General features: G+C 53.3%; 3 non-coding genes across 3 annotated transcripts; all 3 read left to right on the top strand.

Annotated features, from left to right (window-relative positions):
* The first annotated feature begins 45,215 nt into the window (after nucleotides 1–45,215).
* On the top strand, nucleotides 45,216–45,289 carry TRNAN-GUU (transfer RNA asparagine (anticodon GUU)). Its single transcript has one exon. It is a non-coding gene; the product is annotated as a tRNA-Asn (tRNA).
* A 4,038-nt stretch (nucleotides 45,290–49,327) lies between these two features.
* On the top strand, nucleotides 49,328–49,404 carry TRNAN-GUU (transfer RNA asparagine (anticodon GUU)). The gene has a single exon. It is a non-coding gene; the product is annotated as a tRNA-Asn (tRNA).
* Nucleotides 49,405–50,212: 808 nt separating this feature from the next.
* TRNAN-GUU (transfer RNA asparagine (anticodon GUU)) lies at nucleotides 50,213–50,289 on the top strand. The gene has a single exon. It is a non-coding gene; the product is annotated as a tRNA-Asn (tRNA).
* Nucleotides 50,290–68,236: the final 17,947 nt, after the last annotated feature.

Below are 68,236 nucleotides of genomic sequence, written 5' to 3'. Positions count from 1 at the left end.
TTTTTTTTCTTTCGTCTGATAGCTTTGAATATATGTTCTGATGGTGGTGAGAGTGGAGCAGGACTGTCTCCGTGGCGCAAATAGCTAGCGCGATCGGCTGTTAACAGAAAAGTTGGAGGTTCGAGCCCTCTCGGGAGTGGTGTGTTGCTTTTTTTGCGCTTATAGCTTTTGTTCTGATGGTGGTGAGAGTGGAGCATGACTGTCTCTGCGGCGTTATTGGCTAGCGCGATCGGCTGTTAACCGAAAGGTTGGAGGTTCAAGCCCTCCCGGGAGTGGTGTGTTCTTTTTTCTTTGCGCTGATAGCTTTGGAGATATGTTCTGTTGGTGGTGAGAAAGGAGCGCGACTCTCTCCGTGGCGCAATTGGCTAGCGCGATCGGCTGTTAACCAAATGGTTGGAGGTTCGAGCCCTCCCAGGAGTGGTGTGTTGCTTTTTTTTCTTTGGGCTGATAGCTTTGAAGATATGTTCTGATGGTGGTGAGAGTGGAGCAGGACTGTCTCCATGGCGCAATAGGCTAGCGCGATCGGCTGTTGACCGGAAGGTTGGAGGTTCGAGCCCACCCGGTGGTGGTGCGGCGCTTTTTTTTCTTTGGGCTGATAGCATGAAGAAATGTTCTGACGGTGGTGAGAGTGGAGCGCGACTGTCTCCGTGGCGCAATTGGCTAGCGCGATTGGCTGTTAACCGAAACGTTGGAGGTTCGAGCCCTCTGGGACTGGTGTGTTGCTTTTTTTTCTTTGCGCCTATAGCTTTGAAGATATGTTCTGATGGTGGTGAGAGTGGAGAACCACTGTCTCCGTGGCGTAATTGGCTAGCGCGATGGGGTATTAACCGAAAGGTTGGAGGTTCGAGCCCACCCGGTGGTGGTGCGGCGCTTTTTTTTCTTTGGGCTGATAGCTCTGAAGAAATGTTCTGACGGTGGTGAGAGTGGAGCATGACTGTCTCCGTGGCGCAATTGGCTAGCGCGATGGGCTGTTAACCGAAAGTTTGGAGGTTCGAGCCCACCCGATGGTGGTCGGCGCTTTTTTTTCTTTGGGCTGATAGCTCTGAAGAAATGTTCTGGCGGTGGTGAGAGTGGAGCAGGACTGTCTCCGTGGCGCAATCGGCTAGCGCGATCGGCTGTTAACCGAAAGGCTGGAGGTTCGAGCTCTCCCGGGACTGGTGTGTTGCTTTTTTTGCGCTGATAGCTTTGAATATATGTTCTGATGGTGGTGGGAGAGGAGCACGACTGTCTCCGTGGCGCAATCAGCTAGCGCGATCGGCTGTTAACCGAAAGGTTGGAGGTTCAAGCCCTCCCGGGAGTGGTGTGTTCTTTTTTCTTTGCGCTGATAGCTTTGAAGATATGTTCTGATGGTGGTGAGAGAGGAGCAGGACTGTTTCCATGGCGCAATTGGCTAGCGCGATCGGCTGTTAAACGAAAGTTTGCAGGTTCGAGCCCACCCGGTGGTGGTGCGGCGCTTTTCTTTCTTTGGGCTGATAGCTTTGAAGATATGTTCTGATGGTGGTGAGAGTGGAGCAGGACTGTCTTCATGGCGGAAGTGGCAAGCGCGACCGGCTCTTAACCGAAAGGTTGGAGGTTCGAGCCTACCCGGGAGTGGTGTGTTGCATTTTTCTTTGCGCTGATAGCTTTGAACATATGTTCTGTTGGTGGTGAGAAAGGAGCACGACTCTCTCCGTGGCGTCATTGGGTAGCGCGATCGGTGTTAACCAAAAGGATGGAGGTTCGAGCCCACCCGGTGGTGGTTCGGCGCTTTTTTCCTGAAGGCTGATAGCTCTGAAGAAATGTTCTGACGGTGGTGAGAGTGGAGCAGGACTGTCTCCGTGGCGCCATTGGCTAGCGCGATCGGCTGTTAACCGAAAGGTTGGGGGTTTGAGCCCACCCTGTGCTGGTGCGGTGCTTTATTTTCTTTGGGCTGATACCTTTGAAAATATGTTCTGACGGTGGTGAGAGTGGAGCAGGACTGTCTACGTGGCGCAATTGGCTAGCGCAATCGGCTGTTTACCGAAAGGTTGGAGTTTCGACCTCTCCCGAGAGTGGTGTGCTGCTTTTTTCTTTGCGCTGATAGCTTTGAAGTTATGTTCTGATGGTGGTGAGAGTGGAGCACGACTGTCTCCGCGGCGTAATTGGCTAGCGCAACGGGATATTAGGCGAAAGGTTGGAGGCTCGAGCTCACCCGGTGGTGGTGCGGCGCTTTTTTTCCTTTGGGCTGATAGCTCTGAAGAAATGTTCTGACGGTGGTGAGAGTGGATAAATACTGTCTCCGTGGCGCAATTGGCTTGCGTGATTGGCTGTTAACCGAAACGTTGGAGGTTCGAGCCCACCCGATGGTGGTGCGGCGCTTTTTTTTTCTTTGGGCTGATAGCTCTGAAGAAATGTTCTGACGGTGGTGAGAGTGGAGCAGGACTGTCTCCGTGGCGCAATTGGCTAGCGCGATCGGCTGTTAGCCGAAAGGTTGGAGGTTCGAGCTCTCCCGGGAGTGGTGTGTTGCTTTTTTCTTTGCGCTGATAGCTTTGAAGATATGTTCTGATGGTGGTGGGAGTGGAGCACGACTGTCTCCGTGGCGCAATTGGCTAGCGCGATCGGCTGTTAACCAAAAGGTTGGAGGTTCGAGCCCTCTGGGACTGGTGTGTTGCTTTTTTTCTTTGCGCTTATAGCTTTGAAGATATGTTCTGATGGTGGTGGGAGTGGAGCACGACTGTCTCCGTGGCGCAATTGGCTAGCGCGATCGGCTGTTAACCGAAAGGTTGGAGGTTCGAGCCCTCCCGGGAATGGTGTGTTGCTTATTTCTTTGCGCTGATAGCTTTGAAGTTATGTTCTGATGGTGGTGAGAGTGGAGCACGACTGTCTCCGTGGCGTAATTGGCTAGCGCAACGGGATATTAAGCGAAAGGTTGGAGGCTCGAGCCCACCCGGTGGTGGTGCGGCGCTTTTTTTCTTTGGGCTGATAGCTCTGAAGAAATGTTCTGACGGTGGTGAGAGTGGACAAATACTGTCTCTGTGGCGCAATTGACTAGCGCGATCGACTGTTAACCAAAAGGGGGGAGGTTCGAGCCGACCCGGGGGTGGTGCGGCGCTTTTTTGCTTTGGGCTGATAGCTCTGAAGAAATGTTCTGACGGTTGTGAGAGTGGAGCAGGACTGTCTCCGTGGCGCAATTGGCTAGCGCGATGGGCTGTTAACTGAAAGGTTGGAGGTTCGAGCCCTCCCAGGAGTGGTGTGTTGCTTTTTTTTCTTTGGGCTGATAGCTTTGAAGATATGTTCTGATGGTGGTGAGAGTGGAGCAGGACTGTCTCCATGGCGCAATTGGCTAGCGCGATCGGCTGTTAACCGAAGGGTTGGAGGTTCGAGCCCACCCGGTGGTGGTGCGGCGCTTTTTTCTCTTTGGGCTCATAGCTCTGAAGAAATGCTCTGACGGTGGTGAGAGTGGAGCACCACTGTCTCCAAGGCGCAATTGGCTAGCGCGATTGGCTGTTAACCGAAACGTTGGAGGTTCGAGCCCACCCGATGGTGGTGCGGCGCTTTTTTTTCTTTGGGCTGATAGCTCTGAAGAAATGTTCTGACGGTGGTGAGAGTGGAGCCGGACTGTCTCCGATGCGGAAGTGGCTAGCGCGATCGGCTGTTAACCGAAATGTTGAAGGTTCGAGCCCTCCCGGGAGTGTTGTGTTGCTTTTTTCTTTGCGCTGATAGCTTTGGAGATATCTTCTGTTGGTGGTGGGAGTGGAGCACGACTGTCTCCGTGGCGCAATTGGCTAGCGCGATCGGCTGTTAACCAAAAGGTTGGAGGTTCGAGCCCTCCCGGGAGTGGTGTGTTGCTTTTTTTCTTTGGGCTGATAGCTTTGAAGATATGTTCTGATGGTGGTGAGAGTGGAGCAGGACTGTCTCCATGGCGCAATTGGCTAGCGCGATCGGCTGTTGACCGGAAGGTTGGAGGTTCGATCCCACCCGGTGGTGGTGCGGCGCTTTTTTTTCTTTGGGCTGATAGCTCTGAAGAAACGTTCTGACGGTGGTGAGAGTGGAGCGCGACTGTCTCCGTGGCACAATTGGCTTGCGCGATTGGCTGTTAACCGAAACGTTGGAGGTTCGAGCCCACCCGGTGGTGGTGCGGCGCTTTTTTTTCTTTCGTCTGATAGCTTTGAATATATGTTCTGATGGTGGTGAGAGTGGAGCAGGACTGTCTCCGTGGCACAAATGGCTAGCGCGATCGGCTGTTAACAGAAAAGTTGGAGGTTAGAGCCCTCTCGGGAGTGGTGTGTTGCTTTTTTTTGCGCTTATAGCTTTTGTTCTGATGGTGGTGAGAGTGGAGCATGACTGTCTCTGCGGCGTTATTGGCTAGCGCGATCGGCTGTTAACCGAAAGGTTGGAGGTTCAAGCCCTCCCGGGAGTGGTGTGTTCTTTTTTCTTTGCGCTGATAGCTTTGGAGATATGTTCTGTTGGTGGTGAGAAAGGAGCGCGACTCTCTCCGTGGCGCAATTGGCTAGCGCGATCGGCTGTTAACCAAATGGTTGGAGGTTCGAGCCCTCCCAGGAGTGGTGTGTTGCTTTTTTTTCTTTGGGCTGATAGCTTTGAAGATATGTTCTGATGGTGGTGAGAGTGGAGCAGGACTGTCTCCATGGCGCAATAGGCTAGCGCGATTGGCTGTTAACCGAAACGTTGGAGGTTCGAGCCCTCTGGGACTGGTGTGTTGCTTTTTTTTCTTTGCGCCTATAGCTTTGAAGATATGTTCTGATGGTGGTGAGAGTGGAGCACCACTGTCTCCGTGGCGTAATTGGCTAGCGCGATGGGGTATTAACCGAAAGGTTGGAGGTTCGAGCCCACCCGGTGGTGGTGCGGCGCTTTTTTTTCTTTGGGCTGATAGCTCTGAAGAAATGTTCTGACGGTGGTGAGAGTGGAGCATGACTGTCTCCGTGGCGCAATTGGCTAGCGCGATGGGCTGTTAACCGAAAGTTTGGAGGTTCGAGCCCACCCGATGGTGGTCGGCGCTTTTTTTTCTTTGGGCTGATAGCTCTGAAGAAATGTTCTGACGGTGGTGAGAGTGGAGCAGGACTGTCTCCGTGGCGCAATCGGCTAGCGCGATCGGCTGTTAACCGAAAGGCTGGAGGTTCGAGCTCTCCCGGGACTGGTGTGTTGCTTTTTTTGCGCTGATAGCTTTGAATATATGTTCTGATGGTGGTGGGAGTGGAGCACGACTGTCTCCGTGGCGCAATCAGCTAGCGCGATCGGCTGTTAACCGAAAGGTTGGAGGTTCAAGCCCTCCCGGGAGTGGTGTGTTCTTTTTTCTTTGCGCTGATAGCTTTGAAGATATGTTCTGATGGTGGTGAGAGAGGAGCAGGACTGTTTCCATGGCGAAATTGGCTAGCGCGATCGGCTGTTAAACGAAAGGTTGCAGGTTCGAGCCCACCCGGTGGTGGTGCGGCGCTTTTCTTTCTTTGGGCTGATAGCTTTGAAGATATGTTCTGATGGTGGTGAGAGTGGAGCAGGACTGTCTTCATGGCGGAAGTGGCAAGCGCGACCGGCTGTTAACCGAAAGGTTGGGGGTTTGAGCCCACCCTGTGCTGGTGCGGTGCTTTATTTTCTTTGGGCTGATACCTTTGAAAATATGTTCTGACGGTGGTGAGAGTGGAGCAGGACTGTCTACGTGGCGCAATTGGCTAGCGCAATGGGCTGTTTACCGAAAGGTTGGAGTTTCGACCTCTCCCGAGAGTGGTGTGCTGCTTTTTTCTTTGCGCTGATAGCTTTGAAGTTATGTTCTGATGGTGGTGAGAGTGGAGCACGACTGTCTCCGCGGCGTAATTGGCTAGCGCAACGGGATATTAAGCGAAAGGTTGGAGGCTCGAGCCCACCCGGTGGTGGTGCGGCGCTTTTTTTCCTTTGGGCTGATAGCTCTGAAGAAATGTTCTGACGGTGGTGAGAGTGGAGAAATACTGTCTCCGTGGCGCAATTGGCTTGCGCGATTGGCTGTTAACCGAAACGTTGGAGGTTCGAGCCCACCCGATGGTGGTGCGGCGCTTTTTTTTTCTTTGGGCTGATAGCTCTGAAGAAATGTTCTGACGGTGGTGAGAGTGGAGCAGGACTGTCTCCGTGGCGCAATTGGCTAGCGCGATCGGCTGTTAGCCGAAAGGTTGGAGGTTCGAGCTCTCCCGGGAGTGGTGTGTTGCTTTTTTCTTTGCGCTGATAGCTTTGAAGATATGTTCTGATGGTGGTGGGAGTGGAGCACGACTGTCTCCGTGGCGCAATTGGCTAGCGCGATCGGCTGTTAACCAAAAGGTTGGAGGTTCGAGCCCTCTGGGACTGGTGTGTTGCTTTTTTTTCTTTGCGCTTATAGCTTTGAAGATATGTTCTGATGGTGGTGGGAGTGGAGCACGACTGTCTCCGTGGCGCAATTGGCTAGCGCGATCGGCTGTTAACCAAAAGGTTGGAGGTTCGAGCCCTCCCGGGAATGGTGTGTTGCTTATTTCTTTGCGCTGATAGCTTTGAAGTTATGTTCTGATGGTGGTGAGAGTGGAGCACGACTGTCTCCGTGGCGTAATTGGCTAGCGCAACGGGATATTAAGCGAAAGGTTGGAGGCTCGAGCCCACCCGGTGGTGGTGCGGCGCTTTTTTTCTTTGGGCTGATAGCTCTGAAGAAATGTTCTGACGGTGGTGAGAGTGGACAAATACTGTCTCCGTGGCGCAATTGGCTAGCGCGATCGACTGTTAACCAAAAGGGGGGAGGTTCGAGCCGACCCGGGGGTGGTGCGGCGCTTTTTTGCTTTGGGCTGATAGCTCTGAAGAAATGTTCTGACGGTTGTGAGAGTGGAGCAGGACTGTCTCCGTGGCGCAATTGGCTAGCGCGATCGGCTGTTAACCGAACGGTCGGAGGTTCGAGCTCTCCCGGGAGTGGTGTGTTTTTTTTTTCTTTGCGCTGATAGCTTTGAAGATATGTTCTGATGGTGGTGGGAGTGGAGCGGGACTGTCTCCGTGGCGCAATTGGCTAGCGCGATCGGCTGTTAACCGTAAGGTTGGAGGTTCGAGCCCACCCGGTGGTGGTGCGGCGCTTTTTTTTCTTTCGTCTGATAGCTTTGAATATATGTTCTCATGGTGGAGAGAGTGGAGCAGGACTGTCTCCGTGGCGCAATTGGCTATCGCGATCGGCTGTTAACAGAAAAGTTGGAGGTTCGAGCCCTCTCGGGAGTGGTGTGTTGCTTTTTTCTTTGCGCTTATAGCTTTTGTTCTGATGGTGGTGAGAGTGGAGCATGACTGTCTCCGCGGCGCAAATGGCTAGCGCGATCGCCTGTTAACCGAAAGGTTGGAGGTTCAAGCCCTCCCGGGAGTGGTGTGTTCTGTTTTCTTTGCGCTGAAAGCTTTGAAGATATGTTCTGATGGTGGTGGGAGTGGAGCACGACTGTCTCCGTGGCGCAATTGGCTAGCGCGATCGGCTGTTAACCAAAAGTTTGGAGGTTCGAGCCCTCTCGGGAGTGGTGTGTTGCTTTTTTGCGCTTATAGCTTTTGTTCTGATGGTGGTGAGAGTGGAGCATGACTGTCTCTGCGGCGTTATTGGCTAGCGCGATCGGCTGTTAACCGAAAGGTTGGAGGTTCAAGCCCTCCCGGGAGTGGTGTGTTCTTTTTTCTTTGCGCTGATAGCTTTGGAGATATGTTCTGTTGGTGGTGAGAAAGGAGCGCGACTCTCTCCGTGGCGCAATTGGCTAGCGCGATCGGCTGTTAACCAAATGGTTGGAGGTTCGAGCCCTCCCAGGAGTGGTGTGTTGCTTTTTTTTCTTTGGGCTGATAGCTTTGAAGATATGTTCTGATGGTGGTGAGAGTGGAGCAGGACTGTCTCCATGGCGCAATAGGCTAGCGCGATTGGCTGTTAACCGAAACGTTGGAGGTTCGAGCCCTCTGGGACTGGTGTGTTGCTTTTTTTTCTTTGCGCCTATAGCTTTGAAGATATGTTCTGATGGTGGTGAGAGTGGAGCACCACTGTCTCCGTGGCGTAATTGGCTAGCGCGATGGGGTATTAACCGAAAGGTTGGAGGTTCGAGCCCACCCGGTGGTGGTGCGGCGCTTTTTTTTCTTTGGGCTGATAGCTCTGAAGAAATGTTCTGACGGTGGTGAGAGTGGAGCATGACTGTCTCCGTGGCGCAATTGGCTAGCGCGATGGGCTGTTAACCGAAAGTTTGGAGGTTCGAGCCCACCCGATGGTGGTCGGCGCTTTTTTTCTTTGGGCTGATAGCTCTGAAGAAATGTTCTGACGATGGTGAGAGTGGAGCAGGACTGTCTCCGTGGCGCAATCGGCTAGCGCGATCGGCTGTTAACCGAAAGGCTGGAGGTTCGAGCTCTCCCGGGACTGGTGTGTTGCTTTTTTTGCGCTGATAGCTTTGAATATATGTTCTGATGGTGGTGGGAGTGGAGCACGACTGTCTCCGTGGCGCAATCAGCTAGCGCGATCGGCTGTTAACCGAAAGGTTGGAGGTTCAAGCCCTCCCGGGAGTGGTGTGTTCTTTTTTCTTTGCGCTGATAGCTTTGAAGATATGTTCTGATGGTGGTGAGAGAGGAGCAGGACTGTTTCCATGGCGCAATTGGCTAGCGCGATCGGCTGTTAAACGAAAGGTTGCAGGTTCGAGCCCACCCGGTGGTGGTGCGGCGCTTTTCTTTCTTTGGGCTGATAGCTTTGAAGATATGTTCTGATGGTGGTGAGAGTGGAGCAGGACTGTCTTCATGGCGGAAGTGGCAAGCGCGACCGGCTGTTAACCGAAAGGTTGGAGGTTCGAGCCTACCCGGGAGTGGTGTGTTGCTTTTTTCTTTGCGCTGATAGCTTTGAACATATGTTCTGTTGGTGGTGAAAAAGGAGCACGACTCTCTCCGTGGCGTCATTGGGTAGCGCGATCGGTGTTAACCAAAAGGATGGAGGTTCGAGCCCACCCGGTGGTGGTTCGGCGCTTTTTTCCTGAAGGCTGATAGCTCTGAAGAAATGTTCTGACGGTGGTGAGAGTGGAGCACGACTGTCTCCGTGGCGCAATTGGCTAGCGCGATCGGCTGTTAACCGAAAGGTTGGGGGCTTGAGCCCACCCTGTGCTGGTGCGGTGCTTTATTTTCTTTGGGCTGATACCTTTGAAAATATGTTCTGACGGTGGTGAGAGTGGAGCAGGACTGTCTACGTGGCGCAATTGGCTAGCGCAATGGGCTGTTTACCGAAAGGTTGGAGTTTCGACCTCTCCCGAGAGTGGTGTGCTGCTTTTTTCTTTGCGCTGATAGCTTTGAAGTTATGTTCTGATGGTGGTGAGAGTGGAGCACGACTGTCTCCGCGGCGTAATTGGCTAGCGCAACGGGATATTAAGCGAAAGGTTGGAGGCTCGAGCCCACCCGGTGGTGGTGCGGCGCTTTTTTTCCTTTGGGCTGATAGCTCTGAAGAAATGTTCTGACGGTGGTGAGAGTGGAGAAATACTGTCTCCGTGGCGCAATTGGCTTGCGCGATTGGCTGTTAACCGAAACGTTGGAGGTTCGAGCCCACCCGATGGTGGTGCGGCGCTTTTTTTTTCTTTGGGCTGATAGCTCTGAAGAAATGTTCTGACGGTGGTGAGAGTGGAGCAGGACTGTCTCCGTGGCGCAATTGGCTAGCGCGATCGGCTGTTAGCCGAAAGGTTGGAGGTTCGAGCTCTCCCGGGAGTGGTGTGTTGCTTTTTTCTTTGCGCTGATAGCTTTGAAGATATGTTCTGATGGTGGTGGGAGTGGAGCACGACTGTCTCCGTGGCACAATTGGCTAGCGCGATCGGCTGTTAACCAAAAGGTTGGAGGTTCGAGCCCTCTGGGACTGGTGTGTTGCTTTTTTTTCTTTGCGCTTATAGCTTTGAAGATATGTTCTGATGGTGGTGGGAGTGGAGCACGACTGTCTCCGTGGCGCAATTGGCTAGCGCGATCGGCTGTTAACCAAAAGGTTGGAGGTTCGAGCCCTCCCGGGAATGGTGTGTTGCTTATTTCTTTGCGCTGATAGCTTTGAAGTTATGTTCTGATGGTGGTGAGAGTGGAGCACGACTGTCTCCGTGGCGTAATTGGCTAGCGCAACGGGATATTAAGCGAAAGGTTGGAGGCTCGAGCCCACCCGGTGGTGGTGCGGCGCTTTTTTTCTTTGGGCTGATAGCTCTGAAGAAATGTTCTGACGGTGGTGAGAGTGGACAAATACTGTCTCCGTGGCGCAATTGGCTAGCGCGATCGACTGTTAACCAAAAGGGGGGAGGTTCGAGCCGACCCGGGGGTGGTGCGGCGCTTTTTTGCTTTGGGCTGATAGCTCTGAAGAAATGTTCTGACGGTTGTGAGAGTGGAGCAGGACTGTCTCCGTGGCGCAATTGGCTAGCGCGATCGGCTGTTAACCGAACGGTTGGAGGTTCGAGCTCTCCCGGGAGTGGTGTGTTTTTTTTTTCTTTGCGCTGATAGCTTTGAATATATGTTCTGATGGTGGTGAGAGTGGAGCAGGACTGTCTCCGTGGCGCAATTGGCTAGCGCGATCGGCTGTTAACAGAAAAGTTGGAGGTTCGAGCCCTCTCGGGAGTGGTGTGTTGCTTTTTTCTTTGCGCTTATAGCTTTTGTTCTGATGGTGGTGAGAGTGGAGCATGACTGTCTCCGCGGCGCAATTGGCTAGCGCGATCGCCTGTTAACCGAAAGGTTGGAGGTTCAAGCCCTCCCGGGAGTGGTGTGTTCTTTTTTCTTTGCGCTGATAGCTTTGAAGATATGTCCTCATGGTGGTGGGAGTGGAGCACGACTGTCTCCGTGGCGCAATTGGCTAGCGCGATCGGCTGTTAACCAAAAGTTTGGAGGTTCGAGCCCTCTGGGAGTGGTGTGTTGCTTTTTTTTCTTTGCGCCTATAGCTTTGAAGATATGTTCTGATGGTGGTGGGAGTGGAGCACGACTGTCTCCGTGGCGCAATTGGCTAGCGCGATCGGCTGTTAACCAAAAGGTTCGAGGTTCGAGCCCTCTGGGACTGGTGTGTTGCTTTTTTTTCTTTGCGCTTATAGCTTTGAAGATATGTTCTGATGGTGGTGAGAGTGGAGCACGACTGTCTCCGTGGCGTAATTGGCTAGCGCGATGGGGTATTAACCGAAAGGTTGGAGGTTCGAGCCCACCCGGTGGTGGTGCGGCGCTTTTTTTTCTTTGGGCTGATAGCTCTGAAGAAATGTTCTGACGGTGGTGAGAGTGGAGCATGACTGTCTCCGTGGCGCAATTCGCTAGCGCGATGGGCTGTTAACCGAAAGTTTTGAGGTTCGAGCCCACCCGATGGTGGTCGGCGCTTTTTTTTCTTTGGGCTGATAGCTCTGAAGAAATGTTCTGACGGTGATGAGAGTGGAGCAGGACTGTCGCCGTCGCGCAATCGGCTAGCGCGATCGGCTGTTAACCGAAAGGCTGGAGGTTCGAGCTCTCCCGGGACTGGTGTGTTGCTTTTTTTGCGCTGATAGCTTTGAATAGATGTTCTGATGGTGGTGGGAGTGGAGCACGACTGTCTCCGTGGTGCAATCAGCTAGCGCGATCGGCTGTTAACCGAAAGGTTGGAGGTTCAAGCCCTCCCGGGAGTGGTGTGTTCTTTTTTCTTTGCGCTGATAGCTTTGAAGATATGTTCTGATGGTGGTGAGAGAGGAGCAGGACTGTTTTCATGGCGCAATTGGCTAGCGCGATCGGCTGTTAAACGAAAGGTTGCAGGTTCGAGCCCACCCGATGGTGGTGCGGCGCTTTTCTTTCTTTGGGCTGATAGCTTTGAAGATATGTTCTGATGGTGGTGAGAGTGGAGCAGGACTGTCTCCATGGCGGAAGTGGCAAGCGCGACCAGCTGTTAACCGAAAGGTTGGAGGTTCGAGCCTACCCGGGAGTGGTGTGTTGCTTTTTTCTTTGCGCTGATAGCTTTGAACATATGTTCTGTTGGTGGTGAGAAAGGAGCACGACTCTCTCCGTGGCGTCATTGGGTAGCGCGATCGGTGTTAACCAAAAGGATGGAGGTTCGAGCCCACCCGGTGGTGGTTCGGCGCTTTTTTCCTGAAGGCTGATAGCTCTGAAGAAATGTTCTGACGGTGGTGAGAGTGGAGCAGGACTGTCTCCGTGGCGCAATTGGCTAGCGCGATCGGCTGTTAACCGAAAGGTTGGAGGTTCGAGCTCACCCTGTGGTGGTGCGGTGCTTTATTTTCTTTGGGCTGATACCTTTGAAAATATGTTCTGACGATGGTGAGAGTGGGGCAGGACTGTCTACGTGGCGCGATTGGCTAGCGCAATCGGCTGTTTACCGAAAGGTTGGAGTTTCGACCTCTCCCGAGAGTGGTGTGCTGCTTTTTTCTTTGCGTTGATAGCTTTGAAGTTATGTTCTGATGGTGGTGAGAGTGGAGCACGACTGTCTCCGCGGCGTAATTGGCTAGCGCAACGGGATATTAAGCGAAAGGTTGGAGGCTCGAGCCCACCCGGTGGTGGTGCGGCGCTTTTTTACCTTTGGGCTGATAGCTCTGAAGAAATGTTTTGACGGTGGTGAGAGTGGAGAAATACTGTCTCCGTGGCGCATTTGGCTTGCGCGATTGGCTGTTAACCGAAACGTTGGAGGTTCGAGCCCACCCGATGGTGGTGCGGCGCTTTTTTTTTCTTCGGGCTGATAGCTCTGAAGAAATGTTCTGACGGTGGTGTGAGTGGAGCAGGACTGTCTCCGTGGCGCAATTGGCTAGCGCGATCGGCTGTTAGCCGAAAGCTTGGAGGTTCGAGCTCTCCCGGGAGTGGTGTGTTGCTTTTTTCTTTGCGCTGATAGCTTTGAAGATATGTTCGGATGGTGGTGGGAGTGGAGCACGACTGTCTCCGTGGCGCAATTGGCTAGCGCGATCGGCTGTTAACCAAAAGGCTGGAGGTTCGAGCCTTCTGGGACTGGTGTGTTGCTTTTTTTTCTTTGCGCTTATAGCTTTGAAGATATGTTCTGATGGTGGTGGGAGTGGAGCACGACTGTCTCCGTGGCGCAATTGGCTAGCGCGATCGGCTGTTAACCGAAAGGTTGGAGGTTCGAGCCCTCCCGGGAGTGGTGTGTTGCTTATTTCTTTGCGCTGATAGCTTTGAAGTTATGTTCTGATGGTGGTGAGAGTAGAGCACGACTGTCTCCGTGGCGTAATTGGCTAGCGCGATCGGCTGTTAACCGAAAGGTTGGAGGTTCGAGCCCACCCGGTGGTGGTGCGGCGCTTTTTTTTCTTTCGTCTGATAGCTTTGAATATATGTTCTGATGGTGGTGAGAGTGGAGCAGGACTGTCTCCGTGGCGCATTTGGCTAGCGCGATCGGCTGTTAACAGAAAAGTTGGAGGTTCGAGCCCTCTCGGGAGTGGTGTGTTGCTTTTTTCTTTGCGCTTATAGCTTTTGTTCTGATGGTGGTGAGAGTGGAGCATGACTGTCTCCGCGGCGCAATTGGCTAGCGCGATCGGCTGTTAACCGAAAGGTTGGTGGTTCAAGCCCTACCGGGAGTGGTGTGTTCTTTTTTTTTGCGCTGATAGCTTTGGAGATATGTTCTGTTGGTGGTGAGAAAGGAGCACGACTCTCTCCGTGGCGCAATTGGCTAGCGCGATCGGCTGTTAACCAAAAGGTTGGAGGTTCGAGCCCTCCCGGGAGTGGTGTGTTGCTTTTTTTCTTTGGGCTGATAGCTTTGAAGATATGTACTGATGGTGGTGAGAGTGGAGCAGGACTGTCTGTGTGGCGCACTCGGCTAGCGCGATCGGCTGGTAACCGAAAGTTTGGAGGTTCGAGCCCACGCGGTGGTGGTGCGGTGCTTTTTTTTCTTTGGGCTGATAGCTTTGAAGATATTTGTGATGGTGGTGAGAGTGGAGCACGACTGTCTCCGTGGCACAGTAGGCTAGCGCGATAGGCTGTTAACTGAAAGGTTGGAGGTTCGAGCCCTCCCAGGAGTGGTGTGTTGCTTTTTTTTGTTTGGGCTGATAGCTTTGAAGATATGTTCTGATGGTGGTGAGAGTAGAGCAGGACTGTCTCCATGGCGCAATTGGCTAGCGCGATCGGCTGGTAACCGGAAGGTTGGAGGTTCGAGCCCACCCGGTGGTGGTGCGGCGCTTTTTTTTCTTTGGGCTGATAGCTCTGAAGAAATTTTCTGACGGTGGTTAGAGTGGAGCACGACTGTCTCCGTGGCGCAACTGGCTAGCGCGATTGGCTGTTAACCGAAACGTTCGAGGTTCGAGCCCACCCGATGGTGGTGCGGCGCTTTTTTTTCTTTGGGCTGATAGCTCTGAAGAAACGTTATGACGGTGGTGAGAGTGGAGTAGGACTGTCTTCGTGGCGCAATTGGCTAGCGCGATCGGCTGTTAACCGAAAGGTTGGAGGTTCGAGCCCACCCGGTGGTGGTGCGGCGCTTTTTTTTTCTTTGGGCTGATAGCTCTGAAGAAATGTTCTGACGGTGGTGAGAGTGGAGCATGACTGTCTCCGTGGCGCAATTGGCTAGCGCGATGGGCTGTTAACCGAAAGGTTGGAGGTTCGAGCCCACCCGATGGTGGTGCGGCGCTATTTTTTCTTTGGGCTGATAGCTCTGAAGAAATGTTCTGACGGTGGTGAGAGTGGAGCATGACTGTCTCCGCGGCGCAATTGGCTAGCGCGATCGCCTGTTAACCGAAAGGTTGGAGGTTCAAGCCCTCCCGGGAGTGGTGTGTTCTTTTTTCTTTGCGCTGATAGCTTTGAAGATATGTTCTGATGGTGGTGGGAGTGGAGCACGACTGTCTCCGTGGCGCAATTGGCTAGCGCGATCGGCTGTTAACCAAAAGTTTGGAGGTTCGAGCCCTCTGGGAGTGGTGTGTTGCTTTTTTTTCTTTGCGCCTATAGTTTTGAATATATGTTCTGATGGTGGTGGGAGTTGAGCACGACTGTCTCCGTGGCGCAATTGGCTAGCGCGATCGGCTGTTAACCAAAAGGTTGGAGGTTCGAGCCCTCTGGGACTGGTGTGTTGCTTTTTTTTCTTTGCGCTTATAGCTTTGAAGATATGTTCTGATGGTGGTGAGAGTGGAGCATGACGGTCTCCGTGGCGTAATTGGCTAGCGCGATGGGGTATTAACCGAAAGGTTGGAGGTTCGAGCCCACCCGGTGGTGGTGCGGCGCTTTTTTTTCTTTGGGCTGATAGCTCTGAAGAAATGTTCTGACGGTGGTTAGAGTGGAGCATGACTGTCTCCGTGGCGCAATTGGCTAGCGCGATCGGCTGTTAAACGAAAGGTTGCAGGTTCGAGCCCACCCGGTGGTGGTGCGGCGCTTTTCTTTCTTTGGGCTGATAGCTTTGAAGATATGTTCTGATGGTGGTGAGAGTGGAGCAGGACTGTCTCCATGGCGGAAGTGGCAAGCGCGACCGGCTGTTAACCGAAAGGTTGGAGGTTCGAGCCTACCCGGGAGTGGTGTGTTGCTTTTTTCTTTGCGCTGATAGCTTTGAACATATGTTCTGTTGGTGGTGAGAAAGGAGCACGACTCTCTCCGTGGCGTCATTGGGTAGCGCGATCGGTGTTAACCAAAAGGATGGAGGTTCGAGCCCACCCGGTGGTGGTTCGGCGCTTTTTTCCTGAAGGCTGATAGCTCTGAAGAAATGTTCTGACGGTGGTGAGAGTGGAGCAGGACTGTCTCCGTGGCGCAATTGGCTAGCGCGATCGGCTGTTAACCGAAAGGTTGGAGGTTCGAGCTCACCCTGTGGTGGTGCGGTGCTTTATTTTTTTTGGGCTGATACCTTTGAAAATATGTTCTGACGGTGGTGAGAGTGGGGCAGGACTGTCTACGTGGCGCGATTGGCTAGCGCAATCGGCTGTTTACCGAAAGGTTGGAGTTTCGACCTCTCCCGAGAGTGGTGTGCTGCTTTTTTCTTTGCGCTGATAGCTTTGAAGTTATGTTCTGATGGTGGTGAGAGTGGAGCACGACTGTCTCCGCGGCGTAATTGGCTAGCGCAACGGGATATTAAGCGAAAGGTTGGAGGCTCGAGCCCACCCGGTGGTGGTGCGGCGCTTTTTTACCTTTGGGCTGATAGCTCTGAAGAAATGTTTTGACGGTGGTGAGAGTGGAGAAATACTGTCTCCGTGGCGCAATTGGCTTGCGCGATTGGCTGTTAACCGAAACGTTGGAGGTTCGAGCCCACCCGATGGTGGTGCGGCGCTTTTTTTTTCTTTGGGCTGATAGCTCTGAAGAAATGTTCTGACGGTGGTGTGAGTGGAGCAGGACTGTCTCCGTGGCGTAATTGGCTAGCGCGATCGGCTGTTAACCGAAAGGTTGGTGGTTCAAGCCCTACCGGGAGTGGTGTGTTCTTTTTTCTTTGCGCTGATAGCTTTGGAGATATGTTCTGTTGGTGGTGAGAAAGGAGCACGACTCTCTCCGTGGCGCAATTGGCTAGCGCGATCGGATGTTAACCAAAAGGTTGGAGGTTCGAGCCCTCCCGGGAGTGGTGTGTTGCTTTTTTTCTTTGGGCTGATAGCTTTGAAGATATGTTCTGATGGTGGTGAGAGTGGAGCAGGACTGTCTGTGTGGCGCACTCGGCTAGCGCGATCGGCTGGTAACCGAAAGTTTGGAGGTTCGAGCCCACGCGGTGGTGGTGCGGTGCTTTTTTTTCTTTGGGCTGATAGCTTTGAAGATATTTGTGATGGTGGTGAGAGTAGAGCACGACTGTCTCCGTGGCACAGTAGGCTAGCGCGATAGGCTGTTAACTGAAAGGTAGGAGGTTCGAGCCCTCCCAGGAGTGGTGTGTTGCTTTTTTTTGTTTGGGCTGATAGCTTTGAAGATATGTTCTGATGGTGGTGAGAGTAGAGCAGGACTGTCTCCATGGCGCAATTGGCTAGCGCGATCGGCTGGTAACCGGAAGGTTGGAGGTTCGAGCCCACCCGGTGGTGGTGCGGCGCTTTTTTTTCTTTGGGCTGATAGCTCTGAAGAAATGTTCTGACGGTGGTTAGAGTGGAGCACGACTGTCTCCGTGGCGCAATTGGCTAGCGCGATTGGCTGTTAACCGAAACGTTCGAGGTTCGAGCCCACCCGATGGTGGTGCGGCGCTTTTTTTTCTTTGGGCTGATAGCTCTGAAGAAACGTTATGACGGTGGTGAGAGTGGAGTAGGACTGTCTCCGTGGCGCAATTGGCTAGCGCGATCGGCTGTTAACCGAAAGGTTGGAGGTTCGAGGCCACCCGGTGGTGGTGCGGCGCTTTTTTTTCTTTGGGCTGATAGCTCTGAAGAAGTGTTCTGACGGTGGTGAGAGTGGAGCATGACTGTCTCCGTGGCGCAATTGGCTAGCGCGATGTGCTGTTAACCGAAAGGTTGGAGGTTCGAGCCCACCCGATGGTGGTGCGGCGCTATTTTTTCTTTGGGCTGATAGCTCTGAAGAAACGTTATGACGGTGGTGAGAGTGGAGTAGGACTGTCTCCGTGGCACAGTAGGCTAGCGCGATAGGCTGTTAACTGAAAGGTTGGAGGCTCGAGCCCTCCCAGGAGTGGTGTGTTGCTTTTTTTTGTTTGGGCTGATAGCTTTGAAGATATGTTCTGATGGTGGTGAGAGTAGAGCAGGACTGTCTCCATGGCGCAATTGGCTAGCGCGATCGGCTGGTAACCGGAAGGTTGGAGGTTCGAGCCCACCCGGTGGTGGTGCGGCGCTTTTTTTTCTTTGGGCTGATAGCTCTGAAGAAATGTTCTGACGGTGGTTAGAGTGGAGCACGACTGTCTCCATGGCGCAATTGGCTAGCGCGATCGGCTGGTAACCGGAAGGTTGGAGGTTCGAGCCCACCCGGTGGTGGTGCGGCGCTTTTTTTTCTTTGGGCTGATAGCTCTGAAGAAATTTTCTGACGGTGGTTAGAGTGGAGCACGACTGTCTCCGTGGCGCAACTGGCTAGCGCGATTGGCTGTTAACCGAAACGTTCGAGGTTCGAGCCCACCCGATGGTGGTGCGGCGCTTTTTTTTCTTTGGGCTGATAGCTCTGAAGAAACGTTATGACGGTGGTGAGAGTGGAGTAGGACTGTCTTCGTGGCGCAATTGGCTAGCGCGATCGGCTGTTAACCGAAAGGTTGGAGGTTCGAGCCCACCCGGTGGTGGTGCGGCGCTTTTTTTTTCTTTGGGCTGATAGCTCTGAAGAAATGTTCTGACGGTGGTGAGAGTGGAGCATGACTGTCTCCGTGGCGCAATTGGCTAGCGCGATGGGCTGTTAACCGAAAGGTTGGAGGTTCGAGCCCACCCGATGGTGGTGCGGCGCTATTTTTTCTTTGGGCTGATAGCTCTGAAGAAATGTTCTGACGGTGGTGAGAGTGGAGTAGGACTGTCTCCGTGGCACAGTAGGCTAGCGCGATAGGCTGTTAACTGAAAGGTTGGAGGTTCGAGCCCTCCCAGGAGTGGTGTGTTGCTTTTTTTTGTTTGGGCTGATAGCTTTGAAGATATGTTCTGATGGTGGTGAGAGTAGAGCAGGACTGTCTCCATGGCGCAATTGGCTAGCGCGATCGGCTGAGAGTGGAGTAGGACTGTCTCCGTGGCGCAATTGGCTAGCGCGATCGGCTGTTAACCGAAAGGTTGGAGGTTCGAGGCCACCCGGTGGTGGTGCGGCGCTTTTTTTTCTTTGGGCTGATAGCTCTGAAGAAGTGTTCTGACGGTGGTGAGAGTGGAGCATGACTGTCTCCGTGGCGCAATTGGCTAGCGCGATGTGCTGTTAACCGAAAGGTTGGAGGTTCGAGCCCACCCGATGGTGGTGCGGCGCTATTTTTTCTTTGGGCTGATAGCTCTGAAGAAACGTTATGACGGTGGTGAGAGTGGAGCATGACTGTCTCCGTGGCACAGTAGGCTAGCGCGATAGGCTGTTAACTGAAAGGTTGGAGGTTCGAGCCCTCCCAGGAGTGGTGTGTTGCTTTTTTTTGTTTGGGCTGATAGCTTTGAAGATATGTTCTGATGGTGGTGAGAGTAGAGCAGGACTGTCTCCATGGCGCAATTGGCTAGCGCGATCGGCTGGTAACCGGAAGGTTGGAGGTTCGAGCCCACCCGGTGGTGGTGCGGCGCTTTTTTTTCTTTGGGCTGATAGCTCTGAAGAAATGTTCTGACGGTGGTTAGAGTGGAGCACGACTGTCTCCGTGGCGCAATTGGCTAGCGCGATTGGCTGTTAACCGAAACGTTCGAGGTTCGAGCCCACCCGATGGTGGTGCGGCGCTTTTTTTTCTTTGGGCTGATAGCTCTGAAGAAACGTTATGACGGTGGTGAGAGTGGAGTAGGACTGTCTTCGTGGCGCAATTGGCTAGCGCGATCGGCTGTTAACCGAAAGGTTGGAGGTTCGAGCCCACCCGGTGGTGGTGCGGCGCTTTTTTTTTCTTTGGGCTGATAGCTCTGAAGAAATGTTCTGACGGTGGTGAGAGTGGAGCATGACTGTCTCCGTGGCGCAATTGGCTAGCGCGATGGGCTGTTAACCGAAAGGTTGGAGGTTCGAGCCCACCCGATGGTGGTGCGGCGCTATTTTTTCTTTGGGCTGATAGCTCTGAAGAAATGTTCTGACGGTGGTGAGAGTGGAGCATGACTGTCTCCGCGGCGCAATTGGCTAGCGCGATCGCCTGTTAACCGAAAGGTTGGAGGTTCAAGCCCTCCCGGGAGTGGTGTGTTCTTTTTTCTTTGCGCTGATAGCTTTGAAGATATGTTCTGATGGTGGTGGGAGTGGAGCACGACTGTCTCCGTGGCGCAATTGGCTAGCGCGATCGGCTGTTAACCAAAAGTTTGGAGGTTCGAGCCCTCTGGGAGTGGTGTGTTGCTTTTTTTTCTTTGCGCCTATAGTTTTGAATATATGTTCTGATGGTGGTGGGAGTTGAGCACGACTGTCTCCGTGGCGCAATTGGCTAGCGCGATCGGCTGTTAACCAAAAGGTTGGAGGTTCGAGCCCTCTGGGACTGGTGTGTTGCTTTTTTTTCTTTGCGCTTATAGCTTTGAAGATATGTTCTGATGGTGGTGAGAGTGGAGCATGACGGTCTCCGTGGCGTAATTGGCTAGCGCGATGGGGTATTAACCGAAAGGTTGGAGGTTCGAGCCCACCCGGTGGTGGTGCGGCGCTTTTTTTTCTTTGGGCTGATAGCTCTGAAGAAATGTTCTGACGGTGGTTAGAGTGGAGCATGACTGTCTCCGTGGCGCAATTGGCTAGCGCGATCGGCTGTTAAACGAAAGGTTGCAGGTTCGAGCCCACCCGGTGGTGGTGCGGCGCTTTTCTTTCTTTGGGCTGATAGCTTTGAAGATATGTTCTGATGGTGGTGAGAGTGGAGCAGGACTGTCTCCATGGCGGAAGTGGCAAGCGCGACCGGCTGTTAACCGAAAGGTTGGAGGTTCGAGCCTACCCGGGAGTGGTGTGTTGCTTTTTTCTTTGCGCTGATAGCTTTGAACATATGTTCTGTTGGTGGTGAGAAAGGAGCACGACTCTCTCCGTGGCGTCATTGGGTAGCGCGATCGGTGTTAACCAAAAGGATGGAGGTTCGAGCCCACCCGGTGGTGGTTCGGCGCTTTTTTCCTGAAGGCTGATAGCTCTGAAGAAATGTTCTGACGGTGGTGAGAGTGGAGCAGGACTGTCTCCGTGGCGCAATTGGCTAGCGCGATCGGCTGTTAACCGAAAGGTTGGAGGTTCGAGCTCACCCTGTGGTGGTGCGGTGCTTTATTTTTTTTGGGCTGATACCTTTGAAAATATGTTCTGACGGTGGTGAGAGTGGGGCAGGACTGTCTACGTGGCGCGATTGGCTAGCGCAATCGGCTGTTTACCGAAAGGTTGGAGTTTCGACCTCTCCCGAGAGTGGTGTGCTGCTTTTTTCTTTGCGCTGATAGCTTTGAAGTTATGTTCTGATGGTGGTGAGAGTGGAGCACGACTGTCTCCGCGGCGTAATTGGCTAGCGCAACGGGATATTAAGCGAAAGGTTGGAGGCTCGAGCCCACCCGGTGGTGGTGCGGCGCTTTTTTACCTTTGGGCTGATAGCTCTGAAGAAATGTTTTGACGGTGGTGAGAGTGGAGAAATACTGTCTCCGTGGCGCAATTGGCTTGCGCGATTGGCTGTTAACCGAAACGTTGGAGGTTCGAGCCCACCCGATGGTGGTGCGGCGCTTTTTTTTTTCTTTGGGCTGATAGCTCTGAAGAAATGTTCTGACGGTGGTGTGAGTGGAGCAGGACTGTCTCCGTGGCGTAATTGGCTAGCGCGATCGGCTGTTAACCGAAAGGTTGGTGGTTCAAGCCCTACCGGGAGTGGTGTGTTCTTTTTTCTTTGCGCTGATAGCTTTGGAGATATGTTCTGTTGGTGGTGAGAAAGGAGCACGACTCTCTCCGTGGCGCAATTGGCTAGCGCGATCGGATGTTAACCAAAAGGTTGGAGGTTCGAGCCCTCCCGGGAGTGGTGTGTTGCTTTTTTTCTTTGGGCTGATAGCTTTGAAGATATGTTCTGATGGTGGTGAGAGTGGAGCAGGACTGTCTGTGTGGCGCACTCGGCTAGCGCGATCGGCTGGTAACCGAAAGTTTGGAGGTTCGAGCCCACGCGGTGGTGGTGCGGTGCTTTTTTTTCTTTGGGCTGATAGCTTTGAAGATATTTGTGATGGTGGTGAGAGTAGAGCACGACTGTCTCCGTGGCACAGTAGGCTAGCGCGATAGGCTGTTAACTGAAAGGTAGGAGGTTCGAGCCCTCCCAGGAGTGGTGTGTTGCTTTTTTTTGTTTGGGCTGATAGCTTTGAAGATATGTTCTGATGGTGGTGAGAGTAGAGCAGGACTGTCTCCATGGCGCAATTGGCTAGCGCGATCGGCTGGTAACCGGAAGGTTGGAGGTTCGAGCCCACCCGGTGGTAGTGCGGCGCTTTTTTTTCTTTGGGCTGATAGCTCTGAAGAAGTGTTCTGACGGTGGTGAGAGTGGAGCATGACTGTCTCCGTGGCGCAATTGGCTAGCGCGATTGGCTGTTAACCGAAACGTTCGAGGTTCGAGCCCACCCGATGGTGGTGCGGCGCTTTTTTTTCTTTGGGCTGATAGCTCTGAAGAAACGTTATGACGGTGGTGAGAGTGGAGTAGGACTGTCTCCGTGGCGCAATTGGCTAGCGCGATCGGCTGTTAACCGAAAGGTTGGAGGTTCGAGGCCACCCGGTGGTGGTGCGGCGCTTTTTTTTCTTTGGGCTGATAGCTCTGAAGAAATGTTCTGACGGTGGTGAGAGTGGAGCAGGACTGTCTCCGTGGCGCAATTGGCTAGCGCGATCGGCTGTTAGCCGAAAGGTTGGAGGTTCGAGCTCTCCCGGGAGTGGTGTGTTGCTTTTTTCTTTGCGCTGATAGCTTTGAAGATATGTTCTGATGGTGGTGGGAGTGGAGCACGACTGTCTCCGTGGCGCAATTGGCTAGCGCGATCGGCTTTTAACCAAAAGTTTGGAGGTTCGAGCCCTCTGGGAGTGGTGTGTTGCTTTTTTTTCTTTGCGCTTATAGCTTTGAAGATATGTTCTGATGGTGGTGGGAGTGGAGCACGACTGTCTCCGTGGCGCAATTGGCTAGCGCGATCGGCTGTTAACCAAAAGGTTGGAGGTTCGAGCCCTCTGGGACTGGTGTGTGGCTTTTTTTTCTTTGCGCTTATAGCTTTGAAGATATGTTCTGATGGTGGTGAGAGTGGAGCACGACTGTCTCCGTGGCGTAATTGGCTAGCGCGATGGGGTATTAACCGAAAGGTTGGAGGTTCGAGCCCACCCGATGGTGGTGCGGCGCCATTTTTTCTTTGGGCTGATAGCTCTGAAGAAATGTTCTGACGGTGGTGAGAGTGGAGCAGGACTGTCTCCGTGGCGCAATTGGCTAGCGCGATCGGCTGTTAGCCGAAAGGTTGGAGGTTCGAGCTCTCCCGGGAGTGGTGTGTTGCTTTTTTCTTTGCGCTGATAGCTTTGAAGATATGTTCTGATGGTGGTGGGAGTGGAGCACGACTGTCTCCGTGGCACAATTGGCTAGCGCGATCGGCTGTTAACCAAAAGTTTGGAGGTTCGAGCCCTCTGGGAGTGGTGTGTTGCTTTTTTTCTTTGGGCTGATAGCTTTGAAGATATGTTCTGATGGTGGTGAGAGTGGAGCAGGACTGTCTGTGTGGCGCACTCGGCTAGCGCGATCGGCTGGTAACCGAAAGTTTGGAGGTTCGAGCCCACGCGGTGGTGGTGCGGTGCTTTTTTTTCTTTGGGCTGATAGCTTTGAAGATATTTGTGATGGTGGTGAGAGTGGAGCACGACTGTCTCCGTGGCACAGTAGGCTAGCGCGATAGGCTGTTAACTGAAAGGTTGGAGGTTCGAGCCCTCCCAGGAGTGGTGTGTTGCTTTTTTTTGTTTGGGCTGATAGCTTTGAAGATATGTTCTGATGGTGGTGAGAGTAGAGCAGGACTGTCTCCATGGCGCAATTGGCTAGCGCGATCGGCTGGTAACCGGAAGGTTGGAGGTTCGAGCCCACCCGGTGGTGGTGCGGCGCTTTTTTTTCTTTGGGCTGATAGCTCTGAAGAAATGTTCTGACGGTGGTTAGAGTGGAGCACGACTGTCTCCGTGGCGCAATTGGCTAGCGCGATTGGCTGTTAACCGAAACGTTCGAGGTTCGAGCCCACCCGATGGTGGTGCGGCGCTTTTTTTTCTTTGGGCTGATAGCTCTGAAGAAACGTTATGACGGTGGTGAGAGTGGAGTAGGACTGTCTCCGTGGCGCAATTGGCTAGCGCGATCGGCTGTTAACCGAAAGGTTGGAGGTTCGAGGCCACCCGGTGGTGGTGCGGCGCTTTTTTTTCTTTGGGCTGATAGCTCTGAAGAAGTGTTCTGACGGTGGTGAGAGGGGAGCATGACTGTCTCCGTGGCGCAATTGGCTAGCGCGATGTGCTGTTAACCGAAAGGTTGGAGGTTCGAGCCCACCCGATGGTGGTGCGGCGCTATTTTTTCTTTGGGCTGATAGCTCTGAAGAAATGTTCTGACGGTGGTGAGAGTGGAGCAGGACTGTCTCCGTGGCGCAATTGGCTAGCGCGATCGGCTGTTAGCCGAAAGGTTGGAGGTTCGAGCTCTCCCGGGAGTGGTGTGTTGCTTTTTTCTTTGCGCTGATAGCTTTGAAGATATGTTCTGATGGTGGTGGGAGTGGAGCACGACTGTCTCCGTGGCGCAATTGGCTAGCGCGATCGGCTTTTAACCAAAAGTTTGGAGGTTCGAGCCCTCTGGGAGTGGTGTGTTGCTTTTTTTTCTTTGCGCTTATAGCTTTGAAGATATGTTCTGATGGTGGTGGGAGTGGAGCACGACTGTCTCCGTGGCGCAATTGGCTAGCGCGATCGGCTGTTAACCAAAAGGTTGGAGGTTCGAGCCCTCTGGGACTGGTGTGTGGCTTTTTTTTCTTTGCGCTTATAGCTTTGAAGATATGTTCTGATGGTGGTGAGAGTGGAGCACGACTGTCTCCGTGGCGTAATTGGCTAGCGCGATGGGGTATTAACCGAAAGGTTGGAGGTTCGAGCCCACCCGATGGTGGTGCGGCGCCATTTTTTCTTTGGGCTGATAGCTCTGAAGAAATGTTCTGACGGTGGTGAGAGTGGAGCAGGACTGTCTCCGTGGCGCAATTGGCTAGCGCGATCGGCTGTTAGCCGAAAGGTTGGAGGTTCGAGCTCTCCCGGGAGTGGTGTGTTGCTTTTTTCTTTGCGCTGATAGCTTTGAAGATATGTTCTGATGGTGGTGGGAGTGGAGCACGACTGTCTCCGTGGCACAATTGGCTAGCGCGATCGGCTGTTAACCAAAAGTTTGGAGGTTCGAGCCCTCTGGGAGTGGTGTGTTGCTTTTTTTCTTTGGGCTGATAGCTTTGAAGATATGTTCTGATGGTGGTGAGAGTGGAGCAGGACTGTCTGTGTGGCGCACTCGGCTAGCGCGATCGGCTGGTAACCGAAAGTTTGGAGGTTCGAGCCCACGCGGTGGTGGTGCGGTGCTTTTTTTTCTTTGGGCTGATAGCTTTGAAGATATTTGTGATGGTGGTGAGAGTGGAGCACGACTGTCTCCGTGGCACAGTAGGCTAGCGCGATAGGCTGTTAACTGAAAGGTTGGAGGTTCGAGCCCTCCCAGGAGTGGTGTGTTGCTTTTTTTTGTTTGGGCTGATAGCTTTGAAGATATGTTCTGATGGTGGTGAGAGTAGAGCAGGACTGTCTCCATGGCGCAATTGGCTAGCGCGATCGGCTGGTAACCGGAAGGTTGGAGGTTCGAGCCCACCCGGTGGTGGTGCGGCGCTTTTTTTTTCTTTGGGCTGATAGCTCTGAAGAAATGTTCTGACGGTGGTTAGAGTGGAGCACGACTGTCTCCGTGGCGCAATTGGCTAGCGCGATTGGCTGTTAACCGAAACGTTCGAGGTTCGAGCCCACCCGATGGTGGTGCGGCGCTTTTTTTTCTTTGGGCTGATAGCTCTGAAGAAACGTTATGACGGTGGTGAGAGTGGAGTAGGACTGTCTCCGTGGCGCAATTGGCTAGCGCGATCGGCTGTTAACCGAAAGGTTGGAGGTTCGAGCCCACCCGGTGGTGGTGCGGCGCTTTTTTTTCTTTGGGCTGATAGCTCTGAAGAAATGTTCTGACGGTGGTGAGAGTGGAGCATGACTGTCTCCGTGGCGCAATCGGCTAGCGCGATGTGCTGTTAACCGAAAGGTTGGAGGTTCGAGCCCACCCGATGGTGGTGCGGCGCTATTTTTTCTTTGGGCTGATAGCTCTGAAGAAATGTTCTGACGGTGGTGAGAGTGGAGCAGGACTGTCTCCGTGGCGCAATTGGCTAGCGCGATCGGCTGTTAGCCGAAAGGTTGGAGGTTCGAGCTCTCCCGGGAGTGGTGTGTTGCTTTTTTCTTTGCGCTGATAGCTTTGAAGATATGTTCTGATGGTGGTGGGAGTGGAGCACGACTGTCTCCGTGGCGCAATTGGCTAGCGCGATCGGCTTTTAACCAAAAGTTTGGAGGTTCGAGCCCTCTGGGAGTGGTGTGTTGCTTTTTTTTCTTTGCGCTTATAGCTTTGAAGATATGTTCTGATGGTGGTGGGAGTGGAGCACGACTGTCTCCGTGGCGCAATTGGCTAGCGCGATCGGCTGTTAACCAAAAGGTTGGAGGTTCGAGCCCTCTGGGACTGGTGTGTGGCTTTTTTTTCTTTGCGCTTATAGCTTTGAAGATATGTTCTGATGGTGGTGAGAGTGGAGCACGACTGTCTCCGTGGCGTAATTGGCTAGCGCGATGGGGTATTAACCGAAAGGTTGGAGGTTCGAGCCCACCCGATGGTGGTGCGGCGCTATTTTTTCTTTGGGCTGATAGCTCTGAGGAAATGTTCTGACGGTGGTGAGAGTGGAGCAGGACTGTCTCCGTGGCGCAATTGGCTAGCGCGATCGGCTGTTAGCCGAAAGGTTGGAGGTTCGAGCTCTCCCGGGAGTCGTGTGTTGCTTTTTTCTTTGCGCTGATAGCTTTGAAGATATGTTCTGATGGTGGTGGGAGTGGAGCACGACTGTCTCCGTGGCGCAATTGGCTAGCGCGATCGGCTGTTAACCAAAAGTTTGGAGGTTCGAGCCCTCTGGGAGTGGTGTGTTGCTTTTTTTTCTTTGCACCTATAGCTTTGAAGATATGTTCTGATGGTGGTGGGAGTGGAGCACGACTGTCTCCGTGGCGCAATTGGCTAGCGCGATCGGCTCTTAACCAAAAGGTTGGAGGTTCGAGCCCTCTGGGACTGGTGTGTTGCTTTTTTTTCTTTGCGCTTATCGCTTTGAAGATATGTTCTGATGGTGGTGAGAGTGGAGCACGACTGTCTCCGTGGCGTAATTGGCTAGCGCGATGGGGTATTAACCGAAAGGTAGGAGGTTCGAGCCCACCCGGTGGTGGTGCGGCGCTTTTTTTTCTTTGGGCTGATAGCTTTGAAGATATGTTCTGATGGTGGTGAGAGTGGAGCACGACTGTCTCCGTGGCGTAATTGGCTGGCGCGATGGGGTATTAACCGAAAGGTAGGAGGTTCGAGCCCACCCGGTGGTGGTGCGGCGCTTTTTTTTCTTTGGGCTGATAGCTCTGAAGAAATGTTCTGACGGTGGTGAGAGTGGAGCATGACTGTCTCCGTGGAGCAATTGGCTAGCGCGATGGGCTGTTAACCGAATGTTTGGAGGTTCGAGCCCACCCGATGGTGGTCGGCGCTTTTTTTTCTTTGGGCTGATAGCTCTGAAGAAATGTTCTGACGGTGGTTAGAGTGGAGCAGGACTGTCTCCGTGGCGCAATCGGCTAGCGCGATCGGCTGTTAACCGAAAGGCTGGAGGTTCGAGCTCTCCCGGGACTGGTGTGTTGCTTTTTTTTGCGCTGATAGCTTTGAATATATGTTCTGATGGTGGTGGGAGTGGAGCACGACTGTCTCCGTGGCGCAATCAGCTAGCGCGATCGGCTGTTAACCGAAAGGTTGGAGGTTCAAGCCCTCCCGGGAGTGGTGTGTTCTTTTTTCTTTGCGGTGATAGCTTTGAAGATATGTTCTGATGGTGGTGAGAGAGGAGCAGTACTGTTTCCATGGCGCAATTGGCTAGCGCGATCGGCTGTTAAACGAAAGGTTGCAGGTTCGAGCCCACCCGGTGGTGGTGCGGCGCTTTTCTTTCTTTGGGCTGATAGCTTTGAAGATATGTTCTGATGGTGGTGAGAGTGGAGCAGGACTGTCGCCATGGCGGAAGTGGCAAGCGCGACCGGCTGTTAACCGAAAGGTTGGAGGTTCGAGCCTACCCGGGAGTGGTGTGTTGCTTTTTTCTTTGCGCTGATAGCTTTGAACATATATTCTGTTGGTGGTGAGAAAGGAGCACGACTGTCTCCGTGGCGCAATTGGCTAGCGCGATCGGCTGTTAACCAAAAGTTTGGAGGTTCGAGCCCTCTGGGAGTGGTGTGTTGCTTTTTTTTCTTTGCGCCTATAGCTTTGAAGATATGTTCTGATGGTGGTGGGAGTGGAGCACGACTGTCTCCGTGGCGCAATTGGCTAGCGCCATCGGCTGTTAACCAAAAGGTTGGAGGTTCGAGCCCTCTGGGACTGGTGTGTTGCTTTTTTTTCTTTGCGCTTATCGCTTTGAAGATATGTTCTGATGGTGGTGAGAGTGGAGCACGACTGTCTCCGTGGCGTAATTGGCTAGCGCGATGGGGTATTAACCGAAAGGTAGGAGGTTCGAGCCCACCCGGTGGTGGTGCGGCGCTTTTTTTTCTTTGGGCTGATAGCTCTGAAGAAATGTTCTGACGGTGGTGAGAGTGGAGCATGACTGTCTCCGTGGAGCAATTGGCTAGCGCGATGGGCTGTTAACCGAAAGTTTGGAGGTTCGAGCCCACCCGATGGTGGTCGGCGCTTTTTTTTCTTTGGGCTGATAGCTCTGAAGAAATGTTCTGACGGTGGTGAGAGTGGAGCAGGACTGTCTCCGTGGCGCAATCGGCTAGCGCGATCGGCTGTTAACCGAAAGGCTGGAGGTTCGAGCTCTCCCGGGACTGGTGTGTTGCTTTTTTTGCGCTGATAGCTTTGAATATATGTTCTGATGGTGGTGGGAGTGGAGCACGACTGTCTCCGTGGCGCAATCAGCTAGCGCGATCGGCTGTTAACCGAAAGGTTGGAGGTTCAAGCCCTCCCGGGAGTGGTGTGTTCTTTTTTCTTTGCGCTGATAGCTTTGAAGATATGTTCTGATGGTGGTGAGAGTGGAGAAGGACTGTCTCCATGGCGGAAGTGGCAAGCGCGACCGGCTGTTAACCGAAAGGTTGGAGGTTCGAGCCTACCCGGGAGTGGTGTGTTGCTTTTTTCTTTGCGCTGATAGATTTGAACATATGTTCTGTTGGTGGTGAGAAAGGAGCACGACTCTCTCCATGGCGTCATTGGGTAGCGCGATCGGTGTTAACCAAAAGGATGGAGGTTCGAGCCCACCCGGTGGTGGTTCGGCGCTTTTTTCCTGAAGGCTGATAGCTCTGAAGAAATGTTCTGACGGTGGTGAGAGTGGAGCAGGACTGTCTCCGTGGCGCAATTGGCTAGCGCAACGGGATATTAAGCGAAAGGTTGGAGGCTCGAGCCCACCCGGTGGTGGTGCGGCGCTTTTTTTCCTTTGGGCTGATAGCTCTGAAGAAATGGTCTGACGGTGGTGAGAGTGGAGAAATACTGTCTCCGTGGCGCAATTGGCTTGCGCGATTGGCTGTTAACCGAAACGTTGGAGGTTCGAGCCCACCCGATGGTGGTGCGGCGCTTTTTTTTTCTTTGGGCTGATAGCTTTGAAGATATGTTCTGATGGTGGTGGGAGTGGAGCACGACTGTCTCCGTGGCGCAATTGGCTAGCGCGATCGGCTGTTAACCAAAAGGTTGGAGGTTCGAGTCCTCTGGGACTGGTGTGTTGCTTTTTTTTCTTTGCGCTTATAGCTTTGAAGATATGTTCTGATGGTGGTGGGAGTGGAGCACGACTGTCTCCGTGGCGCAATTGGCTCGCGCGATCCGCTGTTAACCAAAAGGTTGGAGGTTCGAGCCCTCTGGGACTGGTGTGTTGCTTTTTTTTCTTTGCGCTTATAGCTTTGAAGATATGTTCTGATGGTGGTGGGAGTGGAGCACGACTGTCTCCGTGGCGCAATTGGCTCGCGCGATCGGCTGTTAACCGAAAGGTTGGAGGTTCGAGCCCTCCCGGGAGTGGTGTGTTGCTTATTTCTTTGCGCTGATAGCTTTGAAGTTATGTTCTGATGGTGGTGAGAGTGGAGCACGACTGTCTCCGTGGCGTATTTGGCTAGCGCGATCGGCTGTTAACCGAAAGGTTGGAGGTTCGAGCCCACCCGGTGGTGGTGCGGCGCTTTTTTTTCTTTCGTCTGATAGCTTTGAATATATGTTCTGATGGTGGTGAGAGTGGAGCAGGACTGTCTCCGTGGCGCAATTGGCTAGCGCGATCGGCTGTTAACAGAAAAGTTGGAGGTTCGAGCCCTCTCGGGAGTCGTGTGTTCTTTTTTCTTTGCGCTGATAGCTTTGGAGATATGTTCTGTTGGGGGTGAGAAAGGAGCACGACTCTCTCCGTGGCGCAATTGGCTAGCGCGATCGGCTGTTAACCAAAAGGTTGGAGGTTCGAGCCCTCCCGGGAGTGGTGTGTTGCTTTTTTTCTTTGGGCTGATAGCTTTGAAGATATTTGTGATGGTGGTGAGAGTGGAGCACGACTGTCTCCGTGGAACAGTAGGCTAGCGCGATAGGCTGTTAACTGAAAGGTTGGAGGTTCGAGCCCTCCCAGGAGTGGTGTGTTGCTTTTTTTTGTTTGGGCTGATAGCTTTGAAGATATGTTCTGATGGTGGTGAGAGTAGAGCAGGACTGTCTCCATGGCGCAATTGGCTAGCGCGATCGGCTGGTAACCGGAAGGTTGGAGGTTCGAGCCCACCCGGTGGTGGTGCGGCGCTTTTTTTTCTTTGGGCTGATAGCTCTGAAGAAATGTTCTGACGGTGGTTAGAGTGGAGCACGACTGTCTCCGTGGCGCAATTGGCAAGCGCGATTGGCTGTTAACCGAAACGTTCGAGGTTCGAGCACACCCGATGGTGGTGCGGCGCTTTTTTTTCTTTGGGCTGATAGCTCTGAAGAAACGTTCTGACGGTGGTGAGAGTGGAGTAGGACTGTCTCCGTGGCGCAATTGGCTAACGCGATCGGCTGTTAACCGAAAGGTTGGAGGTTCGAGCCCACCCGGTGGTGGTGCGGCGCTTTTTTTTTCATTGGGCTGATAGCTTTGGAGATATGTTCTGTTGGGGGTGAGAAAGGAGCACGACTCTCTCCGTGGCGCAATTGGCTAGCGCGATCGGCTGTTAACCAAAAGGTTGGAGGTTCGAGCCCTCCCGGGAGTGGTGTGTTGCTTTTTTTCTTTGGGCTGATAGCTTTGAAGATATGTTCTGATGGTGGTGAGAGTGGAGCAGGACTGTCTGTGTGGCGCATTCGGCTAGCGCGATCGGCTGGTAACCGAAAGTTTGGAGGTTCGAGCCCACGCGGTGGTGGTGCGGTGCTTTTTTTTCTTTGGGCTGATTGCTTTGGAGATATTTGTGATGGTGGTGAGAGTGGAGCACGACTGTCTCCGTGGCACAGTAGGCTAGCGCGATAGGCTGTTAACTGAAAGGTTGGAGGTTCGAGCCCTCCCAGGAGTGGTGTGTTGCTTTTTTTGTTTGGGCTGATAGCTTTGAAGATATGTTCTGATGGTGGTGAGAGTAGAGCAGGACTGTCTCCATGGCGCAATTGGCTAGCGCGATCGGCTGGTAACCGGAAGGTTGGAGGTTCGAGCCCACCCGGTGGTGGTGCGGCGCTTTTTTTTCTTTGGGCTGATAGCTCTGAAGAAATGTTCTGACGGTGGTTAGAGTGGAGCACGACTGTCTCCGTGGCGCAATTGGCTAGCGCGATTGGCTGTTAACCGAAACGTTCGAGGTTCGAGCCCACCCGATGGTGGTGCGGCGCTTTTTTTTCTTTGGGCTGATAGCTCTGAAGAAACGTTCTGACGGTGGTGAGAGTGGAGTAGGACTGTCTCCGTGGCGCAATTGGCTAGCGCGATCGGCTGTTAACCGAAAGGTTGGAGGTTCGAGCCCACCCGGTGGTGGTGCGGCGCTTTTTTTTTCTTTGGGCTGATAGCTCTGAAGAAATGTTCTGACGGTGGTGAGAGTGGAGCATGACTGTCTCCGTGGCGCAATTGGCTAGCGCGATGGGCTGTTAACCGAAAGGTTGGAGGTTCGAGCCCACCCAATGGTGGTGCGGCGCTATTTTTTCTTTGGGCTGATAGCTCTGAAGAAATGTTCTGACGGTGGTGAGAGTGGAGCAGGACTGTCTCCGTGGCGCAATTGGCTAGCGCGATCGGCTGTTAGCCGAAAGGTTGGAGGTTCGAGCTCTCCCGGGAGTGGTGTGTTGCTTTTTTCTTTGCGCTGATAGCTTTGAAGATATGTTCTGATGGTGGTGGGAGTGGAGCACGACTGTCTCCGTGGCGCAATTGGCTAGCGCGATCGGCTGTTAACCAAAAGGTTGGAGGTTCGAGCCCTCTGGGACTGGTGTGTTGCTTTTTTTTCTTTGCGCTTATAGCTTTGAAGATATGTTCTGATGGTGGTGGGAGTGGAGCACGACTGTCTCCGTGGCGCAATTGGCTCGCGCGATCCGCTGTTAACCAAAAGGTTGGAGGTTCGAGCCCTCTGGGACTGGTGTGTTGCTTTTTTTTCTTTGCGCTTATAGCTTTGAAGATATGTTCTGATGGTGGTGCGAGTGGAGCACGACTGTCTCCGTGGCGCAATTGGCTCGCGCGATCGGCTGTTAACCGAAAGGTTGGAGGTTCGAGCCCTCCCGGGAGTGGTGTGTTGCTTATTTCTTTGCGCTGATAGCTTTGAAGTTATGTTCTGATGGTGGTGAGAGTGGAGCACGACTGTCTCCGTGGCGTATTTGGCTAGCGCGATCGGCTGTTAACCGAAAGGTTGGAGGTTCGAGCCCACCCGGTGGTGGTGCGGCGCTTTTTTTTCTTTCGTCTGATAGCTTTGAATATATGTTCTGATGGTGGTGAGAGTGGAGCAGGACTGTCTCCGTGGCGCAATTGGCTAGCGCGATCGGCTGTTAACAGAAAAGTTGGAGGTTCGAGCCCTCTCGGGAGTCGTGTGTTCTTTTTTCTTTGCGCTGATAGCTTTGGAGATATGTTCTGTTGGGGGTGAGAAAGGAGCACGACTCTCTCCGTGGCGCAATTGGCTAGCGCGATCGGCTGTTAACCAAAAGGTTGGAGGTTCGAGCCCTCCCGGGAGTGGTGTGTTGCTTTTTTTCTTTGGGCTGATAGTTTTGAAGATATTTGTGATGGTGGTGAGAGTGGAGCACGACTGTCTCCGTGGCACAGTAGGCTAGCGCGATAGGCTGTTAACTGAAAGGTTGGAGGTTCGAGCCCTCCCAGGAGTGGTGTGTTGCTTTTTTTTGTTTGGGCTGATAGCTTTGAAGATATGTTCTGATGGTGGTGAGAGTAGAGCAGGACTGTCTCCATGGCGCAATTGGCTAGCGCGATCGGCTGGTAACCGGAAGGTTGGAGGTTCGAGCCCACCCGGTGGTGGTGCGGCGCTTTTTTTTCTTTGGGCTGATAGCTCTGAAGAAATGTTCTGACGGTGGTTAGAGTGGAGCACGACTGTCTCCGTGGCGCAATTGGCTAGCGCGATTGGCTGTTAACCGAAACGTTCGAGGTTCGAGCACACCCGATGGTGGTGCGGCGCTTTTTTTTCTTTGGGCTGATAGCTCTGAAGAAACGTTCTGACGGTGGTGAGAGTGGAGTGGGACTGTCTCCGTGGCGCAATTGGCTAACGCGATCGGCTGTTAACCGAAAGGTTGGAGGTTCGAGCCCACCCGGTGGTGGTGCGGCGCTTTTTTTTCATTGGGCTGATAGCTTTGGAGATATGTTCTGTTGGGGGTGAGAAAGGAGCACGACTCTCTCCGTGGCGCAATTGGCTAGCGCGATCGGCTGTTAACCAAAAGGTTGGAGGTTCGAGCCCTCCCGGGAGTGGTGTGTTGCTTTTTTTCTTTGGGCTGATAGCTTTGAAGATATGTTCTGATGGTGGTGAGAGTGGAGCAGGACTGTCTGTGTGGCGCACTCGGCTAGCGCGATCGGCTGGTAACCGAAAGTTTGGAGGTTCGAGCCCACGCGGTGGTGGTGCGGTGCTTTTTTTTCTTTGGGCTGATTGCTTTGGAGATATTTGTGATGGTGGTGAGAGTGGAGCACGACTGTCTCCGTGGCACAGTAGGCTAGCGCGATAGGCTGTTAACTGAAAGGTTGGAGGTTCGAGCCCTCCCAGGAGTGGTGTGTTGCTTTTTTTTGTTTGGGCTGATAGCTTTGAAGATATGTTCTGATGGTGGTGAGAGTAGAGCAGGACTGTCTCCATGGCGCAATTGGCTAGCGCGATCGGCTGGTAACCGGAAGGTTGGAGGTTCGAGCCCACCCGGTGGTGGTGCGGCGCTTTTTTTTCTTTGGGCTGATAGCTCTGAAGAAATGTTCTGACGGTGGTTAGAGTGGAGCACGACTGTCTCCGTGGCGCAATTGGCTAGCGCGATTGGCTGTTAACCGAAACGTTCGAGGTTCGAGCCCACCCGATGGTGGTGCGGCGCTTTTTTTTCTTTGGGCTGATAGCTCTGAAGAAACGTTCTGACGGTGGTGAGAGTGGAGTAGGACTGTCTCCGTGGCGCAATTGGCTAGCGCGATCGGCTGTTAACCGAAAGGTTGGAGGTTCGAGCCCACCCGGTGGTGGTGCGGCGCTATTTTTTCTTTGGGCTGATAGCTCTGAAGAAATGTTCTGACGGTGGTGAGAGTGGAGCAGGACTGTCTGTGTGGCGCACTCGGCTAGCGCGATCGGCTGGTAACCGAAAGTTTGGAGGTTCGAGCCCACGCGGTGGTGGTGCGGTGCTTTTTTTTCTTTGGGCTGATTGCTTTGGAGATATTTGTGATGGTGGTGAGAGTGGAGCACGACTGTCTCCGTGGCACAGTAGGCTAGCGCGATAGGCTGTTAACTGAAAGGTTGGAGGTTCGAGCCCTCCCAGGAGTGGTGTGTTGCTTTTTTTTGTTTGGGCTGATAGCTTTGAAGATATGTTCTGATGGTGGTGAGAGTAGAGCAGGACTGTCTCCATGGCGCAATTGGCTAGCGCGATCGGCTGGTAACCGGAAGGTTGGAGGTTCGAGCCCACCCGGTGGTGGTGCGGCGCTTTTTTTTCTTTGGGCTGATAGCTCTGAAGAAATGTTCTGACGGTGGTTAGAGTGGAGCACGACTGTCTCCGTGGCGCAATTGGCTAGCGCGATTGGCTGTTAACCGAAACGTTCGAGGTTCGAGCCCACCCGATGGTGGTGCGGCGCTTTTTTTTCTTTGGGCTGATAGCTCTGAAGAAATGTTCTGACGGTGGTGAGAGTGGAGCATGACTGTCTCCGTGGCGCAATTGGCTAGCGCGATGGGCTGTTAACCGAAAGGTTGGAGGTTCGAGCCCACCCAATGGTGGTGCGGCGCTATTTTTTCTTTGGGCTGATAGCTCTGAAGAAATGTTCTGACGGTGGTGAGAGTGGAATAGGACCGTCTCCGTGGCGCAATTGGCTAGCGCGATCGGCTGTTAGCCGAAAGGTTGGAGGTTCGAGCTCTCCCGGGAGTGGTGTGTTGCTTTTTTCTTTGCGCGGATAGCTTTGAAGATATGTTCTGATGGTGGTGGGAGTGGAGCACGACTGTCTCCGTGGCGCAATTGGCTAGCGCGATCGGCTGTTAACCAAAAGTTTGGAGGTTCGAGCCCTCTGGCAGTGGTGTGTTGCTTTTTTTTCTTTGCGCCTATAGCTTTGAAGATATGTTCTGATGGTGGTGGAAGTGGAGCACGACTGTCTCCGTGGCGCAATTGGCTAGCGCGATCGGCTGTTAACCAAAAGGTTGGAGGTTCGAGCCCTCTGGGACTGGTGTGTTGCTTTTTTTCTTTGCGCTTATAGCTTTGAAGATATGTTCTGATGGTGGTGAGAGTGGAGCACGACTGTCTCCGTGGCGTAATTGGCTAGCGCGATGGGGTATTAACCGAAAGGTTGGAGGTTCGAGCCCACCCGGTGGTGGTGCGGCGCTTTTTTTCTTTGGGCTGATAGCTCTGAAGAAATGTTCTGACGGTGGTGAGAGTGGAGCATGACTGTCTCCGTGGCGCAATTGGCTAGCGCGATGGGCTGTTAACCCAAAGTTTGGAGGTTCGAGCCGACCCGATGGTGGTCGGCGCTTTTTTTTCTTTGGGCTGATAGCTCTGAAGAAATGTTCTGACGGTGGTGAGAGTGGAGCAGAACTGTCTCCGTGGCGCAATCGGCTAGCGCGATCGGCTGTTAACCGAAAGGCTGGAGGTTCGAGCCCACCCTGTGGTGGTGCGGTGCTTTATTTTCTTTGGGCTGATACCTTTGAAAATATGTTCTGACGGTGGTGAGAGTGGAGCAGGACTGTCTACGTGGCGCAATTGGCTAGCGCGATCGGCTGTTTACCGAAAGGTTGGAGTTTCGACCTCTCCCGAGAGTGGTGTGTTGCTTTTTTCTTTGCGCTGATAGCTTTGAAGTTATGTTCTGATGGTGGTGAGAGTGGAGCACGACTGTCTCCGCGGCGTAATTGGCTAGCGCAACGGGATATTAAGCGAAAGGTTGGAGGCTCGAGCCCACCCGGTGGTGGTGCGGCGCTTTTTTTCCTTTGGGCTGATAGCTCTGAAGAAATGTTCTGACGGTGGTAAGAGTGGAGAAATACTGTCTCCGTGGCGCAATTGGCTTGCGCGATGGCTGTTAACCGAAACGTTGGAGGTTCGAGCCCACCCGATGGTGGTGCGGCGCTTTTTTTTTCTTTGGGCTGATAGCTCTGAAGAAATGTTCTGACGGCGGTGAGAGTGGAGCAGGACTGTCTCCGTGGCGCAATTGGCTAGCGCGATCGGCTGTTAGCCGAAAGGTTGGAGGTTCGAGCTCTCCCGGGAGTGGTGTGTTGCTTTTTTCTTTGCGCTGATAGCTTTGAAGATATGTTCTGATGGTGGTGAGAGTGGAGCAGGACTGTCTGTGTGGCGCACTCGGCTAGCGCGATCGGCTGGTAACCGAAAGTTTGGAGGTTCGAGCCCACGCGGTGGTGGTGCGGTGCTTTTTTTTCTTTGGGCTGATTGCTTTGGAGATATTTGTGATGGTGGTGAGAGTGGAGCACGACTGTCTCCGTGGCACAGTAGGCTAGCGCGATAGGCTGTTAACTGAAAGGTTGGAGGTTCGAGCCCTCCCAGGAGTGGTGTGTTGCTTTTTTTTGTTTGGGCTGATAGCTTTGAAGATATGTTCTGATGGTGGTGAGAGTAGAGCAGGACTGTCTCCATGGCGCAATTGGCTAGCGCGATCGGCTGTTAACTGAAAGGTTGGAGGTTCGAGCCCTCCCGGGAGTGGTGTGTTGCTTTTTTTTCTTTGCGCTGATAGCTTTGAAGATATGTTCTGATGGTGGTGAGAGTGGAGCAGGACTGTTTCCATGGCGCAATTGGCTAGCGCGATCGGCTGTTAAGCGAAAGGTTGGAGGTTCGAGCCCACCCGGTGGTGGTGCGGCGCTTTTCTTTCTTTGGGCTGATAGCTTTGAAGATATGTTCTGATGGTGGTGAGCGTGGAGCAGGACTGTCTCCGTGGCGGAAGTGGCAAGCGCGACCGGCTGTTAACCGAAAGGTTGGAGGTTCGAGCCTACCCGGGAGTGGTGTGTTGCTTTTTTCTTTGCGCTGATAGCTTTGAACATATGTTCTGTTGGTGGTGAGAAAGGAGCACGACTCTCTCCGTGGCGTCATTGGGTAGCGCGATCGGTGTTAACCAAAAGGTTGGAGGTTCGAGCCCACCCGGTGGTGGTTCGGCGCTTTTTTCCTGAAGGCTGATAGCTCTGAAGAAATGTTCTGACGGTGGTGAGAGTGGAGCAGGACTGTCTCCGTGGCGCAATTCGCTAGCGCGATGGGCTGTTAACCGAAAGGTTGGAGGTTCGAGCCCACCCGGTGGTGGTGCGGCGCTTTTTTTTCTTTGGGCTGATAGCTCTGAAGAAATGTTCTGACAGTGGTGAGAGTGGAGCATGACTGTCTCCGTGGCGCAATTGGCTAGCGCGATGGGCTGTTAACCGAAAGGTTGGAGGTTCGAGCCCACCCGATGGTGGTGCGGCGCTATTTTTTCTTTGGGCTGATAGCTCTGAAGAAATGTTCTGACGGTGGTGAGAGTGGAGCAGGACTGTCTCCGTGGCGCAATTGGCTAGCGCAATCGGCTGTTAGCCGAAAGGTTGGAAGTTCGAACTCTCCCGGGAGTGGTGTGTTGCTTTTTTCTATGCGCTGATAGCTTTGAAGATATGTTCTGATGGTGGTGGGAGTGGAACACGACTGTCTTCGTGGCGCAATTGGCTAGCGCGATCGACTCTTAACCAAAAGTTTGGAGGTTCGAGCCCTCTGGGAGTGGTGTGTTGCTTTTTTTTCTTTGCGCTTATAGCTTTGAAGATATGTTCTGATGGTGGTGAGAGTGGAGCACGACTGTCTCCGTGGCGTAATTGGCTAGCGCGATGGGGTATTAACCGAAAGGTTGGAGGTTCGAGCCCACCCGGTGGTGGTGCGGCGCTTTTTTTCTCTTTGGGCTGATAGCTCTGAAGAAATGTTCTGACGGTGGTGAGAGTGGAGCATGACTGTCTCCGTGGCGCAATTGGCTAGCGCGATGGGCTGTTAACCGAAAGTGTGGAGGTTCGAGCACACCCGATGGTGGTGCGGCGCTTTTTTTTCTTTGGGCTGATAGCTCTGAAGAAATGTTCTGACGGTGGTGAGAGTGGAGCAGGACTGTCTCCGTGGCGCAATCGGCAAGCGCGATCGGCTGTTAACCGAAAAGCTGGAGGTTCGAGCTCTCCCGGGAGTGGTGTGTTGCTTTTTTTTGCGCTGATAGCTTTGAATATATGTTCTGATGGTGGTGGGAGTGAAGCACGACTGTCTCCGTGGCGCAATCGGCTAGCGCGATCGGCTGTTAACCGAAAGGTTGGAGGTTCGAGCCCACTCGGTGGTGGTGCGGTGCTTTTTTTTCTTTGGGCTGATAGCTCTGAAGAAATGTTCTGACGGGGGGGAGAGTGGAGCGCGACTGTCTCCGTGGCGCAATTGGCTGGCGCGATCGGCTGTTAACCGAAAGGTTGGAGGTTCGAGCCCACTCGGTGGTGATGCGGCGCTTTTTTTTCTTTGGGCTGATAGCTCTGAAGAAATGTTCTGACGGTGGTGAGAGTGGAGCAGGACTGTCTCCGTGGCGCAACTGGCTAGCGCAATCGGCTGTTAACCGAAAGGTTGGAGGTTCGACCTCTCCCGGGAGTGGTGTGTTGCTTTTTTCTTTGCGCTGATAGCTTTGAAGATATGTTCTTATGGTGGTGGGAGTGGAGCACGACAGTCTCCGTGGTGCAATTGGCTAGCGCGATCGGCTGTTAACTGAAAGGTTGGAGGTTCGAGCCCTCCCGGGAGTGGTGTGTTGCTTTTTTTTCTTTGCGCTGATAGCTTTGAAGATATGTTCTGATGGTGGTGAGAGTGGAGCACGACTGTCTCCGTGGCGTAATTGGCTAGCGCGATGGGGTATTAACCGAAAGGTTGGAGGTTCGAGCCCACCCGGTGGTGGTGCGGCGCTTTTTTTCTCTTTGGGCTGATAGCTCTGAAGAAATGTTCTGACGGTGGTGAGAGTGGAGCATGACTGTCTCCGTGGCGCAATTGGCTAGCGCGACCGGCTGTTAACCGAAAGGTTGGAGGTTCGAGCCTACCCGGGAGTGGTGTGTTGCTTTTTTCTTTGCGCTGATAGCTTTGAACATATGTTCTGTTGGTGGTGAGAAAGGAGCACGACTCTCTCCGTGGCGTCATTGGGTAGCGCGATCGGTGTTAACCAAAAGGTTGGAGGTTCGAGCCCACCCGGTGGTGGTTCGGCGCTTTTTTCCTGAAGGTTGATAGCTCTGAAGAAATGTTCTGACGGTGGTGAGAGTGGAGCAGGACTGTCTCCGTGGCGCAACTGGCTAGCGCAATCGGCTGTTAACCGAAAGGTTGGAGGTTCGACCTCTCCCGGGAGTGGTGTGTTGCTTTTTTCTTTGCGCTGATACCTTTGAAGATATGTTCTTATGGTGGTGGGAGTGGAGCACGACAGTCTCCGTGGTGCAATTGGCTAGCGCGATCGGCTGTTAACTGAAAGGTTGGAGGTTCGAGCCCTCCCGGGAGTGGTGTGTTGCTTTTTTTTCTTTGCGCTGATAGCTTTGAAGATATGTTCTGATGGTGGTGAGAGTGGAGCACGACTGTCTCCGTGGCGTAATTGGCTAGCGCGATGGGGTATTAACCGAAAGGTTGGAGGTTCGAGCCCACCCGGTGGTGGTGTGTTGCTTTTTTTTCTTTGCGCTTATAGCTTTGAAGATATGTTCTGATGGTGGTGAGAGTGGAGCACGACTGTCTCCGTGGCGTAATTGGCTAGCGCGATGGGGTATTAACCGAAAGGTTGGAGGTTCGAGCCCACCCGGTGGTGGTGCGGCGCTTTTTTTCTCTTTGGGCTGATAGCTCTGAAGAAATGTTCTGACGGTGGTGAGAGTGGAGCATGACTGTCTCCGTGGCGCAATTGGCTAGCGCGATGGGCTGTTAACCGAAAGTGTGGAGGTTCGAGCACACCCGATGGTGGTGCGGCGCTTTTTTTTCTTTGGGCTGATAGCTCTGAAGAAATGTTCTGACGGTGGTGAGAGTGGAGCAGGACTGTCTCCGTGGCGCAATCGGCAAGCGCGATCGGCTGTTAACCGAAAAGCTGGAGGTTCGAGCTCTCCCGGGAGTGGTGTGTTGCTTTTTTTTGCGCTGATAGCTTTGAATATATGTTCTGATGGTGGTGGGAGTGAAGCACGACTGTCTCCGTGGCGCAATCGGCTAGCGCGATCGGCTGTTAACCGAAAGGTTGGAGGTTCGAGCCCACTCGGTGGTGGTGCGGTGCTTTTTTTTCTTTGGGCTGATAGCTCTGAAGAAATGTTCTGACGGGGGGGAGAGTGGAGCGCGACTGTCTCCGTGGCGCAATTGGCTGGCGCGATCGGCTGTTAACCGAAAGGTTGGAGGTTCGAGCCCACTCGGTGGTGATGCGGCGCTTTTTTTTCTTTGGGCTGATAGCTCTGAAGAAATGTTCTGACGGTGGTGAGAGTGGAGCAGGACTGTCTCCGTGGCGCAACTGGCTAGCGCAATCGGCTGTTAACCGAAAGGTTGGAGGTTCGACCTCTCCCGGGAGTGGTGTGTTGCTTTTTTCTTTGCGCTGATAGCTTTGAAGATATGTTCTTATGGTGGTGGGAGTGGAGCACGACAGTCTCCGTGGTGCAATTGGCTAGCGCGATCGGCTGTTAACTGAAAGGTTGGAAGTTCGAGCCCTCCCGGGAGTGGTGTGTTGCTTTTTTTTCTTTGCGCTGATAGCTTTGAAGATATGTTCTGATGGTGGTGAGAGTGGAGCAGGACTGTTTCCATGGCGCAATTGGCTAGCGCGATCGGCTGTTGAGCGAAAGGTTGGAGGTTCGAGCCCACCCGGTGGTGGTGCGGCGCTTTTCTTTCTTTGGGCTGATAGCTTTGAAGATATGTTCTGATGGTGGTGAGCGTGGAGCAGGACTGTCTCCGTGGCGGAAGTGGCAAGCGCGACCGGCTGTTAACCGAAAGGTTGGAGGTTCGAGCCTACCCGGGAGTGGTGTGTTGCTTTTTTCTTTGCGCTGATAGCTTTGAACATATGTTCTGTTGGTGGTGAGAAAGGAGCACGACTCTCTCCGTGGCGTCATTGGGTAGCGCGATCGGTGTTAACCAAAAGGTTGGAGGTTCGAGCCCACCCGGTGGTGGTTCGGCGCTTTTTTCCTGAAGGCTGATAGCTCTGAAGAAATGTTCTGACGGTGGTGAGAGTGGAGCAGGACTGTCTCCGTGGCGCAATTCGCTAGCGCGATGGGCTGTTAACCGAAAGGTTGGAGGTTCGAGCCCACCCGGTGGTGGTGCGGCGCTTTTTTTTCTTTTGGCTGATAGCTCTGAAGAAATGTTCTGACAGTGGTGAGAGTGGAGCATGACTGTCTCCGTGGCGCAATTGGCTAGCGCGATGGGCTGTTAACCGAAAGGTTGGAGGTTCGAGCCCACCCGATGGTGGTGCGGCGCTATTTTTTCTTTGGGCTGATAGCTCTGAAGAAATGTTCTGACGGTGGTGAGAGTGGAGCAGGACTGTCTCCGTGGCGCAATTGGCTAGCGCAATCGGCTGTTAGCCGAAAGGTTGGAAGTTCGAACTCTCCCGGGAGTGGTGTGTTGCTTTTTTCTATGCGCTGATAGCTTTGAAGATATGTTCTGATGGTGGTGGGAGTGGAGCACGACTGTCTTCGTGGCGCAATTGGCTAGCGCGATCGACTGTTAACCAAAAGTTTGGAGGTTCGAGCCCTCTGGGAGTGGTGTGTTGCTTTTTTTTTCTTTGCGCTTATAGCTTTGAAGATATGTTCTGATGGTGGTGACAGTGGAGCACGACTGTCTCCGTGGCGTAATTGGCTAGCGCGATGGGGTATTAACCGAAAGGTTGGAGGTTCGAGCCCACCCGGTGGTGGTGCGGCGCTTTTTTTCTCTTTGGGCTGATAGCTCTGAAGAAATGTTCTGACGGTGGTGAGAGTGGAGCATGACTGTCTCCGTGGCGCAATTGGCTAGCGCGATGGGCTGTTAACCGAAAGTGTGGAGGTTCGAGCACACCCGATGGTGGTGCGGCGCTTTTTTTTCTTTGGGCTGATAGCTCTGAAGAAATGTTCTGACGGTGGTGAGAGTGGAGCAGGACTGTCTCCGTGGCGCAATCGGCAAGCGCGATCGGCTGTTAACCGAAAGGCTGGAGGTTCGAGCTCTCCCGGGAGTGGTGTGTTGCTTTTTTTTGCGCTGATAGCTTTGAATATATGTTCTGATGGTGGTGGGAGTGGAGCACGACTGTCTCCGTGGCGCAATTGGCTGGCGCGATCGGCTGTTAACCGAAAGGTTGGAGGTTCGAGCCCACTCAGTGGTGGTGCGGCGCTTTTTTTTCTTTGGGCTGATAGCTCTGAAGAAATGTTCTGACGGGGGGGAGAGTGGAGCGCGACTGTCTCCGTGGCGCAATTGGCTGGCGCGATCGGCTGTTAACCGAAAGGTTGGAGGTTCGAGCCCACTCGGTGGTGGTGCGGCGCTTTTTTTTCTTTGGGCTGATAGCTCTGAAGAAATGTTCTGACGGTGGTGAGAGTGGAGCAGGACTGTCTCCGTGGCGCAACTGGCTAGCGCAATCGGCTGTTAACCGAAAGGTTGGAGGTTCGACCTCTCCCGGGAGTGGTGTGTTGCTTTTTTCTTTGCGCTGATAGCTTTGAAGATATGTTCTTATGGTGGTGGGAGTGGAGCACGACAGTCTCCGTGGTGCAATTGGCTAGCGCGATCGGCTGTTAACTGAAAGGTTGGAGGTTCGAGCCCTCCCGGGAGTGGTGTGTTGCTTTTTTTTCTTTGCGCTGATAGCTTTGAAGATATGTTCTGATGGTGGTGAGAGTGGAGCAGGACTGTTTCCATGGCGCAATTGGCTAGCGCGATCCGCTGTTAAGCGAAAGGTTGGAGGTTCGAGCCCACCCGGTGGTGGTGCGGCGCTTTTCTTTCTTTGGGCTGATAGCTTTGAAGATATGTTCTGATGGTGGTGAGCGTGCAGCAGGACTGTCTCCGTGGCGGAAGTGGCAAGCGCGACCGGCTGTTAACCGAAAGGTTGGAGGTTCGAGCCTACCCGGGAGTGGTGTGTTGCTTTTTTCTTTGCGCTGATAGCTTTGAACATATGTTCTGTTGGTGGTGAGAAAGGAGCACGACTCTCTCCGTGGCGTCATTGGGTAGCGCGATCGGTGTTAACCAAAAGGTTGGAGGTTCGAGCCCACCCGGTGGTGGTTCGGCGCTTTTTTCCTGAAGGCTGATAGCTCTGAAGAAATGTTCTGACGGTGGTGAGAGTGGAGCAGGACTGTCTCCGTGGCGCAATTCGCTAGCGCGATGGGCTGTTAACCGAAAGGTTGGAGGTTCGAGCCCACCCGGTGGTGGTGCGGCGCTTTTTTTTTCTTTGGGCTGATAGCTCTGAAGAAATGTTCTGACAGTGGTGAGAGTGGAGCATGACTGTCTCCGTGGCGCAATTGGCTAGCGCGATGGGCTGTTAACCGAAAGGTTGGAGGTTCGAGCCCACCCGATGGTGGTGCGGCGCTATTTTTTCTTTGGGCTGATAGCTCTGAAGAAATGTTCTGACGGTGGTGAGAGTGGAGCAGGACTGTCTCCGTGGCGCAATTGGCTAGCGCAATCGGCTGTTAGCCGAAAGGTTGGAAGTTCGAACTCTCCCGGGAGTGGTGTGTTGCTTTTTTCTATGCGCTGATAGCTTTGAAGATATGTTCTGATGGTGGTGGGAGTGGAGCACGACTGTCTTCGTGGCGCAATTGGCTAGCGCGATCGACTGTTAACCAAAAGTTTGGAGGTTCGAGCCCTCTGGGAGTGGTGTGTTACTTTTTTTTCTTTGCGCTTATAGCTTTGAAGATATGTTCTGATGGTGGTGAGAGTGGAGCACGACTGTCTCCGTGGCGTAATTGGCTAGCGCGATGGGGTATTAACCGAAAGGTTGGAGGTTCGAGCCCACCCGGTGGTGGTGCGGCGCTTTTTTTCTCTTTGGGCTGATAGCTCTGAAGAAATGTTCTGACGGTGGTGAGAGTGGAGCATGACTGTCTCCGTGGCGCAATTGGCTAGCGCGATGGGCTGTTAACCGAAAGTGTGGAGGTTCGAGCACACCCGATGGTGGTGCGGCGCTTCTTTTCTTTGGGCTGATAGCTCTGAAGAAATGTTCTGACGGTGGTGAGAGTGGAGCAGGACTGTCTCCGTGGCGCAATCGGCAAGCGCGATCGGCTGTTAACCGAAAGGCTGGAGGTTCGAGCTCTCCCGGGAGTGGTGTGTTGCTTTTTTTTGCGCTGATAGCTTTGAATATATGTTCTGATGGTGGTGGGAGTGGAGCACGACTGTCTCCGTGGCGCAATTGGCTGGCGCGATCGGCTGTTAACCGAAAGGTTGGAGGTTCGAGCCCACTCGGTGGTGGTGCGGCGCTTTTTTTTCTTTGGGCTGATAGCTCTGAAGAAATGTTCTGACGGTGGTGAGAGTGGAGCAGGACTGTCTCCGTGGCGCAATTGGCTAGCGCAATCGGCTGTTAACCGAAAGGTTGGAGGTTCGACCTCTCCCGGGAGTGGTGTTTGCTTTTTTCTTTGCGCTGATAGCTTTGAAGATATGTTCTTATGGTGGTGGGAGTGGAGCTCGACAGTCTCCGTGGTGCAATTGGCTAGCGCGATCGGCTGTTAACTGAAAGGTTGGAGGTTCGAGCCCTCCCGGGAGTGGTGTGTTGCTTTTTTTTCTTTGCGCTGATAGCTTTGAAGATATGTTCTGATGGTGGTGAGAGTGGAGCAGGACTGTTTCCATGGCGCAATTGGCTAGCGCGATCGGCTGTTAAGCGAAAGGTTGGAGGTTCGAGCCCACCCGGTGGTGGTGCGGCGCTTTTCTTTCTTTGGGCTGATAGCTTTGAAGATATGTTCTGATGGTGGTGAGCGTGGAGCAGGACTGTCTCCGTGGCGCAATTCGCTAGCGCGATCGGCTGTTAACCGAAAGGTTGGAGGTTCGAGCCCACCCTGTGGCGGTGCGGTGCTTTTTTTCTTTGGGCTGATACCTTTGAAAATATGTTCTGACGGTGGTGAGAGTGGAGCAGGACTGTCTCCGTGGCGCAATTGGCTAGCGCAAAAGGCTGTATACCAAAAGGTTGGAGTTTCGACCTCTCCCGGGAGTGGTGTGCTGCTTTTTTCTTTGCGCTGATAGCTTTGAAGATATGTTCTGATGGTGGTGGGAGTGGAGCACGACTGCCTCCGTGGCGCAATTGGCTAGCGCGATCGGCTGTTAACCGAAAGGTTGGAGGTTCGAGCCCTCCCGGGAGTGGTGTGTTGCTTATTTCTTTGCGCTGATAGCTTTGAAGTTATGTTCTGATGGTGGTGAGAGTGGAGCACGACTGTCTCCGTGGCGTAATTGGCTAGCGCAACGGGCTGTTAACCGAAAGGTTGGAGGTTCGAGCCCACCCGGTGGTGGTGCGGCGCTTTTTTTTCTTTGGGCTCATAGCTCTGAAAAATGTTCTGACGGTGGTGAGAGTGGAGCACGACTGTCTCCGTGGCGCTATTGGCTAGCGCGATTGGCTGTTAACCGAAACGTTGGAGGTTCGAGCCCACCCGATGGTGGTGCGGCGCTTTTTTTTCTTTGGGCTGATAGCTCTGAAGAAATGTTCTGACGGTGGTGAGAGTGGAGCCAGACTGTCTCCGATGCGGAAGTGGCTAGCGCGATCGGCTGTTAACCGAAATGTTGGAGGTTCGAGCCCTCCCGGGAGTGGTGTGTTGCTTTTTTCTTTGCGCTGATAGCTTTGGAGATATCTTCTGTTGGTGGTGAGAAAGGAGCAAGACTCTCTCTGTGGCGCAATTGGCTAGCGCGATCGGCTGTTAACCAAAATGTTGAAGGTTCGAACCCACCCCGTGGTGGTGCGGCGCTTTTTTCCTTTGGGCTGATAGCTCTGAAGATATGTTCTGGTGGTGGTGAGAGTGGAGCGGGACTGTCTCCGTTACGCGATTCTCTAGCGCAATCGGCTGTTAACCGAAAGGTTGGAGGTTCGAGCCCACCCGGTGGTGGTGCGGCGCTTTTTTTTCTTTTGTCTGATAGCTTTGAATATATGTTCTGATGGTGGTGAGAGTGCAGCAGGTCTGTCTCCGTGGCGCAATTGGCTAGCGCGATCGGCTGTTAGCCGAAAGGTTGGAGGTTCGAGCTCTCCCGGGAGTGGTGTGTTGCTTTTTTTTGTGCTGATAGCTTTGAAGATATGTTCTGATGGTGGTGGGAGTGGAGCACGACTGTCTCCGTGGCGCAATTGTCTAGCGCGATCGGCTGTTAACCAAAAGTTTGGAGGTTCGAGCCCTCTGGGAGTGGTGTGTAGCTTTTTTTCTTTGCGCCTATAGCTTTGAAGATATGTTCTGACGGTGGTGAGAGTGGAGCACGACTGTCTCCGTGGCGTAATTGGCTAGCGCGATGGGGTATTAACCGAAAGGTTGGAGGTTCGAGCCCACCCTGTGGTGGTGCGGCGCTTTTTTTTCTTTGGGCTGATAGCTCTGAAGAAATGCTCTGACGGTGGTTAGAGTGGAGCACGACTGTCTCCATGGCGCAATTGGCTAGCGCGATTGGCTGTTAACCGAAACGTTGGAGGTTCGAGCCCACCCGATGGTGGTGCGGTGCTTCTTTTTCTTTGGGCTGATAGCTCTGAAGAAACGTTCTGACGGTGGTGAGAGTGGAGCAGGACTGTCTCCGTGGCGCAATTGGCTAGCGCGATCGGCTGTTAACCGAAAGGTTGGAGGTTCGAGCCCACCCGGTGGTGGTGCGGCGCTTTTTTTTCTTTGGGCTGATAGCTCTGAAGAAATGTTCTGACGGTGGTGAGAGTGGAGCATGACTGTCTCCGTGGCGCAATTGGCTAGCGCGATGGGCTGTTAACCGAAAGGTTGGAGGTTCGAGCCCACCCGATGGTGGTGCGGCGCTATTTTTTCTTTGGGCTGATAGCTCTGAAGAAATGTTCTGACGGTGGTGAGAGTGGAGCAGGACTGTCTCCGTGGTGCAATTGGCTAGCGCAATCGGCTGTTAGCCGAAAGGTTGGAAGTTCGAACTCTCCCGGGAGTGGTGTGTTGCTTTTTTCTATGCGCTGATAGCTTTGAAGATATGTTCTGATGGTGGTGGGAGTGGAGCACGACTGTCTTCGTGGCGCAATTGGCTAGCGCGATCGACTGTTAACCAAAAGTTTGGAGGTTCGAGCCCTCTGGGAGTGGTGTGTTGCTTTTTTTTCTTTGCGCTTATAGCTTTGAAGATATGTTCTGATGGTGGTGAGAGTGGAGCACGACTATCTCCGTGGCGTAATTGGCTAGCGCGATGGGGTATTAACCGAAAGGTTGGAGGTTCGAGCCCACCCGGTGGTGGTGCGGCGCTTTTTTTTTCTTTGGGCTGATAGCTCTGAAGAAATGTTCTGACGATGGTGAGAGTGGAGCATGACTGTCTCCGTGGCGCAATTGGCTAGCGCGATGGGCTGTTAACCGAAAGTGTGGAGGTTCGAGCACACCCGATGGTGGTGCGGCGCTTTTTTTTCTTTGGGCTGATAGCTCTGAAGAAATGTTCTGACGGTGGTGAGAGTGGAGCAGGACTGTCTCCGTGGCGCAATCGGCAAGCGCGATCGGCTGTTAACCGAAAGGCTGGAGGTTCGAGCTCTCCCGAGAGTGGTGTGTTGCTTTTTTTTGCGCTGATAGCTTTGAATATATGTTCTGATGGTGGTGGGAGTGGAGCACGACTGTCTCCGTGGCGCAATCGGCTAGCGCGATCGGCTGTTAACCGAAAGGTTGGAGGTTCGAGCCCACTCGGTGGTGGTGCGGCGCTTTTTTTTCTTTGGGCTGATAGCTCTGAAGAAATGTTCTGACGGGGGGGAGAGTGGAGCGCGACTGTCTCCGTGGCGCAATTGGCTGGCGCGATCGGCTGTTAACCGAAAGGTTGGAGGTTCGAGCCCACTCGGTGGTGGTGCGGCGCTTTTTTTTCTTTGGGCTGATAGCTCTGAAGAAATGTTCTGACGGTGGTGAGAGTGGAGCAGGACTGTCTCCGTGGCGCAATTGGCTCGCGCAATCGGCTGTTAACCGAAAGATTGGAGGTTCGACCTCTCCCGGGAAAGGTGTGTTGCTTTTTTCTTTGCGCTGATAGCTTTGAAGATATGTTCTTATGGTGGTGGGAGTGGAGCACGACAGTCTCCGTGGTGCAATTGGCTAGCGCGATCGGCTGTTAACTGAAAGGTTGGAGGTTCGAGCCCTCCCGGGAGTGGTGTGTTGCTTTTTTTTCTTTTCGCTGATAGCTTTGAAGATATGTTCTGATGGTGGTGAGAGTGGAGCAGGACTGTTTCCATGGCGCAATTGGCTTGCGCGATCGGCTGTTAAGCGAAAGGTTGGAGGTTCGAGCCCACCCGGTGGTGGTGCGGCGCTTTTCTTTCTTTGGGCTGATAGCTTTGAAGATATGTTCTGATGGTGGTGAGCGTGGAGCAGGACTGTCTCCGTGGCGGAAGTGGCAAGCGCGACCGGCTGTTAACCGGAAGGTTGGAGGTTCGAGCCTACCCGGGAGTGGTGTGTTGCTTTTTTCTTTGCGCTGATAGCTTTGAACATATGTTCTGTTGGTGGTGAGAAAGGAGCACGACTCTCTCCGTGGCGTCATTGGGTAGCGCGATCGGTGTTAACCAAAAGGTTGGAGGTTCGAGCCCACCCGGTGGTGGTTCGGCGCTTTTTTCCTGAAGGCTGATAGCTCTGAAGAAATGTTCTGACGGTGGTGAGAGTGGAGCAGGACTGTCTCCGTGGCGCAATTCGCTAGCGCGATCGGCTGTTAACCGAAAGGTTGGAGGTTCGAGCCCACCCTGTGGTGGTGCGGTGCTTTTTTTTCTTTGGGCTGATACCTTTGAAAATATGTTCTGACGGTGGTGAGAGTGGAGCAGGACTGTCTCCGTGGCGCAATTGGCTAGCGCAAAAGGCTGTATACCAAAAGGTTGGAGTTTCGACCTCTCCCGGGAGTGGTGTGCTGCTTTTTTCTTTGCGCTGATAGCTTTGAAGATATGTTCTGATGGTGGTGGGAGTGGAGCACGACTGTCTCCGTGGCGCAATTGGCTAGCGCGATCGGCTGTTAACCGAAAGGTTGGAGGTTCGAGCCCTCCCGGGAGTGGTGTGTTGCTTATTTCTTTGCGCTGATAGCTTTGAAGTTATGTTCTGATGGTGGTGAGAGTGGAGCACGACTGTCTCCGTGGAGTAATTGGCTAGCGCAACGGGCTATTAACCGAAAGGTTGGAGGCTCGAGCCCACCCGGTGGTGGTGCGGCGCTTTTTTCCTTTGGGCTGATAGCTCTGAAGAAATGTTCTGACGGTAGGGAGAGTGGAGCAGGACTGTCTCCGTGGCGCAATTGGCTAGCGCGTTCGGCTGTTAACCGAAAGGTTGGAGGTTCGAGCCCTCCCGGGAGTAGTGTGTTGCTTTTTTCTTTGCGCTGATAGCTTTGAAGATATGTTCTGATGGTGGTGAGAGTGGAGCACGACTGTCTCCGTGGCGTAATTGGCTAGCGCGATGGGCTATTAACCGAAATGTTGGACGCTCGAGCCCACCCGGTGGTGGTGCGGCGCTTTTTTTCCTTTGGGCTGATAGCTCTGAAGAAATGTTCTGACGGTGGTGAGAGTGGAGCATGACTGTCTCCTTGGCGCAATTGGCTAGCGTGATCGGCTGTTAACTGAAAGGTTGGAGGTTCGAGCCCTCCCGGGAGTGGTGTGTTGCTTTTTTTCTTTGGGCTGATAGCTTTGAAGATATGTTCTGAGGGTGGTGAGAGTGCAGCAGGACTGTCTCTGTGGCGCACTCGGCTAGCGCGATCGGCTGGTAACCGAAAGGTTGGAGGTTCGAGCCCATGCGGTGGTGGTGCGGTGCTTTTTTTTTCTTTGGGCTGATAGCATTGAAGATATTTGTGATGGTGGTGAGAGTGGAGCACGACTGTCTCCGTGGCACAGTTGGCTAGCGCGATGGGCTGTTAACTGAAAGGTTGGAGGTTCGAGCCCTCCCAGGAGTGGTGTGTTGCTTTTTTTTGTTTGGGCTGATAGCTTTGAAGATATGTTCTGATGGTGGTGAGAGTAGAGCAGGACTGTCTCCATGGCGCAATTGGCTAGCGCGATCGGCTGTTAACCGGATGGTTGGAGGTTCGAGCCCACCCGGTGGTGGTGCGGCGCTTTTTTTTCTTTGGGCTGATAGCTCTGAAGAAATGTTATGACGGTGGTTAGAGTGGAGCAGGACTGTCTCCGTGGCGCAATTGGCCAGCGCGTTCGGCTGTTAACCGAAATGTTGGAGGTTCGAGCCCTCCCGGGAGTAGTGTGTTGCTTTTTTCTTTGGGCTGATAGCTTTGAAGATATGTTCTGATGGTGGTGAGAGTGGAGCACGACTGTCTCCGTGGCGTAATTTGCTAGCGCGATGGGCTATTAACCGAAATGTTGGACGCTCGAGCCCACCCGGTGGTGGTGCGGCGCTTTTTTTCCTTTGGGCTGATAGCTCTGAAGAAATGTTCTGACGGTGGTGAGAGTGGAGCATGACTGTCTCCGTGGCGCAATTGGCTAGCGTGATCGGCTGTTAACTGAAAGGTTGGAGGTTCGAGCCCTCCCGGGAGTGGTGTGTTGCTTTTTTTCTTTGGGCTGATAGCTTTGAAGATATGTTCTGATGGTGGTGAGAGTGCAGCAGGACTGTCTCTGTGGCGCACTCGGCTAGCGCGATCGGCTGGTAACCGAAAGGTTGGAGGTTCGAGCCCATGCGGTGGTGGTGCGGTGCTTTTTTTTCTTTGGGCTGATAGCATTGAAGATATTTGTGATGGTGGTGAGAGCGGAGCACGACTGTCTCCGTGGCACAGTTGGCTAGCGCGATGGGCTGTTAACTGAAAGGTTGGAGGTTCGAGCCCTCCCAGGAGTGGTGTGTTGCTTTTTTTTGTTTGGGCTGATAGCTTTGAAGATATGTTCTGATGGTGGTGAGAGTAGAGCAGGACTGTCTCCATGGCGCAATTGGCTAGCGCGATCGGCTGTTAACCGGATGGTTGGAGGTTCGAGCCCACCCGGTGGTGGTTCGGCGCTTTTTTTTCTTTGGGCTGATAGCTCTGAAGAAATGTTATGACGGTGGTTAGAGTGGAGCACGACTGTCTCCGTGGCGCAATTGGCTAGCGCGATTGGCTGTTAACCGAAACGTTGGAGGTTCGAGCCCACCCGATGGTGGTGCAGCGCTTTTTTTTCTTTGGGCTGATAGCTCTGAAGAAACGTTCTGACGGTGGTGAGAGTGGAGCAGGACTGTCTCCGTGGCGCAATCGGCTAGCGCGATCGGCTGTTAACCGAAAGGCTGGAGGTTCGAGCTCTCCCGGGAGTGGTGTGTTGCTTTTTTTGCGCTGATAGCTTTGAAGATATGTTCTGATGGTGGTGAGAGTGGAGCACGACCGTCTCCGTGGCGTAATTGGCTAGCGCGATGGGCTATTAACCGAAAGGTTGGACGCTCGAGCCCACCCGGTGGTGGTGCGGCGCTTTTTTTCCTTTGGGCTGATAGCTCTGAAGAAATGTTCTGACGGTGGTGAGAGTGGAGCATGACTGTCTCCGTGGCGCAATTGGCTAGCGTGATCGGCTGTTAATTGAAAGGTTGGAGGTTCGAGCCTTCCCGGGAGTGCTGTGTTGCTTTTTTTCTTTGGGCTGATAGCTTTGAAGTAATGTTCTGATGGTGGTGAGAGTGGAGCAGGACTGTCTCCGTGGCGCAATCGGCTAGCGCGATCGGCTGGTAACCGAAAGGTTGTAGGTTCGAGCCCACGCGCTGGTGGTGTGGTGCTTTTTTTTCTTTGGGCTGATAGCTTTGAGGATATGCTGTGATGGTGGTGAGAGCGGAGCACGACTGTCTCCGTGGCGCAATTTGCTAGCGCGATGGGCTGTTAACTGGAAGGTTGGAGGTTCGAGCCCTCCCAGGAGTGGTGTGTTGCTTTTTTTTCTTTGGGCTGATAGCTTTGAAGATATGTTCTGCTGGTGGTGAGAGTGAGAACAGGACTGTCTCCATGGCGCAATCGGCTAGCGCGATCGGCTGTTAACCGAAAGGTTGGAGGTTCGAGCCCACCCGGTGGTGGTGCGGCGCTTTTTTTTCTTTGGGCTCATAGCTCTGAAAAATGTTCTGACGGTGGTGAGAGTGGAGCACGACTGTCTCCGTGGCGCTATTGGCTAGCGCGATTGGCTGTTAACCGAAACGTTGGAGGTTCGAGCCCACCCGATGGTGGTGCGGCGCTTTTTTTTCTTTGGGCTGATAGCTCTGAAGAAATGTTCTGACGGTGGTGAGAGTGGAGCCAGACTGTCTCCGATGCGGAAGTGGCTAGCGCGATCGGCTGTTAACCGAAATGTTGGAGGTTCGAGCCCTCCCGGGAGTGGTGTGTTGCTTTTTTCTTTGCGCTGATAGCTTTGGAGATATCTTCTGTTGGTGGTGAGAAAGGAGCAAGACTCTCTCTGTGGCGCAATTGGCTAGCGCGATCGGCTGTTAACCAAAATGTTGAAGGTTCGAACCCACCCCGTGGTGGTGCGGCGCTTTTTTCCTTTGGGCTGATAGCTCTGAAGATATGTTCTGGTGGTGGTGAGAGTGGAGCGGGACTGTCTCCGTTACGCGATTCTCTAGCGCAATCGGCTGTTAACCGAAAGGTTGGAGGTTCGAGCCCACCCGGTGGTGGTGCGGCGCTTTTTTTTCTTTCGTCTGATAGCTTTGAATATATGTTCTGATGGTGGTGAGAGTGGAGCAGGTCTGTCTCCCTGGCGCAATTGGCTAGCGCGATCGGCTGTTAGCCGAAAGGTTGGAGGTTCGAGCTCTCCCGGGAGTGGTGTGTTGCTTTTTTCTTTGCGCTGATAGCTTTGAAGATATGTTCTGATGGTGGTGGGAGTGGAGCACGACTGTCTCCGTGGCGCAATTGGCTAGCGCAATCGGCTGTTAACCAAAAGTTTGGAGGTTCGAGCCCTCTGGGAGTGGTGTGTAGCTTTTTTTTCTTTGCGCCTATAGCTTTGAAGATATGTTCTGACGGTGGTGAGAGTGGAGCACGACTGTCTCCGTGGCGTAATTGGCTAGCGCGATGGGGTATTAACCGAAAGGTTGGAGGTTCGAGCCCACCCTGTGGTGGTGCGGCGCTTTTTTTTCTTTGGGCTGATAGCTCTGAAGAAATGCTCTGACGGTGGTTAGAGTGGAGCACGACTGTCTCCGTGGCGCAATTGGCTAGCGCGATTGGCTGTTAACCGAAACGTTGGAGGTTCGAGCCCACCCGATGGTGGTGCGGTGCTTCTTTTTCTTTGGGCTGATAGCTCTGAAGAAACGTTCTGACGGTGGTGAGAGTGGAGCAGGACTGTCTCCGTGGCGCAATTGGCTAGCGCGATCGGCTGTTAACCGAAAGGTTGGAGGTTCGAGCCCACCCGGTGGTGGTGCGGCGCTTTTTTTTTCTTTGGGCTGGTAGCTCTGAAGAAATGTTCTGACGGTGGTGAGAGTGGAGCATGACTGTCTCCGTGGCGCAATTGGCTAGCGCGATGGGCTGTTAACCGAAAGGTTGGAGGTTCGAGCCCACCCGATGGTGGTGCGGCGCTATTTTTTCTTTGGGCTGATAGCTCTGAAGAAATGTTCTGACGGTGGTGAGAGTGGAGCAGGACTGTCTCCGTGGCGCAATTGGCTAGCGCATTCGGCTGTTAGCCGAAAGGTTGGAAGTTCGAACTCTCCCGGGAGTGGTGTGTTGCTTTTTTCTATGCGCTGATAGCTTTGAAGATATGTTCTGATGGTGGTGGGAGTGGAGCACGACTGTCTTCGTGGCGCAATTGGCTAGCGCGATCGACTGTTAACCAAAAGTTTGGAGGTTCGAGCCCTCTGGGAGTGGTGTGTTGCTTTTTTTTCTTTGCGCTTATAGCTTTGAAGATATCTTCTGATGGTGGTGAGAGTGGAGCACGACTATCTCCGTGGCGTAATTGGCTAGCGCGATGGGGTATTAACCGAAAGGTTGGAGGTTCGAGCCCACCCGGTGGTGGTGCGGCGCTTTTTTTTTTCTTTGGGCTGATAGCTCTGAAGAAATGTTCTGACGATGGTGAGAGTGGAGCATGACTGTCTCCGTGGCGCAATTGGCTAGCGCGATCGGCTGTTAACCGAAAGGTTGGAGGTTCGAGCCCACCCGGTGGTGGTGCGGCGCTTTTTTTTTCTTTGGGCTGGTAGCTCTGAAGAAATGTTCTGACGGTGGTGAGAGTGGAGCATGACTGTCTCCGTGGCGCAATTGGCTAGTGCGATGGGCTGTTAACCGAAAGGTTGGAGGTTCGAGCCCACCCGATGGTGGTGCGGCGCTATTTTTTCTTTGGGCTGATAGCTCTGAAGAAATGTTCTGACGGTGGTGAGAGTGGAGCAGGACTGTCTCCGTGGCGCAATTGGCTAGCGCATTCGGCTGTTAGCCGAAAGGTTGGAAGTTCGAACTCTCCCGGGAGTGGTGTGTTGCTTTTTTCTATGCGCTGATAGCTTTGAAGATATGTTCTGATGGTGGTGGGAGTGGAGCACGACTGTCTTCGTGGCGCAATTGGCTAGCGCGATCGACTGTTAACCAAAAGTTTGGAGGTTCGAGCCCTCTGGGAGTGGTGTGTTGCTTTTTTTTCTTTGCGCCTATAGCTTTGAAGATATGTTCTGATGGTGGTGAGAGTGGAGCACGACTATCTCCGTGGCGTAATTGGCTAGCGCGATGGGGTATTAACCGAAAGGTTGGAGGTTCGAGCCCACCCGGTGGTGGTGCGGCGCTTTTTTTTTCTTCGGGCTGATAGCTCTGAAGAAATGTTCTGACGATGGTGAGAGTGGAGCATGACTGTCTCCGTGGCGCAATTGGCTAGCGCGATGGGCTGTTAACCGAAAGTGTGGAGGTTCGAGCACACCCGATGGTGGTGCGGCGCTTTTTTTTCTTTGGGCTGATAGCTCTGAAGAAATGTTCTGACGGTGGTGAGAGTGGAGCACGACTGTCTCCGTGGCGCAATCGGCTAGCGCGATCGGCTGTTAACCGAAAGGCTGGAGGTTCGAGCTCTCCCGGGAGTGGTGTGTTGCTTTTTTTTGCGCTGATAGCTTTGAATATATGTTCTGATGGTGGTGGGAGTGGAGCACGACTGTCTCCGTGGCGCAATCGGCTAGCGCGATCGGCTGTTAACCGAAAGGTTGGAGGTTCGAGCCCACTCGGTGGTAATGCGGCGCTTTTTTTTCTTTGGGCTGATAGCTCTGAAGAAATGTTCTGACGGGGGGGAGAGTGCAGCGCGACTGTCTCCGTGGCGCAATTGGCTGGCGCGATCGGCTGTTAACCGAAAGGTTGGAGGTTCGAGCCCACTCGGTGGTGGTGTGGCGCTTTTTTTTCTTTGGGCTGATAGCTCTGAAGAAATGTTCTGACGGTGGTGAGAGTGGAGCAGGACTGTCTCCGTGGCGCAATTGGCTAGCGCAATCGGCTGTTAACCGAAAGGTTGGAGGTTCGACCTCTCCCGGGAGTGGTGTGTTGCTTTTTTCTTTGCGCTGATAGCTTTGAAGATATGTTCTTATGGTGGTGGGAGTGGAGCACGACAGTCTCCGTGGTGCAATTGGCTAGCGCGATCGGCTGTTAACTGAAAGGTTGGAGGTTCGAGCCCTCCCGGGAGTGGTGTGTTGCTTTTTTTTCTTTTCGCTGTTAGCTTTGAAGATATGTTCTGATGGTGGTGAGAGTGGAGCAGGACTGTTTCCATGGCGCAATTGGCTTGCGCGATCGGCTGTTAAGCGAAAGGTTGGAGGTTCGAGCCCACCCGGTGGTGGTGCGGCGCTTTTCTTTCTTTGGGCTGATAGCTTTGAAGATATGTTCTGATGGTGGTGAGCGTGGAGCAGGACTGTCTCCGTGGCGGAAGTGGCAAGCGCGACCGGCTGTTAACCGGAAGGTTGGAGGTTCGAGCCTACCCGGGAGTGGTGTGTTGCTTTTTTCTTTGCGCTGATAGCTTTGAACATATGTTCTGTTGGCTGTGAGAAAGGAGCACGACTCTCTCCGTGGCGTCATTGGGTAGCGCGATCGGTGTTAACCAAAAGGTTGGAGGTTCGAGCCCACCCGGTGGTGGTTCGGCGCTTTTTTCCTGAAAGCTGATAGCTCTGAAGAAATGTTCTGACGGTGGTGAGAGTGGAGCAGGACTGTCTCCGTGGCGCAATTCGCTAGCGCGATCGGCTGTTAACCGAAAGGTTGGAGGTTCGAGCCCACCCTGTGGTGGTGCGGTGCTTTTTTTTCTTTGGGCTGATACCTTTGAAAATATGTTCTGACGGTGGTTAGAGTGGAGCACGACTGTCTCCGTGGCGCAATTGGCTAGCGCGATTGGCTGTTAACCGAAACGTTGGAGGTTCGAGCCCACCCGATGGTGGTGCGGTGCTTCTTTTTCTTTGGGCTGATAGCTCTGAAGAAACGTTCTGACTGTGGTGAGAGTGGAGCAGGACTGTCTCCGTGGCGCGATTGGCTAGCGCGATCGGCTGTTAACCGAAAGGTTGGAGGTTCGAGCCCACCCGGTGGTGGTGCGGCGCTTTTTTTTCTTTGGGCTGATAGCTCTGAAGAAATGTTCTGACGGTGGTGAGAGTGGAGCATGACTGTCTCCGTGGCGCAATTGGCTAGCGCGATGGGCTGTTAACCGAAAGGTTGGAGGTTCGAGCCCACCCGATGGTGGTGCGGCGCTATTTTTTCTTTGGGCTGATAGCTCTGAAGAAATGTTCTGACGGTGGTGAGAGTGGAGCAGGACTGTCTCCGTGGCGCAATTGGCTAGCGCAATCGGCTGTTAGCCGAAAGGTTGGAAGTTCGAACTCTCCCGGGAGTGGTGTGTTGCTTTTTTCTTTGCGCTGATAGCTTTGAAGATATGTTCTGATGGTGGTGGGAGTGGAGCACGACTATCTCCGTGGCGTAATTGGCTAGCGCGATGGGGTATTAACCGAAAGGTTGGAGGTTCGAGCCCACCCGGTGGTGGTGCGGCGCTTTTTTTTTCTTTGGGCTGATAGCTCTGAAGAAATGTTCTGACGATGGTGAGAGTGGAGCATGACTGTCTCCGTGGCGCAATTGGCTAGCGCGATGGGCTGTTAACCGAAAGTGTGGAGGTTCGAGCACACCCGATGGTGGTGCGGCGCTTTTTTTTCTTTGGGCTGATAGCTCTGAAGAAATGTTCTGACGGTGGTGAGAGTGGAGCAGGACTGTCTCCGTGGCGCAATCGGCAAGCGCGATCGGCTGTTAACCGAAAGGCTGGAGGTTCGAGCTCTCCCGGGAGTGGTGTGTTGCTTTTTTTTTGCGCTGATAGCTTTGAATATATGTTCTGATGGTGGTGTGAGTGGAGCACGACTGTCTCCGTGGCGCAATCGGCTAGCGCGATCGGCTGTTAACCGAAAGGTTGGAGGTTCGAGCCCACTCGGTGGTGGTGCGGCGCTTTTTTTTCTTTGGGCTGATAGCTCTGAAGAAATGTTCTGACGGGGGGGAGAGTGCAGCGCGACTGTCTCCGTGGCGCAATTGGCTGGCGCGATCGGCTGTTAACCGAAAGGTTGGAGGTTCGAGCCCACTCGGTGGTGGTGCGGCGCTTTTTTTTCTTTGGGCTGATAGCTCTGAAGAAATGTTCTGACGGTGGTGAGAGTGGAGCAGGACTGTCTTCGTGGCGCAATTGGCTAGCGCAATCGGCTGTTAACCGAAAGGTTGGAGGTTCGACCTCTCCCGTGAGTGGTGTGTTGCTTTTTTCTTTGCGCTGATAGCTTTGAAGATGGTGGTGGGAGTGGAGCACGACAGTCTCCGTGGTGCAATTGGCTAGCGCGATCGGCTGTTAACTGAAAGGTTGGAGGTTCGAGCCCTCCCGGGAGTGGTGTGTTGCTTTTTTTCTTTTCGCTGATAGCTTTGAAGATATTTTCTGATGGTGGTGAGAGTGGAGCAGGACTGTTTCCATGGCGCAATTGGCTTGCGCGATCGGCTGTTAAGCGAAAGGTTGGAGGTTCGAGCCCACCCGGTGGTGGTGTGGCGCTTTTCTTTCTTTGGGCTGATAGCTTTGAAGATATGTTCTGATGGTGGTGAGCGTGGAGCAGGACTGTCTCCGTGGCGGAAGTGGCAAGCGCGACCGGCTGTTAACCGGAAGGTTGGAGGTTCGAGCCTACCCGGGAGTGGTGTGTTGCTTTTTTCTTTGCGCTGATAGCTTTGAACATATGTTCTGTTGGTGGTGAGAAAGGAGCACGACTCTCCCCGTGGCGTCATTGGGTAGCGCGATCGATGTTAACCAAAAGGTTGGAGGTTCGAGCCCACCCGGTGGTGGTTCGGCGCTTTTTTCCTGAAAGCTGATAGCTCTGAAGAAATGTTCTGACGGTGGTGAGAGTGGAGCAGGACTGTCTCCGTGGCGCAATTCGCTAGCGCGATCGGCTGTTAACCGAAAGGTTGGAGGTTCGAGCCCACCCTGTGGTGGTGCGGTGCTTTTTTTTCTTTGGGCTGATACCTTTGAAAATATGTTGTGACAGTGGTGAGAGTGGAGCAGGACTGTCTCCGTGGCGCAATTGGCTAGCGCAAAAGGCTGTATACCAAAAGGTTGGAGTTTCGACCTCTCCCGGGAGTGGTGTGCTGCTTTTTTCTTTGCGCTGATAGCTTTGAAGATATGTTCTGATGGTGGTGGGAGTGGAGCACGACTGTCTCCGTGGCGCAATTGGCTAGCGCGATCGGCTGTTAACCGAAAGGTTGGAGGTTCGAGCCCTCCCGGGAGTGGTGTGTTGCTTATTTCTTTGCGCTGATAGCTTTGAAGTTATGTTCTGATGGTGGTGAGAGTGGAGCACGACTGTCTCCGTGGCGTAATTGGCTAGCGCAACGGGCTATTAACCGAAAGGTTGGAGGCTCGAGCCCACCCGGTGGTGGTGCGGCGCTTTTTTTCCTTTGGGCTGATAGCTCTGAAGAAATGTTCTGACGGTGGTGAGAGTGGAGAAAGACTGTCTCCGTGGTGCAATTGGCTAGCGCGATCGGCTGTTAACTGAAAGGTTGGAGGTTCGAGCACTCCCGGGAGTGGTGTGTTGCTTTTTTTTCTCTGGGCTGATAGCTTTGAAGATATGTTCTGATGGTGGTTGGAGTGGAGCGGGACTGTCTCCGTGGCGCAATTGGCTAGCGCGATCGGCTGTTAACCGAAAGGTTGGAGGTTCGAGCCCACCCGGTGGTGGTGCGGCGCTTTTTTTTCTTTCGTCTGATAGCTTTGAATATATGTTCTGATGGTGGTGAGAGTGGAGCAGGACTGTCTTCGTGGCGCAATTGGCTAGCGCGATCGGCTGTTAACATAAAAGTTGGAGGTTCGAGCCCTCTCGGGAGTGGTGTGTTGCTTTTTTCTTTGCGCTTATAGCTTTTGTTCTGATGGTGGTGAGAGTGGAGGTTGACTGTCTCCGCGGCGCAATTGGCTAGCGCGATCGGCTGTTAAGCGAAAGGTTCGAGGTTCAAGCCCTCCCGGGAGTGGTGTGTTCTTTTTCCTTTGCGCTGATAGCTTTGAAGATATGTTCTGATGGTGGTGAGAGTAGAGCAGGACTGTCTCCATGGCGCAATTGGCTAGCGCGATCGGCTGTTAACCGGAAGGTTGGAGGTTCGAGCCCACCCGGTGGTGGTGCGGCGCTTTTTTTTCTTTGGGCTGATAGCTCTGAAGAAATGTTATGACGGTGGTTAGAGTGGAGCACGACTGTCTCCGTGGCGCAATTGGCTAGCGCGATTGGCTGTTAACCGAAACGTTGGAGGTTCGAGCCCACCCGATGGTGGTGCAGCGCTTTTTTTTCTTTGGGCTGATAGCTCTGAAGAAACGTTCTGACGGTGGTGAGAGTGGAGCAGGACTGTCTCCGTGGCGCAATTGGCTAGCGCGATCAGCTGATAACCGAAAAGCTGGAGGTTCGAGCTCTCCCGGGAGTGGTGTGTTGCTTTTTTTGCGCTGATAGCTTTGAAGATATGTTCTGATGGTGGTGAGAGTGGAGCACGACTGTCTCCGTGGCGTAATTGGCTAGCGCGATGGGCTATTAACCGAAAGGTTGGACGCTCGAGCCCACCCGGTGGTGGTGCGGCGCTTTTTTTCCTTTGGGCTGATAGCTCTGAAGAAATGTTCTGACGGTGGTGAGAGTGGAGCATGACTGTCTCCGTGGCGCAATTGGCTAGCGTGATCGGCTGTTAATTGAAAGGTTGGAGGTTCGAGCCCTCCCGGGAGTGCTGTGTTGCTTTTTTTCTTTGGGCTGATAGCTTTGAAGTAATGTTCTGTAGGTGGTGAGAGTGGAGCAGGACTGTCTCCGTGGCGCAATCGGCTAGCGCGATCGGCTGGTAACCGAAAGGTTGTAGGTTCGAGCCCACGCGCTGGTGGTGTGGTGCTTTTTTTTCTTTGGGCTGGTAGCTTTGAAGATATGCTGTGATGGTGGTGAGCGCGGAGCACGACTGTCTCCGTGGCGCAATTGGCTAGCGCGATGGGCTGTTAACTGAAAGGTTGGAGGTTCGAGCCCTCCCAGGAGTGGTGTGTTGCTTTTTTTTCTTTGGGCTGATAGCTTTGAAGATATGTTCTGATGGTGGTGAGATTGAGAACAGGACTGTCTCCATGGCGCAATCGGCTAGCGCGATCGGCTGTTAACCGAAAGGTTGGAGGTTCGAGCCCACCCGGTGGTGGTGCGGCGCTTTTTTTCTTTGGGCTCATAGCTCTGAAAATTGTTCTGACGGTGGTGAGAGTGGAGCACGACTGTCTCCGTGGCGCTATTGGCTAGCGCGATTGGCTGTTAACCGAAACGTTGGAGGTTCGAGCCCACCCGATGGTGGTGCGGCGCTTTTTTTTCTTTGGGCTGATAGCTCTGAAGAAATGTTCTGACGGTGGTGAGAGTGGAGCCGGACTGTCTCCGATGCGGAAGTGGCTAGCGCGATCGGCTGTTAACCGAATTGTTGGAGGTTCGAGCCCTCCCGGGAGTGGTGTGTTGCTTTTTTCTTTGCGCTGATAGCTTTGGAGATATCTTCTGTTGGTGGTGAGAAAGGAGCAAGACTCTCTCCGTGGCGCAATTGGCTAGCGCGATCGGCTGTTAACCAAAACGTTGAAGGTTCGAACCCACCCGGTGGTGGTGCGGCGCTTTTTTCCTTTGGGCTGATAGCTCTGAAGATATGTTCTGGTGGTGGTGAGAGTGGAGCGGGACTGTCTCCGTTACGCGATTTTCTAGCGCGATCGGCTGTTAACCGAAAGGTTGGAGGTTCGAGCCCACTCGGTGATGGTGCGGCGCTTTTTTTTCTTTGGGCTGATAGCTCTGAAGAAATGTTCTGACGGTGGTGAGAGTGGAGCAGGACTGTCTCCGTGGCGCAATTGGCTACCGCAATCGGCTGTTAACCGAAAGGTTGGAGGTTTGACCTCTCCCGGGAGTGGTGTGTTGCTTTTTTCTTTGCGCTGATAGCTTTGAAGATATGTTCTTATGGTGGTGGGAGTGGAGCACGACAGTCTCCGTGGTGCAATTGGCTAGCGCGATCGGCTGTTAACTGAAAGGTTTGAGGTTCGAGCCCTCCCGGGAGTGGTGTGTTGCTTTTTTTTCTTTTCGCTGATAGCTTTGAAGATATGTTCTGATGGTGGTGAGAGTGGAGCAGGACTGTTTCCATGGCGCAATTGGCTTGCGCGATCGGCTGTTAAGCGAAAGGTTGGAGGTTCGGGCCCTCCCGGGAGTGGTGTGTTGCTTATTTCTTTGCGCTGATAGCTTTGAAGTTATGTTCTGATGGTGGTGAGAGTGGAGCACGACTGTCTTCGTGGCGCAATTGGCTAGCGCGATCGACTGTTAACCAAAAGTTTGGAGGTTCGAGCCCTCTGGGAGTGGTGTGTTGCTTTTTTTTCTTTGCGCTTATAGCTTTGAATATATGTTCTGATGGTGGTGGGAGTGGAGCACGACTGTCTCCGTGGCGCAATCGGCTAGCGCGATCGGCTGTTAACCGAAAGGTTGGAGGTTCGAGCCCACTTGGTGGTGGTGCGGCGCTTTTTTTTCTTTGGGCTGATAGCTCTGAAGAAATGTTCTGACGGGGGGGAGAGTGGAGCGTGACTGTCTCCGTGGCGCAATTGGCTGGCGCGATCGGCTGTTAACCGAAAGGTTGGAGGTTCGAGCCCACTCGGTGGTGGTGCGGCGCTTTTTTTTCTTTGGGCTGATAGCTCTGAAGAAATGTTCTGACGGTGGTGAGAGTGGAGCAGGACTGTCTCCGTGGCGCAATTGGCTAGCGCAATCGGCTGTTAACCGAAAGGTTGGAGGTTCGACCTCTCCCGGGAGTGGTGTGTTGCTTTTTTCTTTGCGCTGATAGCTTTGAAGATATGTTCTTATGGTGGTGGGAGTGGAGCACGACAGTCTCCGTGGTGCAATTGGCTAGCGCGATCGGCTGTTAACTGAAAGGTTGGAGGTTCGAGCCCTCCCGGGAGTGGTGTGTTGCTTTTTTTTCTTTTCGCTGATAGCTTTGAAGATATGTTCTGATGGTGGTGAGAGTGGAGCAGGACTGTTTCCATGGCGCAATTGGCTTGCGCGATCGGCTGTTAAGCGAAAGGTTGGAGGTTCGAGCCCACCCGGTGGTGGTGCGGCGCTTTTCTTTCTTTGGGCTGATAGCTTTGAAGATATGTTCTGATGGTGGTGAGCGTGGAGCAGGACTGTCTCCGTGGCGGAAGTGGCAAGCGCGACCTGCTGTTAACCGGAAGGTTGGAGGTTCGAGCCTACCCGGGAGTGGTGTGTTGCTTTTTTCTTTGCGCTGATAGCTTTGAACATATGTTCTGTTTGTGGTGAGAAAGGAGCACGACTCTCTCCGTGGCGTCATTGGGTAGCGCGATCGGTGTTAACCAAAAGGTTGGAGGTTCGAGCCCACCCGGTGGTGGTTCGGCGCTTTTTTCCTGAAGGCTGATAGCTCTGAAGAAATGTTCTGACGGTGGTGAGAGTGGAGCAGGACTGTCTCCGTGGCGCAATTCGCTAGCGCGATCGGCTGTTAACCGAAAGGTTGGAGGTTCGAGCCCACCCTGTGGTGGTGCGGTGCTTTTTTTTCTTTGGGCTGATACCTTTGAAAATATGTTCTGACGGTGGTGAGAGTGGAGCAGGACTGTCTCCGTGGCGCAATTGGCTAGCGCAAAAGGCTGTATACCAAAAGGTTGGAGTTTCGACCTCTCCCGGGAGTGGTGTGCTGCTTTTTTCTTTGGGCTGATAGCTCTGAAGAAATGTTCTGACGGTGGTGAGAGTGGAGCCGGACTGTCTCCGATGCGGAAGTGGCTAGCGCGATCGGCTGTTAACCGAATTGTTGGAGGTTCGAGCCCTCCCGGGAGTGGTGTGTTGCTTTTTTCTTTGCGCTGATAGCTTTGGAGATATCTTCTGTTGGTGGTGAGAAAGGAGCAAGACTCTCTCCGTGGCGCAATTGGCTAGCGCGATCGGCTGTTAACCAAAACGTTGAAGGTTCGAACCCACCCGGTGGTGGTGCGGCGCTTTTTTCCTTCGGGCTGATAGCTCTGAAGATATGTTCTGGTGGTGGTGAGAGTGGAGCAGGACTGTCTCCGTGGCGCAATTGGCTAGCGCAATCGGCTGTTAACCGAAAGGTTGGAGGTTCGACCTCTCCCGGGAGTGGTGTGTTGCTTTTTTCTTTGCGCTGATAGCTTTGAAGATATGTTCTTATGGTGGTGGGAGTGGAGCACGACAGTCTCCGTGGTGCAATTGGCTAGCGCGATCGGCTGTTAACTGAAAGGTTGGAGGTTCGAGCCCTCCCGGGAGTGGTGTGTTGCTTTTTTTCTTTTCGCTGATAGCTTTGAAGATATGTTCTGATGGTGGTGAGAGTGGAGCAGGACTGTTTCCATGGCGCAATTGGCTTGCGCGATCGGCTGTTAAGCGAAAGGTTGGAGGTTCGAGCCCACCCGGTGGTGGTGTGGCGCTTTTCTTTCTTTGGGCTGATAGCTTTGAAGATATGTTCTGATGGTGGTGAGCGTGGAGCAGGACTGTCTCCGTGGCGGAAGTGGCAAGCGCGACCGGCTGTTAACCGGAAGGTTGGAGGTTCGAGCCTACCCGGGAGTGGTGTGTTGCTTTTTTCTTTGCGCTGATAGCTTTGAACATATGTTCTGTTGGTGGTGAGAAAGGAGCACGACTCTCTCCGTGGCGTCATTGGGTAGCGCGATCGGTGTTAACCAAAAGGTTGGAGGTTCGAGCCCACCCGGTGGTGGTTCGGCGCTTTTTTCCTGAAAGCTGATAGCTCTGAAGAAATGTTCTGACGGTGGTGAGAGTGGAGCAGGACTGTCTCCGTGGCGCAATTCGCTAGCGCGATCGGCTGTTAACCGAAAGGTTGGAGGTTCGAGCCCACCCTGTGGTGGTGCGGTGCTTTTTTTTCTTTGGGCTGATACCTTTGAAAATATGTTGTGACAGTGGTGAGAGTGGAGCAGGACTGTCTCCGTGGCGCAATTGGCTAGCGCAAAAGGCTGTATACCAAAAGGTTGGAGTTTCGACCTCTCCCGGGAGTGGTGTGCTGCTTTTTTCTTTGCGCTGATAGCTTTGAAGATATGTTCTGATGGTGGTGGGAGTGGAGCACGACTGTCTCCGTGGCGCAATTGGCTAGCGCGATCGGCTGTTAACCGAAAGGTTGGAGGTTCGAGCCCTCCCGGGAGTGGTGTGTTGCTTATTTCTTTGCGCTGATAGCTTTGAAGTTATGTTCTGATGGTGGTGAGAGTGGAGCACGACTGTCTCCGTGGCGTAATTGGCTAGCGCAACGGGCTATTAACCGAAAGGTTGGAGGCTCGAGCCCACCCGGTGGTGGTGCGGCGCTTTTTTTCCTTTGGGCTGATAGCTCTGAAGAAATGTTCTGACGGTGGTGAGAGTGGAGAAAGACTGTCTCCGTGGTGCAATTGGCTAGCGCGATCGGCTGTTAACTGAAAGGTTGGAGGTTCGAGCACTCCCGGGAGTGGTGTGTTGCTTTTTTTTCTCTGGGCTGATAGCTTTGAAGATATGTTCTGATGGTGGTTGGAGTGGAGCGGGACTGTCTCCGTGGCGCAATTGGCTAGCGCGATCGGCTGTTAACCGAAAGGTTGGAGGTTCGAGCCCACCCGGTGGTGGTGCGGCGCTTTTTTTTCTTTCGTCTGATAGCTTTGAATATATGTTCTGATGGATGGTGGTGAGAGTGGAGCAGGACTGTCTTCGTGGCGCAATTGGCTAGCGCGATCGGCTGTTAACATAAAAGTTGGAGGTTCGAGCCCTCTCGGGAGTGGTGTGTTGCTTTTTTCTTTGCGCTTATAGCTTTTGTTCTGATGGTGGTGAGAGTGGAGGTTGACTGTCTCCGCGGCGCAATTGGCTAGCGCGATCGGCTGTTAAGCGAAAGGTTCGAGGTTCAAGCCCTCCCGGGAGTGGTGTGTTCTTTTTCCTTTGCGCTGATAGCTTTGAAGATATGTTCTGATGGTGGTGAGAGTAGAGCAGGACTGTCTCCATGGCGCAATTGGCTAGCGCGATCGGCTGTTAACCGGAAGGTTGGAGGTTCGAGCCCACCCGGTGGTGGTGCGGCGCTTTTTTTTCTTTGGGCTGATAGCTCTGAAGAAATGTTATGACGGTGGTTAGAGTGGAGCACGACTGTCTCCGTGGCGCAATTGGCTAGCGCGATTGGCTGTTAACCGAAACGTTGGAGGTTCGAGCCCACCCGATGGTGGTGCAGCGCTTTTTTTTCTTTGGGCTGATAGCTCTGAAGAAACGTTCTGACGGTGGTGAGAGTGGAGCAGGACTGTCTCCGTGGCGCAATTGGCTAGCGCGATCAGCTGATAACCGAAAAGCTGGAGGTTCGAGCTCTCCCGGGAGTGGTGTGTTGCTTTTTTTGCGCTGATAGCTTTGAAGATATGTTCTGATGGTGGTGAGAGTGGAGCACGACTGTCTCCGTGGCGTAATTGGCTAGCGCGATGGGCTATTAACCGAAAGGTTGGACGCTCGAGCCCACCCGGTGGTGGTGCGGCGCTTTTTTTCCTTTGGGCTGATAGCTCTGAAGAAATGTTCTGACGGTGGTGAGAGTGGAGCATGACTGTCTCCGTGGCGCAATTGGCTAGCGTGATCGGCTGTTAATTGAAAGTTTGGAGGTTCGAGCCCTCCCGGGAGTGCTGTGTTGCTTTTTTTCTTTGGGCTGATAGCTTTGAAGTAATGTTCTGTAGGTGGTGAGAGTGGAGCAGGACTGTCTCCGTGGCGCAATCGGCTAGCGCGATCGGCTGGTAACCGAAAGGTTGTAGGTTCGAGCCCACGCGCTGGTGGTGTGGTGCTTTTTTTTCTTTGGGCTGATAGCTTTGAAGATATGCTGTGATGGTGGTGAGAGCGGAGCACGACTGTCTCCGTGGCGCAATTGGCTAGCGCGATGGGCTGTTAACTGAAAGGTTGGAGGTTCGAGCCCTCCCAGGAGTGGTGTGTTGCTTTTTTTTCTTTGGGCTGATAGCTTTGAAGATATGTTCTGATGGTGGTGAGATTGAGAACAGGACTGTCTCCATGGCGCAATCGGCTAGCGCGATCGGCTGTTAACCGAAAGGTTGGAGGTTCCAGCCCACCCGGTGGTGGTGCGGCGCTTGTTTTTCTTTGGGCTCATAGCTCTGAAAATTGTTCTGACGGTGTTGAGAGTGGAGCACGACTGTCTCCGTGGCGCTATTGGCTAGCGCGATTGGCTGTTAACCGAAACGTTGGAGGTTCGAGCCCACCCGATGGTGGTGCGGCGCTTTTTTTTCTTTGGGCTGATAGCTCTGAAGAAATGTTCTGACGGTGGTGAGAGTGGAGCCGGACTGTCTCCGATGCGGAAGTGGCTAGCGCGATCGGCTGTTAACCGAATTGTTGGAGGTTCGAGCCCTCCCGGGAGTGGTGTGTTGCTTTTTTCTTTGCGCTGATAGCTTTGGAGATATCTTCTGTTGGTGGTGAGAAAGGAGCAAGACTCTCTCCGTGGCGCAATTGGCTAGCGCGATCGGCTGTTAACCAAAACGTTGAAGGTTCGAACCCACCCGGTGGTGGTGCGGCGCTTTTTTCCTTTGGGCTGATAGCTCTGAAGATATGTTCTGGTGGTGGTGAGAGTGGAGCGGGACTGTCTCCGTTACGCGTTTCTCTAGCGCGATCGGCTGTTAACCGAAAGGTTGGAGGTTCGAGCCCACTCGGTGATGGTGCGGCGCTTTTTTTTCTTTGGGCTGATAGCTCTGAAGAAATGTTCTGACGGTGGTGAGAGTGGAGCAGGACTGTCTCCGTGGCGCAATTGGCTACCGCAATCGGCTGTTAACCGAAAGGTTGGAGGTTTGACCTCTCCCGGGAGTGGTGTGTTGCTTTTTTCTTTGCGCTGATAGCTTTGAAGATATGTTCTTATGGTGGTGGGAGTGGAGCACGACAGTCTCCGTGGTGCAATTGGCTAGCGCGATCGGCTGTTACGTAAAGGTTTGAGGTTCGAGCCCTCCCGGGAGTGGTGTGTTGCTTTTTTTTTCTTTTCGCTGATAGCTTTGAAGATATGTTCTGATGGTGGTGAGAGTGGAGCAGGACTGTTTCCATGGCGCAATTGGCTTGCGCGATCGGCTGTTAAGCGAAAGGTTGGAGGTTCGGGCCCTCCCGGGAGTGGTGTGTTGCTTATTTCTTTGCGCTGATAGCTTTGAAGTTATGTTCTGATGGTGGTGAGAGTGGAGCACGACTGTCTTCGTGGCGCAATTGGCTAGCGCGATCGACTGTTAACCAAAAGTTTGGAGGTTCGAGCCCTCTGGGAGTGGTGTGTTGCTTTTTTTTCTTTGCGCTTATAGCTTTGAATATATGTTCTGATGGTGGTGGGAGTGGAGCACGACTGTCTCCGTGGCGCAATCGGCTAGCGCGATCGGCTGTTAACCGAAAGGTTGGAGGTTCGAGCCCACTCGGTGGTGGTGCGGCGCTTTTTTTTCTTTGGGCTGATAGCTCTGAAGAAATGTTCTGACGGGGGGGAGAGTGGAGCGCGACTGTCTCCGTGGCGCAATTGGCTGGCGCGATCGGCTGTTAACCGAAAGGTTGGAGGTTCGAGCCCACTCGGTGGTGGTGCGGCGCTTTTTTTTCTTTGGGCTGATAGCTCTGAAGAAATGTTCTGACGGTGGTGAGAGTGGAGCAGGACTGTCTCCGTGGCGCAATTGGCTAGCGCAATCGGCTGTTAACCGAAAGGTTGGAGGTTCGACCTCTCCCGGGAGTGGTGTGTTGCTTTTTTCTTTGCGCTGATAGCTTTGAAGATGGTGGTGGGAGTGGAGCACGACAGTCTCCGTGGTGCAATTGGCTAGCGCGATCGGCTGTTAACTGAAAGGTTGGAGGTTCGAGCCCTCCCGGGAGTGGTGTGTTGCTTTTTTTCTTTTCGCTG

This window comes from Rhipicephalus microplus, unplaced genomic scaffold (genome assembly GCF_043290135.1).
Source record: "Rhipicephalus microplus isolate Deutch F79 unplaced genomic scaffold, USDA_Rmic scaffold_12, whole genome shotgun sequence".
In the NCBI taxonomy this organism is placed as follows: Eukaryota; Metazoa; Arthropoda; class Arachnida; order Ixodida; family Ixodidae; genus Rhipicephalus; species Rhipicephalus microplus.
This window is presented reverse-complemented; position numbering and strand designations above follow the sequence as displayed.